We start from the raw sequence: 72,089 nt of genomic DNA, 5'->3' as shown, positions 1-72,089 counted from the left end.
GTTCAGAGCTGTACCGGCTCCGCCACTAGTGGGGGCGACTAGCACGTCCGACCATGACTCCATTTACCTGATCCGACCAATCAGAGGCCAAGCTTCAGGACGCTCTCGAGGACGTAGACTGGGGGATGTTTCAAGGAAGCGCCAGTGACGTCAGCGAGTTCGCAGACACGGTCGTGAGTTTCATAACATCACTTGCCGACAGTATTATCCCCACAAAGAAGGTGCGGGTGTTCCCAAACCAGAAACCGTGGGTGGATAATACTATCAGAGCAGCTCTGAAATCTCGCACCACTGCCTACAACCTGGGCAGAGAGTCAGGAAACATGGAGGAGTATAAGGCTACAGTCTATACTCTGCGCAAGGCTGTTAAACTTGCAAAACGGACGTATGCTGACAAAATGGAGACACAAATGGCACAGAATGACACAAGAGGCTTATGGCAGGGACTGAGGATGATAACTGACTACAAAGTCAGCGGCCCCTCAATGGGGAGCGACGATGCCTCTCTCGCGGACAAACTCAACTCTTTCTACGCTCGGTTTGGTGCAGACAGTGGCGCCGCTAGCTCAGCGGCTAGTGACGTCACTGGCGCGTCGGCTGTTGTGGAGGGGGGGGGCATCCGCGGGGGGGCGGGGACGCTCTCTCATTGTCGGTACACAGTGTGAGAAGAGCATTTATGCAGGTGAACACCAGAAAAGCTGCTGGCCCAGACGGAATAACAGGACGCATACTTAAGTCCTGCGCTAACCAGCTAGCCCCTGTGTTCACCGCCATATTTAATCGATCCCTGGCGGAGTCAGTGGTCCCCGCCTGCTTCAAGATGTCTACCATCATCCCTGTACCAAAGAAAACCTCCCCAACATGTCTCAATGACTAAAGACCGGTGGCACTCACCTCTGTGGCCATGAAATGTTTCGAGAGGCTGGTCAAGGATCACATTTGTGCCTCCCTCCCCAGTGATATGGACCCTATGCAATTTGCATACAGGCCAAACAGGTCCACTGATGATGCGGTCTCCCAAGTACTGCACAGCACCCTCTCTCACCTTGACCGCCAGAAGGGGGGCTATGTGAGACTGTTGTTCATTGACTACAGCTCAGCGTTCAACACCATAGTCCCCACCAGACTGGTGGACAAGCTGATTGAGCCTGGTCTGAGCTCCGCTCTGAGCACCTGGATACTGGACTTTCTGAGCGAAAGGCCCCAGGCGGTCAGGGTGGGGGGTCAGACCTCCAACACCATCACCCTGAGCATCGGGTCCCCCCAGGGCTGTGTTCTGAGCCCCCTGCTGTACTCACTATACACACACGACTGTGTGGCCAAGTTCAGCTCCAACTCCATAGTGAAGTTTGCGGACGACACAGTGGTGGTGGGGCTGATCTCGGACAACGACGAGAAGGCCTACCGGGAGGAGGTTGAGGTACTGTAACGCTGGTGCCAGGACAACAGCCTGCTCCTGAACAAGGAACTGATCGTGGATTATAGGAGAGGACAGCAGGAGACACACACACCACTGAGGATAAACGGGGCTACCGTGGACAGGGTGAGCAGCTTTAAGTACCTGGGGGTCCACATCTCAGAGGACCTGACATGGACAACACACATAGACTCGGTCGTAAAAAAGGCGAAGCAGCGCCTCTACCACCTGAGACAGTTAAGGAAGTTCAGAGTATCTGGGAAGATACTCCAGTCCTTCTACTCCGGAGCTGTAGAGAGCATCTTGACTGGAAACATCACTGCCTGGTATGGAAACAGCACGGCACAGGACAAGAAGGCCCTACAGAGAGTGGTGCGCTCAGCCGAGCGTACCACGGGTATTGCACTACCACCCCTGCAGGTTCTATACAACAAGAGGTGCAAATCCAGAGCCTGCAGAATAATGAAAGACCCTCACCACCCCAACAACAGCCTGTTCATGCTGCTGAGGTCAGGCAGATGCCTGCGAACACCAGCTACTAGGACAGAGAGACTTCGGCTCAGCTTCTTCCCCCAGGCCATCAGAGCCTTGAACACTGAACTCTCCACACACAAGCACACATGAGCACACACACGACACACACACTGTACACGCTCACACACTAGCAGCCACTTTAACATGAGCAAGCACACACTCATGCTGCACACGCCCACACTTATGGCCACTAAGGAAAGGTCACTTTAAGAATAGTATAGTATAACTGAGATTGTATAATATAGCATGTACAGAAAGACCCAGTGCCTCATCCGTCGCTAACAGTGTATTGCACTACCACAGGACCTAGCATGTCCTACCATGCTCTGTAAATAACTTATGTACATATACCGATATGCCCTACTCTGTTTACTTGCTTTATTGCACAATGTCGTTCTATTGGATTCTATTATATGTTATTACTATTGTATTATGCACATCGTTGCGGGCAAGACCACCCGCATTTCATTGTATACTCGTATGCCGTGACAAATAAAACTCTTGACTTGACTTGACTTGACTTGACATGCAGCCAGATAGCTTTCTACTGAACGCACAGGAGAGGAAACTGGTATCTATCTTCTTGTCTCTCTCTCTGGAGAAGACGGTAAGCTAATTTCCCAAAAATGTTGGTGTGTTCCTTTAACAACCTGCCTCCGACTTCTCACAAACCAAAACCACTGAGACATGGGCTCGTATCGCATCGAAGAGGACACGGTCAGATATATAGGCTCCTCAAAAACACGAATTATCCCTTTAACAAACACACCTAAATCATCTTCGGCTCCGATGCGAGTCTACCATGTGTGGTAGCTTGGGACTAATTTGAGAGGTGGAAAAAAACATCAAACTGATCGACATCATATGTGGTCCTTGTGCGCTCGAAAAGTGGCACGTCGACTATGACACAGGGCCGGTGTTGTTCGTTGTGAGGTCATCTTTTTTCTTTTCATTTCTCTCTCTCTCTCTCTCTCTCTCTCTCTCTCTCTCTCTCTCTCTCCATATATCTCTCTCTCTCCCTCCCTCTCCCTCCCTCTCCCTCCCTCTCCCTCTCCCTCTCCCTCTCTCTCCTCTCTCCTCTCTCTCCCCCCGTTGTCAGTCCCTCGGGTCCAGAGGCGGGAAACTTTGGGAATGTTTATATAGAGGAGCAGGAAGTGGCTGTTATGCACGGTCACCACGCTACACTGACATGTCGGAATGCCACATGCGTGTTATTTGCAGGCCCACTGGGAAGGGAGCGGCGTCCCTGTTCACATTGACGGACAGCAGAGGGGAGAGAGCGGCTTCACGTGGCCATGATGCGTGGCGTGTTTTTCGGGGGCCTACAAACACAGCAGGGACAGGGAGTCGCAAGGAGAAGAATGCATCCAAATAGATTCCATATACTATAAATTTCTTCGTGGACGTTTATGCAGACGACGGCGAATTCCGTCTCTGCTGGAGGATAAACCTTTAGGTCTTGGATGTGTCAAGATGTGATGATGTGGAATATAGAGAGAAAAGGGGGGAGGTACTGTGCATTATCCTGCCTCGAGTGTGTCTGCCCTTCGTACAGTAGGAGATGAGATGTATGGGCGTCTTTCTCTCATGCCATCTACTGTGAATAGCATTGAAAGAAGGGCTTGATATCTATTAAATTAAAAGACGTTAAACTAAAAGTCGCTGCTCATTTGCTCGTGACGGAGCACTCAATCTCAATTATTTGTTGGATTGGACAACCTTTTTCCACGCCAAAAAATAGTAGTGGAATTTGTAAGACAATTCATCTCCCTGCGTCGACAAATTGAAAGTGAATTGACCCTGAAACCAAATATAAAGAATATAAAGACATATATTCTTATAAAATATGTTTTAAAAGGGAAGCACATTAAAGGCATATAACAGTAATTGTCTCAAGATGTAGTTTAAGATGCAGTCAGTCGATACAGGTGACGCGTTTCAAGCTGAAGCTATTCCTCAGGTCATCAACTGGCTTCCCACCCTTCATTTTCCCATGCATCTTTTGGCCTTTTCTCTCACTGTTTGCTAGTGGACACATACAATGCTAATGGATAAGATGCTAATGGATACACATAAGATGCTAGTGGATACATACAATAATAATAATAATAATAATAATAATAATAATAATAATAATAATAATAATAATAATAATAATAATAATAATAATAATAATAATAATAATAATAATAATAATAATAATAATAATAATAATAATAATAATAATAATAATAATGATAATGATAATAATAATAATAATAATAATAATAATAATAATAATAATAATAATAATAATAATAATAATAATAATAATAATAATAATAATAATAATAACTTTATTTGTATAGCACTTTTCATACAGAGGTTGCAGTTCAAAGTGCTTCACAACAGTAAAAAAAATACAGGCATAAGCGGGCATAAAAAAGATAGACAGGTAGCAAGGTATGGCAAATCACAGTGTTTCACATTAGGATCTAGCATCCCAATGCTAATGGATAAGATGCTAATGGTTACACATAAGATGCTAGTGGATACATACAATGCTAATGGATAAGATGCTAATGGTTACACATAAGATGCTAGTGGTACATACAATGCTAATGGATAAGATGCTAATGGTTACACATAAGATGCTAGTGGATACATACAATGCTAATGGATAAGATGCTAATGGTTACACATAAGATGCTAGTGGATACATAAGATGCTAGTTTATACATATAATAGCTAGTGGAAACATATAAGATGCTAGTGGATACATATAAGATACTAGTAGATACATATAAGATGCTAATGGATATATGTATAAGATGCTAGTGGAAACATATAATATGCTAGTAGATACATATAATATGCTAATGGTTCAATTTAAGATGCTAGTAGATACATATAAGAAGCTAGTGGATACATATAAGATGCTAATGGATACACATAAGATGCTAGTGGATACATAAGATGCTAGTTTATACATATAATAGCTAGTGGAAACATATAAGATGCTAGTGGATACATATAAGATGCTAGTAGATACATATAAGATGCTAATGGTATATGTATAAGATGCAAGTGGAAACATATACGATGCTAGTAGATACATATAAGATGCTAATGGTTCAATTTAAGATGCTAGTAGATACATATAAGAAGCTAGTGGATACATATAAGATGCTAATGGATACATATAAGAAGCTAGTGGATACATATAAGATGCTAATGGATACATATAAGAAGATAGTGGATACATATAAGATGCTAATGGATACATATAAGATGCTAATGGATACATATAAGAAGATAGTGGATACATATAAGATGCTAATGGATACATATAAGAAGCTAGTGGAAACATATAAGATGCTAGTGGATACACATAAGATGTTAGTGGATTAATATAAGATGTTAGTGGAGTCAGTGGACACATATAAGATGATAGTGGATACACATAAGATGTTAGTGGATACATATAAGATGTTAGTGGATACATATAAGATGTTAGTGGATACATATAAGATGATAGTGGATACACATAAGATGTTAGTGGATACATATAAGATGATAGTGGATACATATAAGATGATAGTGGATACATATAAGATGCTAGTGGATACATATAAGATGCTAGTGGACACATATGAGGAAAATAATGTCCACTGATGACAACTTACCGTCACTGAATTAGGACCAATCTGGTTTCCAGAAGGTGGAGTCCCTTCTCCCTGTCCTGTGCTGTCCTGTCCCCCATTTAGTCCCTCTGGATGTCCAGAGAATAGATGGCTGTCCGGAGATACCGGGGGGGGGGGGGTATTGGTTACTGTATCTTATGGTTGTCACATTCAATCGTCTCTGCTCTCCCTGTGGTTAAAAGATGGAATGAGAGACAGAGAGAGAGAGACAAAGACAAAGAGACAGGGAGTGAGAGATACAGAGAGAGAGCCAGAGTGAGAGAGAGAGAGAGAGAGAGAGAGAGAGAGAGAGAGAGAGAGAGAGAGAGAGAGAGAGAGAGAGAGAGAGAGAGAGAGAGAGAGAGAGAGAGAGAGAGAGAGAGAGAGAGAGAGAGAGGGCGAGAGAGAGGGGGAGAGAGTCAAACAAATGGGCCTGTGTTTTTCAACCCCCTGTTTGTATGCAGCACCATGGCCGGGCGTACTGCCAAATCTCTCTCCTCTTCCCCAAATGGCAAATGGTAAAAAGGAAGAGAAAAGCCCTCTGAACCCCCCGCCCCTCTCACACACACACACACACACTCTCACCCATTTTTCACCCCTCATCTGAGCAAACACAAAAGAGCCAAGGCGAGTCAGTGTGTGTGTATGTGTGTGTGTCTGTGAACGTGCCAGGATTAAGGCCAGGGTGATGATGATGATGATGATCACATGGTTCATAAGAGGAGGAGAGGAGCAGGGCTTGATGCACAGCAAATAATCATAATAAGCATCAATAATCCATCTCAACAAGTAGTTTAAAATCTTTTAATTTACAAGAGGGATTACAGGTGAAATGCTAGAGTTAGTGATATACAATGTACATGTGATTAAACTGGGTATACACACTATATAAAGTAGTACTACTGAGTAATAGTGCTAATCAGGTGTAATGTAATGATGTGTATACACCTCAGATGTATGGATGTATGTAAACAAGTGAGAATGTCTTGAATTTAGCGAGTTGAGGTCACAGGTGAGGTCACTCTGTTCAATTTAGTTTCAAGGTCATTTTTGCCCGTTTCGGAGAAAATCCTCAAAACGGGCTCATTTTGCATTGGAACAAGTGAAACGACCCAACTGAAAGGTTTAAAGGGATAGTTGTGATTTCCGGCTTGTACTACGGACCAGGAGCTCGACCCCATTGGTTTGCGGCTGACCAGCCGGAGCTATAGGGCGAGGTCGGAACAGCACGGATCACGCTGAGTGAGAAAGGACCGGTCCACACGTCAGTGACATCATTGGTAAGTTAGCGAACAGGGCGAGCATTCCAAAGATCTGAACCATCCACTTAAAGCCTCAAATACAAGATTAAATTAGGGCTACATGTTAAAAATGGAATTTTTTTATGTTTTTACAGTGTTATTTCACTGAGAACACTTTATATGGCATCATCTGTCATGTGATGCCACTGTGTCTGTATGTCTGTCTGTGTACATGTGTGTGCATGGGTGCATGCATGTGCGTACGTGTGTACGTGTGTGATCTGAAACTGGCAGCTGGGGCAGGAGAAAGGGCCATCCCTCTCTCGTGTCTTCAATGAGCTCATTGTGTGGCTGAGGAGAAGGAGACCAGGTCAATGACATGTAAAGAGACTGTGTGGCCGTGGCAGCTGACAAGATCAGGGCCTGTAATTAGTGTGTGTGTGAGTGTGTGTGTGTGTACTGTGTACACAGAGGATGTGGGATGGGCCGTGTGTCACACCCCTTCCCGACACACACCCAAACACACACACACACACACACACACACACACACACACACACACACACACACACACACACACAATCAAACTTGTAAATAATATATACGAATACTCAAAAACACACACACACAGGTACACAAACTCATACATGTATAGGCCTACACACACACACACACACACACACACACACACACACACACACACACACACACACACACACACACACACTTTACATACATACACACAAAAATGTACATATACACACTAAAAACACATACACACAACACAAAACCAAACACATGAACACCCAGGCACACACACACACACACACTCGTAAATATATACAAACACACAAAGGTACACAAACTCGTACATTCATACACACACACACAAACTAATTTACATATACACGCTAAAAACACATACACGACACAAAACCAAACACATGAACACCCAAGCACACACACACACACTCGTAAATATATACAAACACACAAAGGTACACAAACTGGTACACCAAACCAAACACACAAACACCCAAGCACACACACACACACACACACACACACACACACACACACACACACACACACACACACACACACACACACACACACACACACACACACACACACGTGCGCACTAAAAAAACAACAATGCTGCGTGGACTGGCCTGACGATCCCCAGCATGACACTGAGTAACTCCCTTTCGGAGGAATTAGCTGTTAATCTCCACACAACGTGTGAGATTTCCCATTGAAAATAAGGTCTCTGGGTGTAAATCTTAACAGCCAGGTGGCCTGGGGTGGCCCATGTAGACAGAAGCCCAGAGGGGCCCACAGTGTGTGTGTGTGTGTGTGTGTGTGTGTGTGTGTGTGTGTGTGTGTGTGTGTGTGTGTGTGTGTGTGTGTGTGTGTGTGTGTGTGTGTGTGTGTGGGTGTGTGTGTGTGTGTGTGTGTGTGTGTGTGTGTGTGTGTGCGCGCATGCATGTGTGCGTTCCTGTGTGTGCGTGTGTGTGTGTGTGTGCGCGCGCGTGCGTTCCTGTGTGTGTGTGTGTATGTGCATGTGTGCGTTCCTGTGTGTGCGTGTGTGTGTGTGTGCGCGCGCATGCGTTCGTGTGTGTGTGTGTGTGTGCGTGCGTTCTTGTGTGTGTGTGTGTGTGTGTGTGTGTGTGTGTGTGTGTGTGTGTGTGTGTGCGTGCGTTCTTGTGTGTGTGTGTGTGTGTGTGTGTGTGTGTGTGTGTGTGTGTGTGTGTGTGTGTGTGTGTGTGTGTGTGTGTGTGTGTGTGGTTTGGAAGCTGAACTGACAGTCATCCTGGGGGGAAACACAGGTGCGATTAGCAGACTGTGAATAATAGCTCACGGTCACCTCATTACACCTCGTAAATTATCTCCACACACACACACACACACACACACACACACACACACACACACACACACACACACACTATGCTGTTGAATATGGTACAATTAGATTGACGAGTGTCTTTATACTTCTTGGGGGGGTTGTCTTGCGGGCTTCTACTGTAGGTTACTTTACATTTAGCTGACGCTTTTGTCCAAAGTGACTTATAAATTGTGGACAACAGATCAGCACAAAGGGTGGTATTGTTCTAAGTCTAGCAGTGCTGAACTTCACTCTTGAGTGCATAGACATATTAGCATAGTACACAGTAGATAGTAGTAGAATAGTAAAATAGTACGTAGTAGATAGTAGTATCTATACATAGTAGCATAGTAGATTGTAGGTTCGTTGTTGTATATATTATTAAGTGTTTTGCAAAACTTTTATAGTATATTCTGTAAGTCATTCAGAGAGAAATGTCAATTAAATGTAATATACATTTTATATATATATATAGTACAGCAAATATGAAGCCTTCATGGGAACAACGCACGAATATGTTGTTGTATATATTATTTTGAAAGTGTTTTGCAAAACTTTGATACTATATTCTGTAAGTCATTCAGAGAGAAATGTCTGTAAAGGTAGCAGGCCATGTGTCATTCCTACCTTGCGTGTGTTAGTAGCCTACTATGCAAAGCATTCATGAATCATGAACCCCTCGGGTACCAATTGTGTTTTGTTCAAGCCAAGGTGATCCCCACTGCAGGCATTTAGATAAGATGAAAACGCAGTTTATAGGTCAGTGAAACCAGACTTTTTTATTTTTATTTTTTTTACTAAACTTTACGATGTAGACTAGAGTTAACACGGAACAGCGTGACTATATGAATTGAAAATGGGGGACCCTGATGGAAACAAGACAAACGTCTTTCTCAGGTCTGCATCCCCTTAACAATTGTATGTATTGAGCCGTACTGTATTGTACCCATTCTGCAATCTGTTAAATAAAGTTTTCATTCATTCATTCATTCATGGCCCTGTCCGTGTCCACATGCATTATCTGCAATCATGACCATGGAGAGCTCCCTGCAGCCTGAGCGTGAGGTTGTTTGGTACATCCTTATAAATAAAATGCATTATTATTATTATTATTATTATTATTATTATTATTATTATTATTATTATTATTATTATTATTATTATTATTATTATTATTATTATTATTATCCACTTGCAATTTAAGCTAGTACATTGTTTGCATGTTAACAGGAAATAAACTCGATCTGCAGTTGAAGAAACGTGAGTAGATACTTGCCTTAAATCACTGACGCACACAAATCACGAAGGAAAAGTTGCACAAGGTTGGGCTCAACAACCGAACTGCGCAGGCGCCTACATGATATGTGCGCATGCATGTCCATCCATCACGGTCCTCACATAATCAAAAACGTTTCCTTGGAATAGTATTAAACAAGCGCGAATCCGCAATACTGCGTGCGTGCATTCACACACACACACACACACACACACGCACACACACTTGATCTCCATGCCAAACGTCAACTGTGGCCGCTAGAAGACTATTTCAATGAACTAGCACCATGATGACAATTGTATTATATAAGATAGAGACATTGAAAAGACGTCATATCACATTGTAATGTAAACTGGACAACTGTCAAGTGTGTTATACCAACCAAGGGATTGGGAATGCTGTTAGCAGTCAATATTTGTGAACACACAAACACACTCTCTCAAGTAGGCAATGAATAGAGCACAGACTGGAGTCATACAACTTGGAAATTCTCACACCCAAGTGTGCTTTGTGTTTTAGAGTTGCTAAGAGCTCTGGACTAGAATTTAAACCTCGTTTTGGGTGTCAAGAGCTCAAACAAATATTTTATGGGCCCCCACAGAGTCAATGTCCCATTCATTATTTATGGAGCAGCCCCAGACTTCACATCCAGGTGACATCACAGATTCCAAGGGTTCTCACTCTGATTTCTAGCTTCAGGGGAGAGCGGTGCATGTTCACAAGTATTGACTGAATGGCCCTGGGGCACAGGAAGAACATGTGTGAATTCTGAAAATGCTAACATTATGGGGCAATGGCATGCGCTCGCCGTTCTTTCCGGAGTCAGACAAGAAGATAGATCTTCTCTCTGACCTAGCTTAGCGGGAGAGGTGTTTTGGCCAACGGCTAGGCTAGCTGATCCGTATCCGCTTCCATTCATTTGTGCTAAGCTAGACTTCCTTTAAAGGAACACGCCAACATTTGGGGAAATTAGCTTATTGTCTTCTCCAGAGAGAGACAAGAAGATAGATACCAGTTTCCTCTCTGTGTGTTCAGTATCTGGCTGCATGTTAGCCTAGCTTAGCACAATGAATGGAAGCGGACATGACCGGTTAGCCTTCGGGAGAGGTGTTAGTTGGACAAGGCCTAGGCTAACCGGCCATGTCCGCTTCCATTCATTGTGCTAAGCTAGGCTAACATGCAGCCATATAGCTTTCTACTGAACGCACAGAGAGGAAACTGGTATCTATCTTCTTGTCTCTCTCTGGAGACAATAAGCTAATTTCCCAAAATGTTGGCGTGTTCCTTTAAGTCAAGCGCATTTCAACCAAAACATTTTGTAGATCTAAAGCATCTTATACAGTGAATCATCCCTTGCTCTTTCAAAGATTATCTAGTATTGGTTTGTATATAAAGGCTTGTGATTGGTTGCAGAATGATTTGTTTGAGAAGTATGCGAAGTATGAAGTCGGGAAATGCCCAGTCTGATTTTTGTCAATAACAAAAGGTTACATTTTGGGTCTCATCCTCTTCATATCAATGATATTGTCTCTTCCTTGAACGGTTGTCAAGCCCATCTTTATGCTGATGATACTATAGTATATTGTATTGCTGGCTCTGTACAACTGTCTATTGAGAACTTGCAATTTTCCTTTAATCCTCTCCAGGAAGCGCTTATTAATCTTAAATTGGTACTTAATGGAAGTAAAAACTAAATTCATGCCGTTTACTAGAGTCAGAAATATTGAATATAATAGTTTGCATATATTCACTGTGGGTGGTTCTTTATATCTTGGTATCTGGCTTGATGAGAAAGTTACATTTAAATACCATATAGACAACCTTACCAGCAGCAACATGTGAGCTGGAAAATTGGCTTCTTGTACAGAAACAGCCAGCTTTCCTATAATTAGTAGGAATGGGATCGTTGAAGCAGTTTTCTTATCAGTTTTGGACTGTTATAAACACGCTGGTGCTTCCACTCTTAAACCACTGGACTCAGTCCATCACTCTGCCCTCAGATTCATCACTGGTGACAGCTATGATACTCACCATTGTCTCCTGTATAATAAGGTTGGTTGGTCTTCTTTTGCAGAGAGGCGCAATAAACATTGGTATTTATTTATCCACAAGGCTCTTATTGCTAAGCTACCACCTTACATCCCCATGTTGCTGGATTGCAACATTGGACCCGGTCTGACTCGCTCAAATAACTGGCTTGTGCTTAAGGTTCCTTGTTCTTGTTCCGAGCTTGGAAAGTCTGCCTTTTCCATTAATGCTCCTGACTCATGGAACATCCATCAACACGCTTTGAAGATCAATACTCATTCCAAACTATGCACAGTTCAAAAACCATGATCACTAACCACTGTGCATCAATCTGTAACTGTTTTAGCCGATTATCTTGTGTTTTAGGTGATTGTCTTTGTTTTTAACTTGTGTTTTAGGTGATTTCCCCTCTTTTTATCTTTGCTTTTCATCTTGTTGTGTTACTACTTGTGTTTGTGTCTTATTTATTTTAACTGTCTGTTTACTCAACATCAGTGTAAATGAGAGCAAAACCTCAATGGTCTTTAGAGTTTTTAAATAAAGGTTTGATGATGATGAGTTTTCCACAGTTCGAGGGCCTCTCACAAACAGGGCAATGTGTGTGTGTATGTTTTGTGGGGTACGGGCCGGGCCCCGACAGACCCGTTACCATGGCGACTAAGCTTCTCTTTCAGGCCTGGGTCTGATCTGAGGGTAGGCCCTCTCACTTTGTGACAGAGGATCTGGGCCACGTCAAGCCACCACAAGGGTCTCAGAGCACACTCCCAAACCCCCGATGACAGTTCCTTTTGCCGGACTGAGGAGGAGACCTTGGCCTGCCCAACTGGAGCTCACGGACAGGGAAGGTAGTAGAAGCGAGAGGAGAGGAGGACCCCCCCCCCCATATGTTCATGGGAACATATGGAGCCTGTAGTGGCTCCGCAGCCCCCCTATCCCGCTCCACCATCACCGCTGCTGTCCCTGCAACCCCTCTTACAGCCCACCCACCACCCCCCTGGCTTTGATGTCCTGGGATCTGACCTGCCTCGTTTGTAGAAGGCTATCAGCCAGCGGAGAGAGGCTACCTCGTCAAGTTACCCACAGAGAGACGTACTGTAGCAGGGCAGCTAACACACCGGTTCTCCTAGATGAGGAGAGAGAGAGATCATCAAAGGCTCCCTCTGGTGATGAAGCCAGATGAGATGGAGAGACAAGGACTCCGTTTGTTCCCATAATCCTCTCTCTCTCGCTCTCCCTCTCTCTCTCTGGCACCGAGTTACTGCGAGGAGCTCATGGGAACCGGCTTCCACGAGTCATCAGTCTCTGTCATCTGAAGCGCACATATCAAAGCGTTGAAAAAGATATGAAAGTACGTCTCATCGCCGTCGACATCACTTATCATTATGAAAACAGATTTGCTCAACTGATAATGTCATTGTTCATGATGGGAGTTTTTTTTCTTCATTTTTCTTTCATTAGTTATAACTTGATTTGCGGGAATGTACTGTGACAAATTGCACCGTAAAATGGTCTCTGCTCTTGTACCATAAACATGAGTGGTGTGGAAGCTCATGGTTTCCCTCAGAAAGGATTTGTTCACAAGTGTCACCGTGTGACACTGCCCAGAAACGTTGCTGATGATGGTGCGCCCTCTGGTGGTGAGAGATAAGTATGACATGACAATAGTATTGCATTTTTCCTCATGAATTGACTTTATTATGAAAATTTCCACAACAATAAAAAAAGAAAAAAGGAAACAAAAAGAGAGACTATTGTGCGTTTCATTTGCCGAAAACCCCAAACCAGCCGAGCATATTTTGGTGCTCATAAATGTAGGTTGTGATAAAATATCTAATAAGGCTGCCTCTTGACACATTTAGTGGCGTGTGGATTCTTTCTACGCTGCTACCCAGCTGCTAAATTATGAATACAGTGCGTTTACCTCCGTGACTTTGTTACATTCAGACAGAAAGCTGCATTCATGTCCCGGCATGCGAGAGCATTAACATGGGAAACACCGCCCCAAATTAAGACTTCAAGACATGACATTTCCATTGTTTGAGTGAAGTTCGATCGACGTGGGCAAACGGCCGGAAACCAGAGACACAAGACTCAAACTTGAGATGTCATCGGGTATTAAGTGTGGAGCCGCTTCACAGACAATGAATGGGTGTGTGAGTTTGTGGGCCCGCAGAATGTTTGTTCCGAGTTTTCATACCCAAACGGTCTTTATTCTATAGTAGTGTTTTCAGTTCTGAAACAAGAGAGCTAAATGGACCCGTACACTCAGAACATTTCCCTGGGTACTCTCTACCATCTTCACCCAATTCACTGTCTATGGAGCAGCTTCAGACTTAAAGGAACACGCCAACATTTGGGAAATTGGCTTTCCTTCCTCTCCAGAGAGAGACAAGAAGATAGATACCAGTTTCCTCTCTGTGCATTCAGTAGAAAGCTATCTGGCTGCATGTTAGCCTAGCTTAGCACAATGAATGGAAGCGGACACGACCGGTTAGCCTAGGTATTGTCCAACTGATACCTCTCCCGAAGGCTAACCGGTCATGTCCGCTTACATTCATTGTGCTAAGCTAGACTAATGTGCAGCCAGATTTCTACTGACGATTCCCAAATGTTGGCGTGCTCTTTTAAGACCTGATGACATCACAAGTTTGAGTGTTAGCACTCAACAGGGTGGTTTCTATTCGCCAATATTCTTGGACCATTTTAGGCCACATTCATAACATTAGGAATTCTTAAAATTGGGCAGTGTTCCCCATTTAACAATGTGTATTAACAACTCAAGTGGACCTTAGAAGATACGTCTGGCACTCTGCCAAACAAAATGTCCTCAGAACATCAAACGTGAATTTAATAATATCTTCACTACCGCCGTTTCAGCTTTTGTGAACACAGCTGTTCAGAAATGTGGAAGCTTAGTTAAAATAGCACGGAGTGTTTATCTGTGACCGGCGTGTTCTGTGCCGTATCGTATCGTGTCAACGTGCTTTATTCGTTGAGCTTGGGGTGAGACCAGAAATGTTTTCCCAGCCTTCGGTTGGATGAGAAAGTTCTATTCTGGTAGAATGGAAACCGGACTATTTTATATCAAACAAATATGCTGATGATATCAAGAAATATCTGCTTAAAAACCTACAGTATATGTGCCCTGTATAATATCAGACTGTTCCAACACCATATGACCCCGCCCCCCTCTCTCATGACCTGGGCTACAGGCTGCTCTCCCCCATTGGACAATGTGCAATTTTATATTGCATTTTTTTTTACTTAACACTGTGCAATAGTGCTCACTATTTATTTATTCATTGGAACTTTTTAAACTTTAGTTCTAACTTTCATTGTTTGTTTGTTGTATTGGTTGTCCTTTGTATCACTTTTTATCATCTATCTACCGGATACCTGAATTTCCCCAAGGGGATGAATAAAGTAAATAAATCTATCTATCTATCTATCTATCTATCTATCTATCTATCTATCTATCTATCTATCTATCTATCTATCTATCTATCTATCTATCTATCTATCTATCTAATGTAGTGAAATGTTGAACTTACAGTATATATAAGAGCTATAAAAAGGTAATTATCGTAACTTTTTTCCTTTTTGTAGAGGGGCTTTGTATGAATCCCTGCTGCCATCTACTGGTAGTAAAATGCTATTGAAGGAGATACTGTGGAAAGTGCAGGTTCCAGCTGGGCCTGGTTATATGTGCTCTGGGTGGTTTTGCAGACAGGTGATGAACTCCTTCACTGCCTTGCCCTCGAAGCAGATCAGGTAGACGGCGGAGAACAGTGGAAACCTACAGGATGAAATGCACAATCAAGTACAATCGAATATGTGACTGTGGAGATCACGCGTCTCAGTCTTTCCACAGAGTGGAGGTGGGATGATAGGAGTAACTCACGACATGATACAAAGCCGATATTAAGCCCTTGATAACAATAATATAAAAATGTTTGATTCACGTAAAAATATCTGAAGTCCTGCAATGCGCTTGGTGCTCGATGTAGAGAGAGTCTGAGCCGTTTTAATGACTGTGATTCTCTCGTTTCTGAAATACATGCACTTTTGAACAATAGGCCTTTAAACTACAACCTTGCAGTAGTTACCATGCAGGAGCGTGCTACCTAGTCCTTTAATGGTTCAGACTACTGTTTTAAGTCTATAAATACTTAGTTAACCATTTCCATTAGAATCACTGCAAGATATCCTTATTATTCAAATTGTACTGTTATTGTTTCAAATGTATCTTCAATTCTACAGTCTATGACTACTCCTGTTTCTACTCCAAACTCTCCACTCACCTTTAAACATAGAAAAGGACCAGGAATAAATTCACTTACATATTAAAAGTCTATCTCAGAAATTGGATGATATCAATGTCTTACGTTATGCAGACTACTCTCGACATCTTGGTCTTTAGTGAATCCTGGCTAAATAAACGTATTAATGACTCAGATGTAGCTTTAATGGGCTATTTCTGTTCAATCGTCTTTCTCTGCGTCTGTTCTGAATGCTGTCACGAGACCAGGATGTTTGGAGTTTCTTTCTCTAAGGGTTCATACGGGGCCTTCGTCTGTGGTTGTGGTAGGAGTCTACAGACCGCCATCTGTGGATCTGGGTTCCATCGATGTCTTGGCGGATCTTCCTTGTTATTTTTCTGATGATTCATTAACTATGGTAGGTGATTTGAACCTGAATTGGCTTAACGGCTCATCTGACTATCTTAAGGAGATTGGTGGTTGCCTCAATTTAGCTAAATTAATTACAGAACCTACTAGGTCAAATTTTAAACTGCTAAAATCGACCGTTATTGATCTGTTATTCTCTAATTCGCCGTGCATGTGGCGCGCAGGCTGTTTGTGTTTTCCTTCGGCCATGACGTGCTTTATCAGGGGGTGTCTTGGATGGGGATGTGGTGGGGATTGATGTGTGGGGTGTTTGGGGGACTGGCTGTTCCAGGGGGTGGTTCACATGCCTTCGAGTGACATTGTACTATTGTACTTATTTTATGCCTATATTAAGTCTGCACGTTTACATTGTACTACTTTTATTGTCTTTTATACCTATTCTTATGTCTGCAATTTATGCATTGTTTTTCACATATGTTCATTTTATACAAATTGCTGTGGGGCACTCTGAACTGCGATCTATGTGTGAAAAGTACTATATAGATAGTTATTCATATTTATTATTGTTATATTGTAGAAATGTGTGCATTGAAATGTCTGTAAAGTCTCGACGACATTGAAAATGAGGGCAACCTCAATTGTCTTTTCGAGAATAAATGAAATCAATGAATCAATGAATAATTGAGTTGACACAATTGTAGCCAGAGTGGTGTTTTTGATCTAGGATAATCTTGGAATCAGCGACTTGCATGCATCAGAAGTGCACGGCTAGAGAACCATGTGGATATTCTCGTGTCCCAAGCTGCAGCAGAAAAGTGGCTTCCTGTACAGAAATAGATCCAGCTTTCCTTGTGATTAGTAGAAAGAGGATTGTTGAAGCCGTTTTCTTATCAATTGTGGACTGTGGTGATGTGATTTATAGGCATGCTTGCGGCTTCAACTCTTAAACCTCTGGACTCGGTCTATCATTGTGCCCTCAGATTTATTACTGGTGACAGATAAAGTAGGATACCCACCACTGTCCTTTATGAAGAGGTCGGATGGCCTTCTCTGGTTGAAAGGCGTAACTATCGTTGGTATTCGTTTATTTTTAAAGCCCTTATTGGTAAACTACACTCCCCCCTTACATCACAACACTGTTGGAATGGAAACTCGGATGCCATTCTACACGTTCAAATGACTGGTTGGTTTCCTAGGGTTCTTCAAATTTGCTCTGAACTTGGAAAAACTGCGTTTTCCTTTGATGCTTCCAACACCTCCAACCGACTCTGAATCTGGAGGTTGTCCCTTATCTTGCTGCATTTAAAAGTATGATCTCCAACCACTGTGTATCGAGTTGAAACTGTTCTTAACTGATTTTTATTGTTTAATCTTATTTGTTGTGCCTTTATGTATGAACCTGCTGATAACTGTGTCTTTGTTTTGTAGCTCGTCGCTGTAAATGAGGGTCACCTCAGTGTCTCATGAGTTGAAATAAAGGTTTGAAATTAAAATGAAATGAAATACAGTAGGTGTATTTTTTTTTTTAAATATGAATATATTGCGGATGGTATAGTTAAAAAGAAATCCATACCATTCATGACGGTTGACCTTCATATTCGGTATACCTCCCAGCCCCATCTTGATACATGGCATTGTTTACAGTATTGCAATATATTGAATAGTGACCCATGTATGGTGATATGTGTCGTATCAATACCCTGCTGAAGAGTGATTAGAAGGCAGTAAACTCACTTATCCGCTATGTTCTTCTTCTTCAGAATGGTGTAGACCTCTGCTGAGGTTTGTGGACCTTGAAGCTTCTGGCCGTTCAGCATCTCCACCTCCAGCTCAGCAATAGACTGGATGACCATACGTGCACGCACACGCACACACATACACACACACACACACACACAAGGTACATGTTTATCTATACTTGTGAGGACCATCCGTTGTAGCCGCCCTGAGTATCCCAGCATTGTCCGTTTGTAAATTGGATGTTCCTAGCCCGAGATACGTGAACACAAAGATGTTGAGCCTGGTCTTCTTACTACGGTGAGCAGAGAGCCTGGTCTTCTTACTACGGATGGTTGGCAGGGAAATAAGTAATTATATTACCGAGGCTCCAAATGTTCCCTATAGGTCACTTCTGAAGACACCAAGACGGACATGATTGTGGCGTCAGTTTTCCGCTCAGACACTGGGAACCCGCTCAAACGGCTGAACAAGGCAGTACCATGCCTGAGGTTTGACATTATTATACTTCTGAGGACCCTTGCTGAAACATGCACAGCTCAATGACGTCACCGTGGATACCGGCCAACCAGGAAGCGACAGAGCTTTAGAATTCTAAGATTCAAACTCAAGGTATTGAACGTCGATGAATCCCTCAGCTCTCAGCCTCCGGTCTCACCTTGGACGTCCTGACGAAGGCCTCTGCCACCTTGCGGTTGCGCCCCCCGTAGCAGGTGGTGATGAGGTCGGCCACGCCGCAGCTCTCCAGGAAGGTGACGGAGGTCACGGGGTCCGTGCAGAACAGCTTGGCGAAGGCGATCATCTCCATCAGGCCGAGCCGGATCACCGCCGCCTTGGTGTTGTCGCCGAAGCCCAGGCCGTCGCAGAAGCCCGCGCCCACCGCCACGATGTTCTGGGGGAGAGGAGGACGGAGGGGGTAACGTTACCGCTTTGAATCCGAGAGCGTTTGGGACACCGTTGATCAAAATGGTCAGTGTAGATATCATATAAAAGAAAATTATAATAATTTGAGTTTGACTTTTTTGTTTGTTCTTTGTTATTTATTTAATTTTTTTTATATACATTTATTATTTGAATGGCTTAAGGCTATATATGTACTTGATGTTTGTTTGTTATGTTGCATATTTGAAATAAACTTCAATCAAATCAAATCAAAATATACAGTCAAATTCATTATATATAAAATGGCTGCATTTATATAGCAGCTTTTATCCAAAGCGCTTTACAATTTGTTCCTCAAATCTTTACCCATTCACTCACACATTCACAGACCGATGGCGGAGGCAACCATGCAAGGTGCCAACCTGCACATCGGGAGCAATTGGGGGTTAAGTGTCTCGCTCAAGGACACTTCGACACGCTGCCGGGGAGGAGCGGGAATCGAACTGAGTGGGAACCTCTGGATTACCAGACGACTGCTCTACTGAGCCACTGTCGCCCGTAACATTACCGCTTTGAATCTGAGAGCGTTTGGCACACCGATGCTCGAAATGGTCAGTGTAGATATACAGTCCAATTCATTATGACTTATAATGGTTATTGATGTATATAATAAGATACGCTCATGATGAACGAATGACCAACAGAACATCAACACCCAGGTCAGAATACAGCTGTGGAGTTTCTACATGAGACATAATTATTATACAATATTATGTAATAAGTCTTGTTAAAAAATTATAACAACAACTTTATTTTTATAGCACTTTTCATACATAAATTGCAGTTCAAAGTGCTTCACAGCAGTAAAAAAAATACAGGCATAAGAGAGCATAAAAAAGATAGAGAACTAGCAAGGTAAGGTAAATCACAGTTTTTCACATTAGGATCTAGCATCCCAATGCAATGGGCCTCTCTGTTTACGGTTTCATTCAGTAATACAATTGTTAAAAAATAATGACAAAGATCTGGATGGACCTAAATGTCCTCAATCTAAATGACAATAAGACAGAGGTTATTGTGCTTGGACATCCAGAGTGTTTGAATGAATGGGATCCCGTGCTTTCAAAAAACGTTTCTTATATTAAAAAGCCTTGGTGTCATTTTTGATAAGTGATTTTAAATGTGATAAAGATAAACAAACCGGCTCTGTAGTCAAACGCCTTCTTTCAGTTATGGCTCCTTGCCAAAATAAATATCTCTCCAAAAGATTTGGAGAGGGTCATGCATGCCTTCATTACATCTAGGCTTGACTACTGTAACTCTGTGTATGTGGGTCAAGACCAGCTCTCTCTACGACACCTACAGCTAGTGCAGAATGCTGCTGCTCACCGTTTGACCGGCACCAGAAAGCGTGACCATATTACACCGGTACTGGCCTCCCTGCACTGGCTCCCGGTCAGTTTCAGGATTCATTTTAAGATCCTGACGTTTGTTTTCAAGATCGTAAAACGGTCCGGCCCCTCAGTACCTAATTACAGGTGAGGACAAGGTAAGGCTGGTAATGCCATGTGGACACAATGTGAGGTTCAAAAACATAAGAATGCGGTTTTCGTGTGATTATTTGTTGACCGGTTACTTGTAATAATAACTTTATTTATATAGCACCTCTCATACATGGATTGCAGCTCAAAGTGCTTCACAGATCCCAGTGCCATCCCAGACCACCCACAATGCCCCCCCCCCCCCCCCCCCCCGCAGAATCTGAAAGCAAAAACATAGAACCCACTGATCCCCACGCAAAGGCAAGGCCACCAGGAGCAGAGACAACAAAGCAGCCCACAGAAACGACACCCCCACAACCATGCATAATGACAGGCACGGTGCCACACATGGTGGCTCAATCACTGTACCACCCAGCAAACAATCCAAGTACACTCAAACTACCCGCGCCACCCCCCCCCACCCCACCCCAACCATGACACGCCCCACCAGAAACTGCATCCCAGATGAAGATACAACAAAGACCAATGCGCGAAACACCTTCAAATGTTATCCATATTAAAAAGGCCAAGGTGAAAAGTTTTTAGCTTACTTTCAAAAATACTTAGTGAGCTTGCCTCCCTAATCTCCATACTGTAGGTATTGTGTTCCACAGCTTTGGTGCGTAACTAGCAACGGCTGCATCCCCAATCTTCTTCTGGCTATTGTTGGGAACCTTTAGTAAACAAGTGTTAGATGATCGTAGTGTTCTTGGGGGTATATAATTAATAAGTGAATTTGCAATGTAGCTTGGTCCTGTTCGATTTAGTGCTTTGTATACAAAGAGGAGCACCTTAAAATCAAAAGTTATCGGTAGCCACTGCCAGTGTAGAGTATGACACTGGAGTAATGGGCTCTCTCCACTTGGTTCTAGTTAGTAGTCTAGCTACAGAGTTTTGGATGAGCTGAAGTCTCTCTTAGGCCTTTCACACCGGCCGGAGCCGGTTCTCGAACGTAATCTCCAACCGGCCGGTGCGTTCACACCGGGAATAATTCGTTCGCAACATGAAAAATCGGTGCTCAGTGTTTTCTTAGAGGGCCGAACTAAAGCCTCCGTCATGTTCCGAACCAATTTTTCCCGGTGTGAAAGGCCTATCTGTGGGTTTTTTTTTCGGGAGGCCAGTAAAAAGTGCATTACAGACAGTAATCCGGTCTGCTCGAAATGAAAGCATGGATCAGTTTTTTTCAGAATGACGTTTTTGTTACCTCGTTAATGTGTGACTTAATGTTTAAATATGAGTCTATGATGACACCAAGACTTTTTAATCCAAGGAGTAAGCTTTCCCATGTTTTTCAGTAGCATTTATTTTTGTTCCAGGGCCTTGGTTGATTGATTGAAAATTGTAATAACCCTTTCTCTGCCACGCTTATGTACAGTGGTGCGTTATTGAAATCATCTGGGGTTGCATGCACCTACAGGGTTCCCACGCTTGCCTTGAATTTTTTCTCCATACTACCTCCTGATTTTCCAGGTACCATATTAAGTGATGATCTATAGGCCCCTGAAGTTTTCCGCCCCCATCCGCGCCCCCCCTCCCCTCACACACACAACCCCCTAGGACACCTGACTACTTACTTGATTTAAAAGATGTACCAGTCAAGTCTACATTGTAAATGCTTAGAGATTATGTCTTATTGATAATATCAATGCATGAAATAATGCAACAAGCTGTAGATGAACAACAATTTATTGAACTGGAACACATGAGCACTGGGATTGATATATGTTCTCTCTTCCACTCCTCTCCTATCTTATCCTGTCCTCCTCTCCACACCTCCCCTCGTGTCCGCTCCTGTCTTCTTTTCCTACTCTTCTCAACTCCTCGTAATCATAATCGAAATTAATCGTTGTGAGGTTGCATCGTTTCACCCCTACTACTCTTACTCTGTAAAAGCGTTTGTAAAAGCTTTTGTAAATCAAACTGGTTATCGTTATGAGAGCTAACCAGGGGCGGATTTAGGATTATAGGAGATCCGGGGCTTAGCCCAGATAGGTGCCCGTCTTTTTATTTTTTTTTATTTTTATTTTCAAATTTTTTCTTTTTTTTTGCAGGCAAGCGGCAGATTTTTTTTGAATTTAATTAACCTGTACGTGCAATTTCCTGCAATATAGAGCCTTCAATCTTGACCAATAAAGCTGCTCTTTTCACTATAAAACTCAGTTAACCATAACGTAGTTATGGTTAGATTTATATATTGGGGGGGGGGGGGTATATCATATTTTTCATATGATCAAAAAGTGGTGGAGCAAGAGCATACCTTTGCTCCCCCAAGTTCAATAGTGGGAGAGCAGAGATGCTCCGAATGCTCTTATGGCCAGGCGTCTATGATTCACTGATACAAAGTAAAATAGTGCAGTGCAATAAAATAGTTAGTAAAATAGAATAAAATAATGCAATAGTGCATTGCAATAAAATAGTTATCATCGTATTTTTTCGGGAGGCCGGTAAGGAGTGCATTACAGTAGTCGAGTTGGCTTGAAATAAAGGCATGGATCTGGTTTTCAGCGTCCTTTTGATTTATAAATGGCCGTACTTTAGCTATGTTTCTAAGGTGGAAGAATTAAGTTTTTGTCAACTTGTTGATTGTGATTTAAAGCTTAGGTCTGAGTCTACCATGACACCAAGACTTAACTCACTCAAATACAGTTAGCAGCTGGATAGACCACAAATGGAAATTAGCTTCTGCTAAATCTGGTGCAAACATATTTTCATGTAACAATGATGAATTGTCAGAAAAAAGAAAAAAAAATTATTTTTTTTAAAATAGATTCGGGGCTTTTCAGAAAACATTCGGGGCTTGAGCCCAAGTAGCCACCCCCTAGCCCCGCCCCTGGAGCTAACGTTGGCTAGCTACTGTACCTGGTGCTGGCTAACTGGCTCGTTATGAGAGCTAACGTTGGCTAGCTACTGTACCTGGCGCTGGCTAACTGGCTCGTTATGAGAGCTAACGTTGGCTAGCTACTGTACCTGGAGCTGGCTAACTGCCTCGTTATGAGAGCTAACGTTGGTAGCTACTGTACCTGGCGCTGGCTAACTGGCTCGTTATGAGAGCTAACGTTGGCTAGCTACTGTACCTGGCGCTGGCTAACTGGCTCGTTATGAGAGCTAACGTTGGCTAGCTACTGTACCTGGCGCTGGCTAACTGGCTCGTTATGAGAGCTAACGTTGGCTAGCTAGTTAGCAAGATTGCACTGCTTACTAACTAACGTTGATAAACCCAGGTTTACCACAGTTAAAACACAGCTACTTACATTTGAGGATAAACTTGCATAAGAAGTTTCACTCAAGTTTCACTGTAGATGCCAAGGCTCCATTGGCTCACCAAGCTGCCTGCATCAAATTCCAACATCCAATATACCATATAGGATGCCAAGAGCATGCTCTACAACATGGGATCATCCATTTCTATCTACAGTAAAAGCTGTTCACGTGTAAAAGGTTTTTATAAACTCATGTTAATTATGTGCTCAATAGTTACATTTTATTACACATCATCCAATAAAATTTTCCAGGACAACTGTTTCTATTTCCATGTAATTGGTCACTTTTGCTCAGTTTCCATGCCTTTCCATACCTGGAAAATGAATCCCATGAATCCCATGTTTTCCATGTTTTCCAGGTCCGTGGGAACCCTGACCTAATGGCGCCACGTGCATGCGCGCTCCCGGTGCGTGCGCGCGCTCCTGCGAATGCGCATTTAATGTCCCCTCGCTTGAGCACAGACTAAAGACAGTGCCTAATTGCCTCTACGAATGGAATGTAACACATGTCATTCACAACAAGTTAGGTGTGAATGTATCTTGAGAACGTATTTAACACACCTGACGACTGGCGCTATTGATATGCAAATAGCGAGTACCGGTACTTATCTGGGTAACCCCGTCCCATGAAGAACGCATGCCTGCTTATGTACATCCTTATACCATCCTCTGCCAGCTCTATTTGTCTATGGAGAAGTTCCCCTTCTTTGCAGGGCTATAACTTTTTAAATTGTATTGCTAAATTGACATTACTATGGCCCATTCAACGTCAATTATCTATCGTTTAGGATGCATCAACGTTCTACTTTTTCATTCATACTAAAATACGGTCTAAAGTATAAATATGTTTTTATTGTTTTCTGCAGCATTCTGCAGAACGTAATTTATAGCCCTAAATGCATTATATTGATGATCAAATACAGTTTGATAGCGATCGGCGCCAGATAAAAAATTTCAAATGTACGTGCTTCTAGAAGTTACTACTCATAATCTGATGTTGACCGGATGGGGGGGGGGGGGGGTCGTTTATAATTCCGTGGCCAACGTTAGATGATTCATGTAGTGTGGGTGATATGATCATCAGAGCAGTTTGTATCGAACACGGTAATAATAAACGCTGAAACTTACCCCAGTCTCCTCGGGCCGTTGGGCGATCAGCTTGGAGTAGAAATTTTGCTATTATGGGATGTTGATCTAGATCAGGGGTGGGCAATTCTTTTTCCCAGGGGGCCGAATGAGCAACTGAAAATATGTTGGGGGGCCGGGCCAAAATTCCAAACTCAATTATGCATAATATACATTTTATTTCTATATAAAAAGCAGTAAATGGCATTGTTTTGACCCCTGGTAAGAGTGTATGTTATTATTTGGCAATTAAAAGGTGAGGTTAGCTTTCAAAAATATAATTTATTCAAATAGAATTTATTTCCAAAATGATAAACAAAATGTGAAACATTAATAACAAAGGGCATTTTGAGTTTCATATACTATTGAAACAAGGATTTTCTTAGCTTTCTAAAGACATCACATCATCTTATAGCAAAAATAAACAAGACATGTCACTGAACTGTGTAAAGAAAAGTGTCCCAGTTTTGTAGCCTTTTTTACTTTACATGCCTATATTAAACATTTAATGTTTTCAAAAAAAAGAAAAAAATATCAAGTGTCCCATTTCACTTGTTATATTTCCACATTTTAGTGTTCTTCAGTTATTTTTTTTTCATTCAGTGTGAGAAATCCAGTCTCTGTTGAGCTTTAACAAGTCCATCAAAGTCAGGTTGCATGTCTGAGGTGGAGATGCAAAGCACAGCTGCCAGATGTTCATCAGTGAGAGAGGATCTGTACCTGGACTTGGTAAACGTCATGACTGAGAATGTCTGTTCACATATGTAGGTGGATCCAAAGAGAACCAACATCTTCTGAGCATGTCTCCTAAGCATATATTGTGCGTGTGAACGTTGACATGAAAAGAAAAAAGTAAAAAAAAAAATAATAATAATAATAAAATAAAAAATAAATGCCCAGGTCTGATCTAGATGAACCATTTCCAGGTTGTATAATACTATATACGTCCAAATAACGTTGTTTATTGAGTTAGGGCGAGCGATTGATTATCCAGTGTGTCGAGATGGAGCCCCGGGAGCTATAGCGAGTGGTCGGACCGAATTTGGATGAGCACCACTTTCTGTTTCCAGTTTGCTGTTTGGGCGATCCTTCGATCGGCCACCAGATGGCGCTCTTGAACCGTTGGAGAGTTGAGAGGAGATCAACAGGAGATCTCAAGTCTCCGTTGGTGAAATATGATTGCCATCACAGATTTTTGAAATATTGATCTCAATGACGTGTTACGGCGTCATTGGCAGATTACGCATGGCGGAGAATGATGTGTCGCATTGGCGATTAAAGGGTTAACAGATTGCAGAATGGGTACAGAATGGGGTAACTGTACATTGGAGGGGGTTGGGTTAGGACATTTACAGGGGCCAGTTTCAAATTGCAGTCTCCCGTAGGTGTTCTTTGAGAGTGTTTTTGAAAGTGGGTAGTGATTCACATTCCTTTACAGCTTTAGGTAGGGCGTTCCACATTGATGTGGCATAATTGCTTTTTTTTTTATCCACTTTTTCTCCCATTTTTCTATATTTTTCTCCCATCCCAATTTCGTATCATCCAATTCAACCCTCCCCTGTCACGGACGCTGTTTCTTGCCTCCCACAAGCCGGCTGCAATGTGGACTAAGTCATACATAGCACAAGTCCTCTCCGGTACTTGAGGTAACAGCAGTCGCATCTTTTCACCTGCGCAGCTCGATCTCTCAGTGGCGAGGAGTAACGCGTGGGAGGCTCACGCTGCCCCCGACACTTCCTGATTCTACTGCGCAGGCGCACCAACCGGCCTGTAGGAGTCGCTGTCCACAACGCCCGATCCCTACCCATCAGTTTCCCACCCCCTAATACGGCCAATGTGTATTAGTACGGACAACCAGCTAAACTGAAAGCAAATGTGGAGCGCTGGGCTCGAACTGACGAGCCCAGCGTCTCCAGCATTTCGTGGCGAGTGCCTTGCCCACTAGGGTGACTAGGCCACGTAGCCGCCCTAGATGTGGCATAATTGCTAAATGTGTTTAGTCCCTTGTTTGAGCCGAATCTGGGTTTCACACGATTTGTTGAGCTCCCTCTGGTGTTGTGGTCGTGGTATTCACTGACCTTTGGGAAGTATTTTGACATGTACATGGGTACCTTAGTGGTGTAGTGTATCGTGTAGACCAGGCCCATTGCAAGTCGCTGTACTCTGTCGTCTACTCTAAGCCATCCTAGGTTGTCAAAGTGGGCAGGGGTGAGGTGGGTTCTAGGAGTAAGGTCAAGCAGTAGTCTGGCCAGTTTGTTTTGAGATGTTTGTAATCGTGTTTTTAGCGCCTTTGAGGTGCTTTGGTACCATGAGGTGCAAGCATAGTCGTAGTACCCTTGAATGAGTGCTTGAATGGTGGCTTTACCTTCAGTGCTCCACACAGTTCCACCGTGTCGCTCTCCTGAACCACGGTGATGCGGAAGTTGGGCGTCTGGAGAAGCTCTTTGAAAATGTGCCCGTTCGCTTCGTTTTTTGCACCTGTATTGGATGTGGTTAACATTAATAATCATAATTCATATTGTTTGTAGAACACCTTTCATACAAGAATTGCAGCATTGTGCATCAGCATATCAGCATAAAATAGACTAGAATAAAAGCAATGCAGAGAATAAGAAAAAGGGTCAAAGGGTGCTTTGGTTGTTAAAACATGACGTGCATAAAATGGCAGCGTTTATGGAGTGGAGGTCAATGGGGGGCATGAAACGGATCTCTGGACAATTCCTCACTTCCCCACCGACTGAGGAGACTCATAATAATAAGGACTCACTTGGTCAACAGTGGTAGGTGTTTATCTTTAAGGCCCTTGCCAGGAAATTACCACCTTATATCACAGTGATGCTACAGTATATTGGAACTATAGACCCTATCTGACTCGCTCAAATGACTGTCATTTTTTCATGCATTTTTGTCCTATTTATTCAATGTCTAAACCAATTTATTTTCCGTGTATTTTTTTTAACCTGTTTTAATGCCTCTACACAGCATTAGAAATAAGGGAAACCTCAATATCTCTTTGAGAATAAATAAAATTATGACATAATATCGTGTCATCCAAGTGGACCTCGCGACAACATCACTTGCGTCCGCACCTAGAGACGGCCTTCAGTCGGACATCTTGTCCGTCACCATCTTGGTCCTTGGCGTTATAGACCGACGGCTAACATTTTTACCTCGATCTGCACCGTCGGATCTTTGACTGATTTCAATCAAATTCAATTGTGTGTAGGTCATTGGCCAACTGTCAACCTATACCAGCACAGATGTGCTGGTCGCAGCTAATAAAATAAAAGCAACTGACCGATGGTGGTTTCACAGAACTTCTCATCCGCTACTTCACTGGCGATGTTGGCCCCCATCAGAACGCTGACGTCAATCTCCAGCTTCTCTCTGATGATGTCTGAGATGAGCCTCAGACCCTCTGGTCCTTCATCAATACCCTGGATGATGATGATGATGATGATGATGATGATGATGATGATGAAAAGGAGGAAAATAAGGGGGGGGGTGCTTAGTCAAGTCAAGTCAGCTTTATTTGTATAGCACATTTACAAATGACTAAAAGCCAAACCAAAGTGCTTCACATGATAAAAACACATACAATGCAGTAACAAGTAAAAATACACTAAAATGACAGAAACATGTATTATACATTTAAGAAAGCAAGAGCAAAGTGCAATATAAAAGAGACAAGAAAATTAGATAAAAAGTCCAGAGTAACAGCGGACGTCGTGTATAAGTGGCAGGCTAACTCTGGTCAAAGGCCAGGGAAAAGAAGTGCGTTTTGAGCAGTGATTTAAAAGCCTCTATAGGCTCTGGGCAGATCTTATGTGGGGGAGGCTGTTCCAGAGCCGAGGGGCAGCAGCAGCAGCGAAGGCTCTATCTCCCCTAGTTTTGAGCCTGGTCCTGGGCACCTCCAGCAGCAGCTGGTCAGCAGACCTTAGGGCTCTGGATGGGGTGTGGTGATGCAGGAGCTCAGCTAAATACAATGGAGCCAGCCCGTGTAGTGCTTTAAAAACGCTCAGTAATAATTTAAAATCGATATGGAAACGGACGGGGAGCAAGTGGAGTGAAGCCAGGACTGATCTTAGATCAACTGTACCATCAATGAGTTACAATGAGGGAGACTTAAAGCTCAAACAACAGGACATACATAAGTAGCCGTTCTATAGAGATGAATAGACATGACACTCTCCTTTAAAACCTCATCTTTTTTTGGGCGGCTAGGTGGTGTAGTGGGCAAGGCGCTCGCCACCAATGCAGGAGACGATGGGTTCGAGCCCAGCTCTCCGCATTGCTATCAGCTTGGCTGGTCGTTCATACTAACACAATTGGCAGTGTTAGAGGGTGGGAGAGCTGATGGGTGGGGATCGGACGTTATGGACAGCGACTCCTACAGGTCGGTTGGTGAGCCTGCGCAGCAGAATCAGGAAGCGACGGGGGCGGCGTGCCCTCCAAACGCAGACCCCCGCCGCTGAGAGATCGCGCTGTGCAGGTGAAAAGATGCTACGGCTGCTTCCTCGAGTACCGGAGGGGACACGTGATGTAAGGCTTCGTCCACATTGCAGCCGGCTTGTGGGAGGCATGGCCTAACAACGTTCGAGACAGGGGAGGGTAGAATTGGACGATACGAAATTGGGATGGGAGAAAAATAGAAAATGGGAGAAAAAAGTAGATTAAAAAAAAACTCATCTTTTATGCAATAGTTCTATTTTATCGTAAAGAGTATTTTAAACTATGATACAATTAAGTTTTTAAATGGAGAGCAGTGTTCCTGGATATACAGTACCATAGCATAGTTTTTAGATTTTTATTTGTCTCGGACATAGAAATAAGTGTTCGAGAAGGGACAGGGGGAAGTTTATATATATAAAAAATAAATGCCCTGCCCCTGCCTTACAATATTTTACATTATAATATAATACAAATAAAAAATAATATAACAAATGAAAAATTTAATAAAAGTATCGTTTTTTATATATACAAATGAGAAAAAATATATATTAGGCAGTCACATTACTGCTAAAGCTCCTCTCTCTTTGTCCATAAGTGCTTGTTTATGGTGCAACAACTCAAGGTGTGGAATGTTGATGTCATTTCCTTGACGACAAGGCGGGAGTCCAGCGCCTCCCACACTGTGACTGCAGTATTTGTTTACTTCTGCATCAGCGACCAAACCTTCATCATATCAGAACCTCGGGGTGATTTCAACACTAATCTTGCTGAATACAAATAATAGTCATGGTGGATTTGCATCGTCACTCTGGAGATTCCGCTACGTTGCTCAACCAGAGAGACCCGATGGGCTGACATGGAAGTAAGGTTTCCTCTTTTACAGAAGAGCAAATCAGATTAGCATAGATCTATATCCATTAGAAAATACCCCAGAGTGCTCTGCTCCTTATATAGTGTCTCTGATAATATGATATGGATTTCACATCATACCGCCTTGCCCTATCATGACATCATAATTGCATCACAATACAAGTCTGTTGTAAGACTGTAAACAATAACAGTGAATTGACGCACCGCCCTATTTGACAGTTGGGTGTGTTTTTTTAGGATCTTACCTTGATGAGAGATATCCCAATGGTTCCCTCTTGGATATGAGGCTTCATCTGGTCACACAGTTTCGCAATGAACTGGTGCGGGATGACAAACACAAGCACCTTTGCCCCTCTTACCGCTTCAGTGACTTCTGGGACCGCCACCTAGTGAAGCGCAAGAGAGTTGGGGAATCCCATCAACAATGTCATTACAATATTACAAATAATAATAACTTTAAATTATTTGTATAGCACCTTTCATACAGGTGATTGCAGTTCAAAGTGATTGAATACCTACACGTTTTCCTCATCAAATCCTGTGATTATTCCAGGATATATTGCGCAATTTCAGCTACCAATTTCAGGCAATTTCTATTTCAGGCAACTCTAGCCACCCAAACAACTGCCCCTTTGCACTGCTGCGGTCAGGCAAGCGCTACCGGAGTCTCATGGCCAGTACAGAGAGACTCAAAAGGAGCTTCTATCTCCAGGCCATCAGGATGCTCAATGACTCTATGCGACATTAACCCATTCATCTACATTCATTGCACACACATCCACATGCGCACACACTCACCCTAAACACTCACTTTAGACACTTAACACTACACCATATTTTATCTATTTATTACAAAAGATGTGCACTACATCCATACTTCATTTTAGCATTTGTTTATTTTTTGCACTTCATTGTACTTTAGTTGTATATTTGTATAGTGTAAAAATAAAAATAAATGTGGGACCCTGATGTAAACAAGACAAAAGTCTCTCTGGTCTGCATCCCCTTAACAATTGTGTGTATTGAGCCGTACTGTATTGTACCCATTCTGCAATCTGTTAATAACATTTTCAATCAAACCAAGAAATAATTTCACTTTTCCAGGTTTTCCATGACTGTACCATAAAATTACACTGCAACTAAAATAAGCCTGAGCTCGTTTCAGCTAGACATCGGCTTCCTCTTGCGCTTGATATTATGGTCCTTGGGGTTACATGTTTCATTATAGTTCTTCAGTGTAAGTGCTGCTGTTGTTATTATCATTATTGCATGAGTGCCATTAGTGGCAATGGTTGCATAAGGGATAAATGGATACAGTATTCTCTCAGTAGGGCAGGCGCAGTACAGGGCACAAATTAATTTAGTTTACGCCATGTGGGCCAAGGTTCATAATGGTACATCAGCTACATCTTATCAATGTGTAATATATCATAGTATGTTCCAAGAAGGCTGCAGAGGCACAGACACACACTATATTGTCCATCTTGATACAAATCAATCTTTGAATAAAGTTAATTGCACATACAGAATAGTGTTCATCTTGATAAATAGATGGTATTGCACATTGCACACAGAGAATATGATGCATATTGATAAATCAGTAAATGTTTGACCCTACCACACTACTGGACACTTACCACATTCTTAGGCAACCTGTGCCCTGGGAGATACTTGACATTTTCATGTTCCGTGTTGATGATTTCTGTAAGCTTCTTCCCATCGATCATTTCCTCGTAAACCCACATGTTCACCATCGGGTCGAACCTGTTGGATGCTTTGACATTGTGCCCGATGATTTTGGCTATCGCCGAGCCCCTGGAAACAACAAGGAGGACAACAACACAGACATACGACGGACAGATATTGGGATATACCGAAAAAGTTGAGAATTTATTAATTAAAGCTAATCATAATAACAACTAAGATTACATGGTTTTCAAGTGTGAATAGTGACTTGATTGATTGATTGAAAACTTTATTAACAGATTGCAGAATGGGTACAGTACAGCTCAATACAAAAGTATTCTGTACTTCTGTTCTGTATGACAACTATTAAAGAAACTTGAAACATACAATTGTTAAGGGGATGCAGACCAGAGAAAGACTTTCGTCTTGTTTACATCAGGGTCCCCCATTTTCAATTCATCATAACATATATGACATATACACGACTTACAGATAGACAGTACTGCTACATCTATACATTTATTATGACATACCAGATTTGCAAATACAGTACTGTTTGTGATACAAAAAGAGTCTAGAAAAGAGAGTATATGCATTTGACGTACTAGAAACTGTACATTGACCGTGGCAATATGGATGGATCGCACATCTGGTGGTGATCACACAATTGCTCAACATTCGTTATAAAATAGCAAGTTATCCCTGCAAAACATGACGTTTGATGGATACAGTCACAAATAATAACACAACAAATACAACAATGATTACCAGTTCCCAGATCCAATGATACACACTTTCTTCCCAGGCATTGCGGTGGATATGGCGAACCCTTCTGACAGTCGTCGAGCTGTTAAATAATAACCTAGGTTTTTTATGATCCAAGTGCACAACATACTTCCTCATACGCCCTGTCAGCAGAGACCTCTCCTCTGCGTCAGGCTCCACGCCTCCGTGTCACCTTTGATTCTTCTCCGACGACAGGTGAGGTTGCTCATTCAAATGGCGGAAACATTATTATAACTTGTCTCTTTCTCAACACACTTGCACACGACAGCCACGTTCTCCTTTCTAACATGAAAATGAAACGAATTATCGTTGTTATTAATGCTGTTGTTGAACTTGTGTGTTCCATACTAATAATCGCACGGTGTCGGTTAACTACTTGGACTCAGGGTGTGTAGTTTGTTTGTTTCACGGCGCGAGCCAGGCGCGCCTCCTTCCCAGGAAGCCCCATCGCGTCACATGCTGAACCCCATAGATATAATATATATATCTATGCTGAACCCCGCCACTCCGGACCGCGAGAGGGTTACACAACGCGCGCACCCAAGTTTTGACAACGCGGAAGTACTTTTCTTGTGCGTGAACGAATCACGTGATTGATTCTCCTCCTGGCGGAGCAGTAAACACTACGCTGAGCCGCGGGTAGCCGCCGGTAGCTAAGTCGCAATTCGAAGATCAAATAATGGTTAATAATGATCAATTGACGTTAGTTGGTTTCCTAGCGAGCCGGTGTTCGTGAGGAGTGAGCTGTATATCTCGGGAAAAGCCATGCTCAAATGGTCCTTCATGTGTAAAGAGAGCTCGTTTAGCTAATCAGATCAGTGGTTGCTGCTAGTGGAGCGTTAGCTTGACGTCCAGATCGTCCTGCTAGCTGGCTGCTGCACTTGGCATGATGACTATGCAAGGAGGAGAAACCGCGGCTTCTTTACGAATCCCTGACAGCGAGGGCAAGTTAGATGTCTTGTTTACCCAGAGCAGGACCCCTAGCTCGGGGAGGGCAAGCGCCAAGAGCTGGCAGTACAGGTAGGTGGCTACTAGCTATAATAGCTGTCCCTCTGCCTGCTAATGTCACCACAATAGAGTGTGTTGCTTGAAAACTGTACTGTATCTGTATGTTATGATGAATTGAAAATGGGGGACTCTGATGTAAACGAGACGAAACTCTTTCTCTGGTCTGCATCCCCTTAACAATTGTATGTATTGAGCTGTACTGTATTGTACCCATTATGCAATCTGTTAATAAAGTTTTCAATCAATGTATCTAGCTAAAGTTAGATTAAAAAAAAACTCATCTTTTAATTGAAAACTGTACTGTATCTGTATGTTGTGTGTGTCATATATGTTATGATGAATTGAAAATGGGGGGCCCTGATGTAAACAAGACGAAAGTCTTTCTCTGGTCTGCATCCCCTTAACAATTGTATGTATTGAGCTGTACTGTACCCATTCTGCAATCTGTTAATAAAGTTTTCAATCAATCAATCAATCAATGTATCTAGCTAAAGTTAGATATTTACCAACAGCTTCCTTGGCTTGTGTGAATTCTCTTTGTGCCCCACAAGTTACTTTCTAATGTTGAGCGACTGCTTGATTGACTTGAACTAGGTTGTGTTCACGAGAATGTTTTTTTTTCATGACATTATTGGCAATGATCAAATAAGTTCGATCTCGTTCTTTTGATCCCTTCTTCTCAATACAGCGACCACATGGAGAACATCGATGGCTACTTGATGAAGTACACAAACCTGGTCACAGGGTGGCAATACAGGTGAGTAGCAGGCCCTGGCGTGGATGGCTCTCTCCACCAAGACCCAGTACAACCAGCACCTGCTAATGGACCCTTTAGCTCAGCTGGTTAGTGCGACCGCTTGTGGATTCCTATGGTCCTAGATTAAAATCCACTAGGTTACATTGGTGGGATCTCGCTGCCCTGTGAATCTGTATCCAGGTTTACGTATCAATGGGGGTGGGATCTCACGCGAGGACGCACTGCTCATGGTCTCATGGGGGAGGATGACTGTAAACTACTCGGGAGTCGGTCATAGTCAACCAGCACCTGCTAAGGGGTTTGACCCTTTAGCTCAGCTGGTTAGTGTGGATCATATGGTCCCAGTTTCAAATCCTTATCCAAACTATAATTCTTCCACCCACCCCCCTCTTTTATGTGTAGATTCTTCGTCTTGAACAATGAGGCGGGTCTCCTGGAGTACTTTGTCAACGAGCAGTCTCGACCACAGAAGCCACGTGGGACGCTCCCCCTGGCAGGGGCGGTCATCTCTCCCAGCGATGAAGACTCGCACACCTTCACTGTCAACGCCATCAGCGGGGAGCAGTACAAGCTCAGGGGTTAGTGCCTTACTGTCCCAAGTGGACACACACACCAGGGTACATATCCACAAAGGTGCTCAAAGTAAAGAGTACTGATCTAGAGTCAGTCAGTTTTAATGAGGTCATTATTAAGACAACGTATTCCTCATCACTGAGCTAGAGTCGGCTTCAATCTGTCAGTTTGAATGAGGTCATTATTAAGACGGGTGTTCCTGGTCACTGATCTAGAGTCAGCTTCAGTTTGTCACGTGTTCCTGGTCGTCACTGATCTAGAGAGTAGAGTCGGCTTCAGTTTGTCAGTTTGAATAATGGCCAAGTTTAGCAGCACGGCTGCATTCAATTAATTTCCGATGGTAGAGGAGCATAATGCAGCCACGAGGTACCCGCAAGGTACTGCATACGCTCATTGGAAATGAATTGAATGCAGCCACGCTACTAGACTGTTTTTGGTAGAGTCGGCTCTCCTACACTGGGAAGCTTCGTGATCATATCCTTTATATGCATGTGCTGTGTGGTTATAAATAGTCTATTAGCTAAAATACTGGGATGCAACACAATGGGTAGTTGCTTGCAAAATGTCATTGTGGTTGTAACTGCCGTAAAAGGAAACCCTTTATATCCAGGGTTCCCACGGGGTCTTAAAAAGTCATGCATGTAATAATCAGAATTTTAGGCCTCAAAGTCTTAACACATTGGTCGCCAAAAACGGCGTAAGTCGTTATTGCCCGCCATGCATTGAACGCCAACAACGGCGTAAATCGTTTTTGCGATCAATATTTCATTTTTTTGCCATGGCATTCATAATTCATCCAGCCAACCTCCGGACTCCAGCGGGACCCTGTATGAGATTGCAACGCCTCAATACCGCCGCCAGGGTGGATGGTCGGGCGAGTTACACTCTCGCCAAAACCGGAAGTGCCGATCGGTGCGTCGAGGAAATCCCTCCGGCAGTCACATCTTGTTACGGGACTCCAGCCAAACACTATAGAGTGTTTGGATCGCTTTCTAAACTTAATAATCGATATGATTTCGGCGTTTATTGCGCCATACAAACCGGAAATGGATGTAGGAGATCGGCGTCAAATAATTGGGATCTTTCTCCTCCAGTCTCATCGGCGAACGGTAAGAGGACACTAACGTTACTTTCAGCCCGATTGTTTATTCATTTCACTGCAAACCATCTGATCAATTTATCAACCCATAGTAAATAAAGCCGTTACTGACGATCAAGGAATTATAAACGACCCCCCCCCCTTTCCTTCACGCATGATGAAGCATAATGTATACCGATCATGTACATTTAAATTTTTTAATATAGTGTATAGGAAAGAAACGGGGGGGGGGGGGGGGGGGGGGGGTCCGGGCTGCAAAGTAAGTAGTACGGTAATAGTTCACACATAACAGTTAAAGGAACACGCCAACATTTTGGGAAATTAGCTTATCGTCTTCTCCAGAGAGAGACGAGAAGATGGATACCAGTTTCCTCTCTGTATGAATAGAAGCAGACAGTGAGGAGTAGCCTTCGGGAGAGGTGTTTAGTTGGACAATGCCTAGGCTACCCATCACTGTCCGCTTCCATTCATTGTGCTAAGCTAGGCTAACATGCAGCCAGATAGCTTTCTACTGAACGCACAGAGAGGAAACTGGAGAAGACTGTAAGCTAATTTCCCCAAATGTTGTCGTGCTCCTTTAATATTTTGCATACTTGAGCAGATATCCTGAAATATATGAATAAAAAATCCTCATGAAGAGAGTCATATTAACTGAATCCATATTGCCCAGCCCCTGCGCTCGGTCCCCATTCACAATCATCAAACCGGTGGCTCCTTCACCATCGCTAGTGCTTGCCTCCTGCTGGTGCCCGTGGCCAGCGGTATCATTATCCATCAGGGGAATATCGATCTGGATGATGTTGTCCATTATCTTCTGCAGGGGGGGGGGGGGGGGGGGTAGCGCACACGGCAGTCAATTCCCAGAAATATTCGCTTGGCTGAACTATAATTAGATTTTTGGTTGTTGTGTTTTTTTTTTGTCTTTTGGTTCTGTGTGTCTCAGCCACGGACGCCAAGGAGAGGCAGCACTGGGTGAGCAGACTGCAGATCTGTACTCAGCACCACACGGATGCCATGGGCAAGGTAGGGGAGAGCTAGGTCACTTGCATACGCTGCATACGCACACGCGCACACACACACACACGTGCATACACTACAGTGCGTATGCAGGGTGTGTGAGTCTTAGCCCAGGGATACTCGACTTCATTTTCATTCAAACCTTTATGTATTCTCAAAGGACAATTGAGGTCTGGGGAGCTCCAGTAGCTCACCGCGTACCTTGAGCGCTATTTCGGCGCCGGGGACAACCGTGCTCGTCACGGATCTGGGGTTTAGCGAGTTCGAATCCCGGACTGCAGCCGTGCCTTTCCCAGAGTGTCTTCCCCCCCATCTGTACCCCCATTCAGCCTGTTTCTGTCGGTCATTCTTGACCAGAGTAAATGCGATAAACGCAAAAAAGAGCCAGCGGAATGGTCAAAGTTAAAAAAATAAATAAAAATGACAATTGAGGTCACCCTCATTTTAAATGTCGTCGAGACATTTCAAGGCATACATTTTTTTATAATAATAAATAATAACAACTCTTATCTATATTATAGCAGCCTTCACACATGGACCGCAGCCCAAAGTGCCCCACAGCAAGTAGCACAAAGTGAACATAGGCATAAAATCAGCATACAGTGGAGTCGACAGAATAAAAACAATGTATAAAATGCAGACATAAGAATAGGTATAAAAGACAATAAAAGTAGTGCAACGTAGAATGTGCAGACATAAGAATAGGCATCAAATAATACTAGTACGGTATACTAGTAATGTTGTCCCCTACAGGGCAGAGAGTCTTCAAACCAGTATACTAGTAATGTCCCCTACAGCGCTGAGTCTTCAAACCAGTATACTAGTAATGTTGTCCCCTACAGGGCTGAGTTTTCAAACCAGTATACTAGTAATGTCCCCTACAGCGCTGAGGTGAATATATAACTGTAATCGGGACAGTTCCAGGACGTTGGGACGTCCCGCTGGGGGTTGGTTACAGAGGATGCCAGAGCTGCTGCCTGCGTTCCTGTTTCCTCTCGTCGTACTTCCTCCCCTCAGGCTCAATGTGCCGTTGACCTGAGTCAGCAGCAGCAATATCTCTGTTTGGACACTGAAATATTCATGTTGACATGAACTCCTCTCTCTGGGGTGACTGTCTTAATGCAAGTTATTACCAGTATTGATCTCCATATTGATCGTCTCTCGGGTCGAGGGATTGTTTTGCGGTCCACAACAATATCCCGGGCCGTTAACACATACCTGTAAATTCTAAAACACTGTGTGGAGCTTTAAGACTTCCTGGAAAGTAGTGGCTGGCAATTGTTAGCGTCTAAAAGGAAGGTTGAAGATGTTTTCAAAATGTTCAGTTGCTATCGCATGCACTCATCTGTGTTTCACTACACACATGAGTGCATGCTTACCAACGGTTTACCTGTTTTATAGCAACACTACTATCACCGACATCTAAGAAGGGATATCCCCCCTTGAATGGCCCTTCTAAGGTTTCTCTCCTCCACATTGCCTGTGGTGCATCTTTTCCTATTGCTAGATTTTAGTAAGTTTGTCCTTAACTTCGCGTGGGGTATGTCTGGGAGTGTTGCATTTATTTATTTTGCATTTATTAAAAAAATAATAAAATTGGACCTTATGGTGTCCTTGTTTTGTTCTTGAATTATTGTGATGTTTCTTCTTGACTTGTTTAAAGAAGACGTGTACGGCCCATGGGGACATTAACGTGTGTTGTCGGGCCTTACAAATAAATTTGATTTGAGTTTATTATGAAGGAACAAAACTAGGAAATACGCTGATGCCACTCTTTCACCTCCAATTGACTTATCTTAAACCCTGCCCTCTTTTCATTCATCCTCCAATCACAACAGTTGCTTCTTTCAGTTTTCATTGGAGGATGAAGAAAAGCGGGTCGGGTTTGAGTTGGGGTCAATACTGATTGTTACTAATCTATTCCATACTTTTACTGTACAGTATAGATGTAGGCCATTCATTTGGGGTGATTGGGCAAAAATCATTGATGGGATACATTTTCTTCTCCACTGGAGAGATCTAACATGAAATCTCGTATGAAAAGCAAGTTAATTTCAGACATGTCACAGATATCAGATTTCAGTGCTTTCCCCGGGTTCTTCAAACAAGATAGTGCTGAGCCGCAACTAGGGGGTGGTCTGTGCAATAAAGAAAGCCATTTTTCCCCTGTAACTTAAAAACATAATGTCAATGAAATGGCAAACACAAGGGTATGTTCCAAATAAGTTACTTATTTAAGGTTGCACAATAGTTTAACGTTGAACACAAAAACGCACGAAGCATGCACACACACACAGTGGAACAGAAGACCGCAAGATTTTACTGCAATATATATATATATATTATTATAAATGTATTTTTATTTTTTAAACCCATGGTGGCGCTGCATCCCCTATACCATTGTTTAGTGAAAGCCCTGGATTTGAATATTGGGAGAAAGTTCACCCTGGCATTGTCCCCAACATCCAACACGGGCGCGTGTCTAAAAGCAAACTCTTTGTTTTGTGCAGAACAACCCGCCTCCCAAGTCGAGGAGCTACTCCATGGCGTCGCAGGGCAGCGCCAGCTCCCCCACCTCCCAGCGCCGGCCCAGCAACAACAACAACGCCGCCTCCTTCTTCAGCATGTCCCAGCTCCACAAGGGCTCTTCGCTCTACTCCAGCAAGAGGTCCCTGCTGCCTGACTACCTGCTGGACGCCAGAGAGGTGACCACCCCATCTCACTCGAAATTAAAAAGTGTACATATTGTATGTTATGTTATTAGCCATAAGTAATATATTAACGTATACTAAACGTTAGCGATTCGTTTATTAATGTTTCTAGTCTGTGGGGGCGACAGTGGCTCAGGAGCGGTCGTCTGGTTCCCCGGAAGGTTCCCTGATTTAAATTCCGGCTCCTTCCGCCAGCGTGTCGAAGTGTGCTTGAGCAAGACGCTTAACCCCTAACTGCTCCCGATGTGCAGGTTGGCACCTTGCATGGTCGCCCTCCGCCCTCTTGTGTGTGAGTGAATGTGAGGCACAAGTTGTAAAGCGCTTTGGATGGAAAAACGCTATATTACATTTTTAGCGGTGTAACGGTTCACAACCACGGTTCGGTACGTACCTCGGTTTTGAAGTCACGGTTCGGATGGGTTTTCGGTACAGTGGGGGAAAGTTTGGTCCACTCAGGGGTGATGTAGTGTGCAGTGCACTAACTAATTGTACTTTTAGGGCTGTCAACGAATATTCTATATTGAAATTAATAATCGACTTGTAAAGATTATTGTAAATAATTATATTAGATTGTGAAAAAAAACAGCCCCCGGTGGGCGGTCGTTAGTGGTTAACCGTTGTATTTGTTCGGTACACAGCCATTCGGTACGGTACGGTACACTGAAATGGTTCGGTACGGATACGTGTACCTTTACACCTTTTACCATTTTACCCACGTTTCTATTTTCTTTTCCATTGATTCCTTCTCTCTCCTGGGTGTCCCACAAGAGGGCGCCATTGTCTGCTATTCTGTCAACACCAGGAAGCCACAGTAACCCAGTTGATCAGTTGCTCATCACCCATTATATATAAAGTGATATGTTTAGTTCAACAGGCAGAAGATGCGACTACTACTACTCCTGGACTTAAGGGTTTGATTCTCGCTGAATGTGTATTTTGTATTTGTATTTATTGGTTTAAAATACAGAGACTGTGCATATTAAAAGGAACATTACTGTAAATATGCCAGTTTAGCCAGATTGGCTCATTTTCAACCGTAGTCTCTGGGGCAGGTGTCATGAGCACTACAATAATTAAAGCACAGTACAATTATTAAAACACAGTAGGAATCAGTAGGTTGCTGATTAAATACATTCAAGTACATTACAACCCCTCAGTGAAAATGGTCGCACACTTGACCATCTCTCAACCAAGATTTTAAGTTTGATTTATGTATTTCTTTCATACTCCCTGAGCCGTGTTTGCAGACTGTTCCAGGTGCGGGCTGCTCTCACGGAAAAGGCTGCCTGACCAAAAGCGGACCTCCTGTTTAGAACTACACAGTGTGCATACACAGTATTCCAGATACTAATGTTAAAGGGGCACTTCACTCAAAAAAAACGCTGATTTATTTTGCACATCACCTCTCACACGCCACCACCTCCTTCCTTTTGTGTGTCGTCCCTCCTCCAGATGATGAGCCAGGCCCAGGGCCAGCACCGGGACCTGATCCAGACCATCGAGGGCCTGCCCCCGGCGGCGGGCCTCTCCCCGCTGGACCAGGACCTGCTGATGCTCAAGGCCACCTCCATGGCCACCATGAACTGCCTCCACGACTGCCTGCACATCCTGCACCTGCAGCAGGTGGCCCGGCAGGCGAGCGCCCTGGGAGGTAAGAGGAAGGTGTAGTGTGTGTGTGTAGTGTGTGTAGTGTGTGTGTGTGTGTGTGTGTGTGAGAGAGAGATATGGGGGAGGGGGATGCGTATCCGGGCTTGGTTGTTGTTGTATGGTTGGTTGCCTGTTGCTATGACACTGGTTTGTAAAGTGATGATGATGATGATGATGATGATGATGATGACTCCGCTTAGTGTTGTGTCTCACCAGACCGTTTAGAGCAGACCTGGGCATTGTACGGCCCGCGGGCCAGATCCGGCCCGCGGGATGATTCTGACCGGCCCGCGAAAGATTACATGATAATAAATTTTTTTTTTTTTTTTTCTTTTTTTTTTTTTTTAACTTTTTTTTTTTCATGTCAACGTTCACACGCACAGTATACGCTTAGGAGACATGCTCAGAAGATGTTGGTTCTCTTTGGATCCACCTACATATGTGAACAGACATTCTCAGTCATGACGTTTACCAAGTCCAGGTACAGATCCTCTCTCACTGATGAACATCTGGCAGCTGTGCTTCGCATCTCCACCTCAGACATGCAACCTGACTTTGATGGACTTGTTAAAGCTCAACAGAGACTGGATTTCTCACACTGAATGAAAAAAAAGAACTGAAGAACACTAAAATGTGGAAATATAACAAGTGAAATGGGACACTTGATATTTTTTTTTCTTTTTTTTGCACAGTTCTGAAAACATAAAATGTTTAATATAGGCATGTAAAGTAAAAAAGGCTACAAAACTGGGACACTTTTCTTTACACAGTTCAGTGACATGTCTTGTTTATTTTTGCTATAAGATGATGTGATGTCTTTAGAAAGCTAAGAAAATCCTTGTTTCAATAGTATATGAAACTCAAAATTCCCTTTGTTATTAATGTTTCACATTTTGTTTATCATTTTGGAAATAAATTCTATTTGAATAAATGATATTTTTGAAAGCTATAACCTCACCTTTTAATTGCCAAATAATAACATACACTCTTACCAGGGGTCAAAACAATGCCATTTACTGCTTTTTGTATAGAAATAAAATGTATATTATGCATAATTGAGTTTGGAATTTTGGCCCGGCCCCCCAACATATTTTCAGTTGCTCATTCGGCCCCCCGGGAAAAATAATTGCCCACCCCTGGTTTAGAGGCTGGAGCAGCTGAGGATCTGAGGGCTAGCCGTGTGTCAAAGTTCCGCTGGTCTGACTTCGCTCCGTACTATAGGGATGTGCATGACTGACCAAAATCATTTTCAAATAGTCTACTATTCTTAAGACCGAATAACACAAAATTGTTATTTTCCGTTTTCAGTTTAAATTCAGTTTAAAATGTTCAGTTTCAGTTAAATTCGGTTATTCTTTTTAATAGATGGATCATTAAAATCAAAGGGTATTGCACATAAATAGGCACTTCAGATAATCCTTCAGAACGTCGATCGGCTCAGCTGACCGACAATAAATCAAAATGACACCATTCACCATCGTAGCCTATAAATAACAGCATTGTGTTGCCCTATCAACCAGTTTTAATAAACAAAACAAGAAACAGTAGCATGTGCATCTTTTAGATCAATTAGGCTATGAAAATTAGGCTGCCTCTAAATATAAAAATGTATTAAATAAGAATGGTTTGCTTCACTTAAAAAAAAGAAATAATAATAATAATTATATATATATTTTTTGACTGACATGAAAATCGAATGTGGTGACTGGCATGACTATTAAAAATTGGAACTCATCCCTCACTCCGTACACACTCCAGAACTCATCCCTCACTCCGTACACACTCCAGAACTCATCCCTCACTCCGTACACACTCTAGAACTCATCCCTCACTCTGTACACACTCCAGAACTCATCCCTCACTCTGTACACACTCCAGAACTCATCCCTCACTCCGTACACACTCCAGAACTCATCCCTCACTCTGTACACACTCTAGAACTCATCCCTCACTCTGTACACACTCCAGAACTCATCCTTCACTCTGTACACACTCCAGAACTCATCCCTCACTCCGTACACACTCTAGAACTCATCCCTCACTCTGTACACACTCCAGAACTCATCCCTCACTCCGTACACACTCCAGAACTCATCCCTCACTCCGTACACACTCCAGAACTTGATTAATTAATAAAAAATAAAATACATTTAAAAAGACACATTGTTGGTTTAAGACAAGCAAAAGAAAGTCATCTTTCTTTGATCCAATTACTCAAAGTGAGCAATCGGGACATCCCAAATGGAAGCCCAGACAGAGGGTCTCTGGGTGGGTCGCACCAACTAAAATTAGTTGTAGTTAAACTTGTTTTTAAAATGTGTAAATCCAGATTTAGAATGAACCCGGAGCTATGTTTTCAAATTGAAACCTTGTTCAGTAAATCTTAGTTTAATGATTACAGCAATATTAAGCCATGGTTTAAATCAAGATAATAGTATATTCTTAACATAAACAACCTTGTTATGTTGGGTGTTTAGGCCAAACAAACAAAAAAGCCATAAAATAAAATAAAAAAAGCTACTTTGTTACAGTTTGTCTGACCTAGCTAACTAGCCAACCGTAACCGTTACTGTATACGATACGTATACGGCATGCTGTACATTGCTCTGCTGCCTGGTGTTGGCTAGCTAGCTAATGTTACTTACTGTCTATTGATGGCTTGGCAGAGAAGATCAAATTCTCATCGCCATTGTCTTCGTAAAACTATATTGTGCTCATCTTTCTCAGAGGAGCTCTCATTTTCCTCTATCCATCTTGTATAAGAAATGCAGCCAAACGTTAAACCGCCTCAACTATCAGTTTAAAGTTAATCGGTCGTCAAAGTTTAAATTGGGGTTGAAAGCTTTGGAGCAACAGGTTTAAGCTTAATGCTTAAACTAGTTAAAAGTTTAGTGGGATTGAATTAAATGATGAACCACAACTTAATCCATTATAAAAGATGATCCTCGTTGGCGCGAAACCACTGAACAGGCTACACGTGGCAGATGTGAACCATGTGGTGTCTGCGTGGGTTAAGCCTGTACAAGTCCTTCCCTGCAAATCATAGGTTTGCACCTGTAGGTCTGTATCTACCCAGTCGAGACGGGCCGTCTGCTCTGGCTGGACGGTGGAATTATCCTGCATTATTGATGGGCAACCGTACCTACTCTTGCCACCCGTCTCCACCCGTAACCAGAGCTGGTGAAAACGTCCCATCGGGCGTCGTCGTTGGGACGAGGCACGATAAACATTTGTTGTTATGTAGGATGGAGCCCGCGAGGAACGTTCAGAGAACCTGTAACCAGACTGAGACCCTTTTCCTTGTGGGATCGTTCCGAATAGGGAAAAGGGTCCAACTAGCGTCCTGCTGCGGCACGGTAGATCTGGTTACTCTAGATGTATATTTCATCAGGTCAAAGCGCTGGGGGTGGAGCGCAGTGTCGGCCAATGGCGCTAAAGTCGGGGGCGAGTGACGCACAGGGTCCCCGGTTAGAATTGCGTCCGCCCCGCTGCCGGACATGCATAGAAATGCCCATCTGGCGCAGAGAGAGGGGTTTGTCCAATCGCAGGGTCGAGGATGTTTCCTGTCGGCGGGTGGGCCAGAGGTATCGTGATCCTCCCCTTGTCGCGTGGGATCCGGTTACACCCCTGCGGTCTCTGGGGGGGCAAGGTGGAGGGGAGGGTGGTAACTGTCTAGGGAACAGCCCATCTGTCCAGCGTGGCCAGACGAGCAGCGTGCGGCTGATCGGTCGCCCAGAGTGTGTGTGAACGTGTGAGGGGGGTGTGTCTGTGTGTCTGTGTCTGTGTGTGTGTGTGTGCGCGCATCATCGGGGGGTACCAGGGGGTGGGAGGGGGGTACCATGGGCACCTCAGAGCCCACTGCAACCATGTCGTGTGCCTCCTCCGCTCCAGGGCCCACCATCGAGTGGCTGGAGCCCAAGCTGCCGGACATCCTGAAGAACGGCAGCAGCGACCTCCTGGCCGACTTCGCCGCGGGGGACAGCCCGCTGGAGGACAGCCGTCTGGAGCTCAGCACCCCGGAGTCCTGCAGCTTCTCTGGGGTAAGATGTAAATGTGATGTAAGGCCCGGGGGAATCACCTGGAACCTGGTCCTTCTCACTTCTCATTTAGTTTGAGCTAGAGGTTATTTACCTGTTATGGTTCAGGGCATCGCTGTATCCAGTCATCAAACCATTTCACATTTAATATTCTCTGAGGTGATGGCTGATGATAATTGTGATGCGTAAGCATACACTAAGATGTTATTCTGGTGAGAGAACTTCTTATATTCTTTGTTTTATTATTATTATTATTATTATTATTATTATTATTATTATTATTATTATTATTATTATTATTATTATATACGTTGATAATTGTAACTGTGTGAATGTACATCATGGGATGGTTATATTCTATTTTGTCTTTTGCCCTGGGAAGAATAGTTGTTTCTAAGGAAATGACTAATGAGGATCCTAAATAGTCACATGTGAACAATTACTCTCGACAGTGACGGTTTTATTTGCTTTAATTGCTTTTATTGTTGCTTTGATTTCACATCTAGAAGAACATAAACATAGCCACTCGCGTAATGCACTCATCCACAAGAAAGCATGTTAATGAACTTTCAGGAGTAGGGTCCTTTTGGTATAATTTCTCTACAATTCTATCTTGGAAAATCCATGACCCTGTTGACATTATTCACATGGCGGCCGTTTTGCTCATGTCATGCTCAGGTTGGGTTCCTTTCCACACTATTCCCACCTTGGGAATATGTCAATGGGAATATTGTGTGAATGTGGTAAATAGTCCGTTTCAGTGGAATTCCGTAGCAAAGGGGGAACAGCTTGGACCCGTTTCCCGTCAGCTGTTGACTTCAGCAAACATGGCAACAGGAAGTAAACATGGGTCAATTTAGAATGTCTACGTTGTCAAGTTGAAACCGTCTACAGCGTAAAAAGGCAAATAGCCATTGTGATGACATCATCGTCATGAGAATGTTTACATTTACATTTTACATTTTGTCATTTAGCCGTTTAGCTGACTCTTTTATCCAAAGCGACTTACAAGTTTTGTACGACAAGTCAGCAGGAAGGGTACAACTCTATCAGCTGAGTAACAATGTCCATCAAAGTGTTGAGTGCTACAGTGTAGGTTAGTATATTATGTTCAGTTATATATATTCTTTATTCGAATATTCTTAATCTCTCATATCGTCACCTTCTTAAAATAATGCCTTAAGTTATATTTTATTCAGAAAAACTGAACCAAATATAGAATATATGCTATGTATTAATAATGTCACAACTGGGCAGGAACAGCATGATATTTTCAATTGAGCATGTAGGCAATTTCACCAGAGGTGGCCAGCATCATGAAGAGATGAGTTTGGCAAAAACATAATTTTCCTCCTCAAAATGTGAGATTATACACCAGAAAGGAGGATGAGGGTTGACCCTGCTGTGCCTGTGCCCCCTCTCCCTCTCCCCAGGAGCAGGAGGACATTGATGGGGAGGACGAGCTGGAGGACTCCTTCACGGACAAGGAGGAGGACCTGGGCGCCGTGGAGGAGGAACGCAGTGTCATCCTACACCTGCTGTCACAGCTGAAGCTGGGCATGGACCTCACGCGGGTAGGTCCAGTTCCAATACCGCCGCCACGCAGGTCAAAACAAACCCTACCCGGGTGTTCTTGATCAGTGATGGTTATCGAGTAGAACTTGAGATTCAGGGTTTTGTATTTGATTGTTGTTTTTGTGAATGAGACCAAAGGCCCTCGATTTCCCAAAAGCATCTCGGCGCTAAGGACATCTCAGTCCATTGACTCAGAATGACACTTTAAGTTGATCTTAGTGCTAAGAGGGTCCTGGGAACCTGGGACCTGCTCCAGGAGTTGGTACTCTCGCTCCGAGTGGCTTAAAAGAACCAAGTGTTAGGAGCAACCTCTGACCCATATACATCATTGTTCAAAGCGGAACATGCCATTAAGACATGCATTCAGCATTCAGTTGCTGCCTTGAAACCTCATGACTAGGGTTGCAAAGGGCTGGAAGCTTTCCAGAATTCTTCCATGGGAAGTTAAACTTTAGTCATTTTGCCCAATTTCATTAAAGTACATCTTAAATCAAATCAAATCCTTTTGGGAGGGGATACAAGACAATATGAGGTCTTGTGCCATGTTTTGGTTAAAATATCATAATTTAATGTTGAACACAGTTAGCTAGCCTACAATTTTACACGTTTATATTCATTTTTTTATTTATTTTATTTATTTTAAGTGGGATCATATGAAATGTGTTTTTTGTTGCTGTAAAGATTCAACTCTTTTAATTCACCACAATGCTGATTTATTTTATTGCAAAGCTCAAAACCATTTTCACACATTCAGTTAGTTTCACAGTTATTGACATTCAGGCCTCAGTTATTGACATTCAGGTTTTTCTTCCTTCGTTAAAAAAAACTAAAACAACAATCCCATCCACACCTGCCATCCACACAATCCCATCCACACCTTAGACCACGTCTTAGACCATCTCTTCATCCACACGACAAAGCAAAAACGCTCACGTAAATTTACCTGATGGCAGGCTGCAGGGAGCTCTCCGTGGTCCTGATTGCAGAGAAAATACTACGCTTGGACGGGGCTATCGGTCACGATGTCAGCATTTTCCATAAGCTCCGGTTTAATTTGTCCACGCAAATATACTGTGTATTTTTAAAAGCGTTTCTGAAAGTCTTCACCCTTTTGTGTTGTGGACGAAAAGGCCAAACCGCATCAGCTGAACACCTCGCTGCAGAAAGCCAGCGCTCGCATTCAAGATTCAAGAGTTTTATTTGTCACATACATACACGAGACATGTAGTGAAATGAAGGTGGCCATGCCTGCATCGATTGTGCAAAAATACAAATAATAAAATAGAATAGATAGTCAAATAGAATAGACATGATGAAAAGTAATAAGAATAAAATACAATGATAAGCTTAAGAAAAATGTACACTATATATACAATGATATATAAATATACAGTTGTGTTTTTAAAGTGACCTTTTTTGTTTGTGTGTGTGTGAGAGAGATAGGGAACGTTCAGGGTTCATGTGGTGCAATAAAGTGTATTCAGTATGTAGCAGATGTGTATTCCAGAATGTGGCATTAAACTGTGGAATTCTCTACAGAATTATTTAAAGGGTTGTATAAATATCTTTCAGTTCAAGAAAATTTAAGTATAAAGTAAGAACAATTAGACTTTATGAAGTTGAGGGGTAACAGGTTTTCCTATGATTATTTCTTCCCCCCAAGTATAGATTGTTAAATATGTGTAATTGACAGACCATCTATTTCTATATTGTATTTTTAGTTTTTTTTAATAAGATTTTCTTCTCCCTGCTCCTTTTCGGTCATGGACTGTGCAAATTGAGATGTGCTTTGATTATGAAACACTTTTTATTGTATTTTCTGGAACTGCACTGTGCATCACCATGAAGGGAACAAATTAAATGAACTCAAAGGGAAACAACGTTTCAAATGACGGTAGGTGAATTCCTGGAACCTTTGCCCCAGATTATAACAACAAAACCATGCAATGGGAAAAGGCCTAAATAGTTTTAAGCAATTGTAGGAAAAGGTGAACACTGGTTTTTGCTTCATGGACGCAGCTTGGATGTTGACCTTGTTGACCGCTTTATGTGTTATGATGATCTAAAAAGCAAGATGGATTTTTTTATTTTCAATTATTCAATTAACATACTAACTACCCTCACATAGGCGCCTCGGATCCTCCAAGTGGAAACTGAAAAGATTCAAAAATGTGTTTGTATCACATTCTATAAGCCTACTTAACGAGCAGGATATAAATGTGGTCGCAACCTACACAGGACAGTGCAACATATAAGAGCTGTGCAATAGAAAATAACCTTGGACTTATGGGACTGTGCCACATAAAATGAATAACCTTGGTTGGGAGGGAAGGAAGGGATTAATTACATTCTCTGATATCTCGTCTGCATGTATCTGCTGTAATGTGGTTGTCTTGTGTTTTCCTATTTTTGTAACGCAGCCAGTTTTTGTGTTCTGACACAAAACAAATAAGAACTATCTTATCTTGTATAACATAAAACACATCGGAACATAAAACAAACCCCCATACCCCACCCACAACGACCCACTCGGATCAGTATTTACACTCTTGCCTGCTTATTGGACCTAGACACACATGCACACAAACGGCCAACATCAATCTATTGTGGTGGAAGGCGAGGCTCAACTCTCACTAGGAGAGACATTCTATCCTCCAGGGTCAGTTTGTGGAGAACTACTTGGATTTCCTCCTCCTTGGGTTTCAGTTTGATTTATCGAAAGTTAATGACTGAATTGTCTGCTTATCTCAAGGTCGACATCTAGTTTGCACTGCCTGCGTGACCCTGTGGTCGTGTGTGTCATAGTTCCTGCATGGTTAATCTTGCAGGCTGATCCATGCTCTCAAGGCAACACGTGTGATTGCATACTAAAATATGATGGGCAAGAGTTGGTTGGTATGTTTTGAATTGAAGACACTGTAGCTGAAAATGTATTAAGTATTGTGATTTTTTTTGTGAGAATGTACCATGGTTTGTAACAATTATTTGGGTGTACCTAGTACTTAAAGGGGCGCTTCACCAAGAAATTCTTTTTTTATTACAATTACACATATCCAAAGCCTCTGAACTGTCAAACTAAATGAATGTGTGCAACACAATTATTGAGAGTTAATGAGTTTGAATATCTTCTCCTGTGATGCCATTAGAGGACACTGAATGCTTGTGTTGTGTTCATTACAGCTCAATGAAATGATGTAGATGAAAAAGGAAAGATTCCAATACGGATTGCAATTTCTTTCAACTACATAATTTATTTGAGCTTGTTGTGAAGGATCAGATTAAACCGAATATATATATTTATTTATGGATATATATTTAATAGTATTTGTATATCGTTTGATATCCCTTGTATATTCCTTGTACATATACACTGAATATCCCTTTAGTCTACTAACAGCCCATAATAGTTTCATTCTCTCATTGGACAAGAACTTGGCGCCAGCAGCCAAGCCCCTTGGTTCAAGTTCAATCGTGCCGACGAACATGTCGTTACTAGCCCGGTTCCGCGTAGGAATACGTCTGCCGAAATACGAATGGTACTATTTGTTCACAGCGCATATATATATGGCGCAAGTAAAGTAGAACTTTCTTTTAGTCCCTTAGCCCTTAGTTCTTTACCCTCCAACCTAGTGGCAAGACGTTAAGCCTCACCCACGATACACGTGTGGTGCAGTATGGTCAACTTGGCCTCAGAATGGCATTGAGACATCGTGTGGATTAATAGTTGAATTGTCATAGTTTGGCACTATACCGTCGAGTGGGACGTATTTCTATTAAGTTAATAATAGTCTATTATGTATGGTGCATCGTTCGGTTAGAGTTATAAAGTGAGCAGTACCCCCATCGTTCCTCGCGTTATCTAGAGTCTTAACCAGGCTGGGCAGACCACGTGTGGTGCTTTCATCCGAGGAGTTCTGGGCCAGGACGAGTGGACCTGCACATTGGATTATTTACCCGGACGACGGCGAGCCCTACACGGCTTGGATTATCTACTTGCTTTGGGTGCTTTGATTTATGCCATGGATAACAGCCAACACTGGTAAGTGTTGGAACTACCCCCCGAGAGGAGTCCAGGTGAGACGGCGCTCTACTCCGAGTGAGGTCGCCTCACGTCTCTTCGTTGTGGACCGGCAGCTACCGTCTACAAGAGGGCCCAGCTGTATTCATCTGTGGACCGAGGTTCTGTGGGCACCGTGTTCAGCACTCTGAATTCTCCCAAGAAATCGTTGGCCAGATGGGATATCGCCAGCGGCTCTCCTAACCCCCCCCCCCCTACTGACTTACAACCAGCGGGACCCCCTTTTAGTATATCCAGCTATAATCATTTAAGTACCATCGCTATAGTTCCCTAAAGAACCAGGTTGCATACTTGCTCCCTGCGTAACCAGAGATTGGACATTCAATGTTGATTTGCCTACGAATACTCATTTGCCTTACAAGTGCATTCAAATCATAAATGTCATTAAGTGAACGTTGTATATACCCTTTGCTATATAAAATATTCGATTTATACATTTGTGTGGACTTCGTTTCATGGTGGGAAAGTGTTCATCATATCTATATCATGTACTGTGTGGCCAGTAGTTAAAGTACATAATCGGTAGTGGTTTAATGATACCATACTTATCAATACAGTCAGGGAATTGTACCCCTCAGTTACAGAGCTGTAATTGACAACACAAGCATTCAGTGCCGCCTGATGACATCACAGGAGGGGACATTAAAAACTCAATAACTATCAAACTAAATGAATGTGTGCCGAAAACAGTATAGAGCATTGGGATTATGTGCAAAATAAATCTGTTAAGTGAATAAATCATTGCATTACACTACAAAAGACACACACTCTTTGTTCATCTACTTAGGGCTATGTGCCAGTAGTAGTAATAATAATAATAATAATACAACTTTATTTGTATAGCACCTTTCATACAGAAACTGCAGCTCAAAGTGCTTCACAACAGAAAAAAGACGGGCATAAAATGAGCACATAAAGTGCAGACATATAAAATCACAGTTTTTCACATTAGGATCTAACATCCCAACAGGCCACCTTGTTTATGGTTTGATTCAGTTTTAAAAATGTACAATAATAAAAAAGAGTAAGATAGAATAGACTAGAGTAGACGACCAAATGTGGACAAGAGACGGATGAATTTGAGTGTCTTTTTTTAATTGAACTGTAGAAATCAATGGGTACTAGTTGCCCCTGCATTGGCTCGTCAATAGATACCCAACGTTTGTCAGTATATCACACACCAGGCAGGGCTTGACATTAAGGCTTGTCCTATTGTCCGGGACAAGTAAAAAATAAAAATGGTCCGACAAGCATAATACAATTTAACTTGTCCGACTGGACAAGTAAAAAATATATGTATATTCCCCAAACGAATAGTAACGTTATTCCATCTGATCAGAAAGTGCCTGTCTCACAGTGTCACACTGGAAACTCAATCTCTGTACGTCAATATTACTTGTCCCGGACAAACGGCAAGCGTCTTCTGAGTGCTCGCTTAGTTGACACTGGCGGTGGCACGAGACCCGCCAAAATATCAGAATGTTTAATAGAATGTTTAATAAAAGTTGGTTGTTTTGTTGTTACCTGTTGATCTAATGTGCCTATTGTTAAAAGAAATTATTTCAAATAAAAATACAATTATTTATTTGAATGGTGTTATTTATGGCAATAACAACTATACCGTAATAACTATACAACTATAGGCATAGACCAGGGTTTAACCCCTGGTCGTCGAGAGAGAGGGGAGATGAGAAAGATGAGCTGGTGCTGATGGGGAGTGAAGATGAGCTGGAGGACAGTATATACAGTATATACCCCACACACACAAATGCACACACTTGTTTAAGTTATTACATCATAATAATTGTCCAAATCTCTTGTCGGTTTTATACATTTTTTAATAGGCCTTTATTTTTACAAGTAAAGTAAGTTGGGGCGGTTAGGTGGCCGAGCGGAGATTGCGTTCGTCACCAACCCCGGAGCTGTGAGCTGGATTCGCCTGTTCGAATCCAGCTCACAGCTCCGGGGTTGTCACCAGCTTGGCTGGCCGTCTGCACTAATACAATTGGCTGTATTAGAGGGTGGGAGAAGCTGGCGGGGTGGGTCCGGGTCGTTGTAAACAGCGACTCCTACAGTTCGGTCGGGGCGCCTGCTAAGCGCGGATAGGACTTGAGGGGGATAGTGTGGTCCTCCCACACGCTACGCCCTCTCGATGAGAATCCGCGCTGCCAGGTGAAAAGAAGCGGTGATTGGCTGGACGTGTGTCGGAGGAAGCACGTGGTAGCCTCCACTCTCCCAGATGATCTGACTGTGGGGGGTAAGTGCGCAGCGACCAGGAAGGGACTGGGAATTGGCATACGACTAACATTGGGATGGGAGAAAATCGGAGGAAAATGGAGGGGGGAAAAGATCAATAAAAAAAAAAAAACAAGTAAAGTAAGTTTAGCTTTCGGACAAGTAAAATATCTGAGGCTCAAAAAGTTAATGTCAAGCCCTGCCAGGTAACTTGGTACAAGGTGTCTGATGTTCTGACTCCACCCCTCCTCGCCTCTCACCAGGTGGTCCTGCCCACCTTCATCCTGGAGAAGCGCTCCCTGCTGGAGATGTACGCTGACTTCATGTCCCACCCGGACCTCTTCGTGGCCGTCACCGACGGCGACAGCCCCGAGGACCGCATGGTGCGCTTCGTCCAGTACTACCTCACCTCCTTCCACGAGGGCCGCAAGGGCGCCATCGCCAAGAAGCCCTACAACCCCATCATCGGCGAGACGTTCCACTGCTCCTGGCGCGTGGCCAAGGGGCCCGAGGCGCCGCCGCCGGCCAAGGAGCCGGACCCCGCCCAGGGGGGGAACCTGCCCGCCCCGGCCCCGCCGCAGGACGCTGCCCAGGACCAGGGCTACCAGGTGCGCTTCGTGGCGGAGCAGGTGTCCCACCATCCGCCCGTGTCGGGCTTCTACGCCGAGTGCCAAGAGAGGCGGATGTGCGTCAACACGCACGTGTGGACCAAGAGCAAGTTCATGGGGATGTCCATCGGAGTCTCCATGATCGGAGAAGGTACAGCCCCCGCGTCACTTCTGTTCAGGCGTGTTGGGTGATAGGATTCACATTCCTGTCTTTCCAATAGGATGGCTCATGGGGGCCATGTGGAAAGGAGGGAAATGAACAGGACTAATAATAATTGGGATTATGGATGCAAAAAATTGCCCCTGAAATCAAGGATAATAATAAACCTTCTTTGTATAGTACCTTTCATACAAGAATTGCAGCCCAAAGTGCTTCACAGCAGTAATGTAGACATGGAATAGACATATACAATATATATAGACGGGCATAAAATGAGCAGAGTATTGACAAAATAAAAGCAGTGCAATAAAATAGCTCATTTATAGTGCAATAATCATAAACATGGACATAGAATAGACAGAATAGTGCAGTGCAATAAAATAGCTAATTTACAGTACAATAATCATAGTGTGGATGTAATGAGTCTAAATGGCAGAGTATTAAAAGGCGATGGTGAAGAGGTGAGTTTTTAAGCTTACTATAGATTCTAGAAGGATAGAACATGGAAGATAATGTGGTCAGTCTATCTGCTTGTCATGTAGCCTACAGCGTCCCGGTTCTCATATTAAGTCTCTTTACAGACTAGGGATGCACCAAAGATTTTGGCCAAGATCAATATATTATTTACAGATATCAGTTTGGTGTGGTCTGTATAAAAGTTATATAATTAAGTTACAGATATGATTAGTTACGGTAATCCAGTTTTGTACACGGTGAAAGGGATAAGACATGAAAATACTGTAAAATAGAAGATAATATGCCTTTATTCCGGTTTTTCAGCAGCCTATTTCAGTGCTGTGGCCAAACAAAGTCCACATAGCCAAAAAACACAGAAACCTGTGCAGCTAGACGGAGGAATAATCATTAGTTGTTCACATCTTCTCAGTTCTGCTCATCAGACCGATGAATAAAAACAACCACAGATATCGGCCAAGGCCAAATATGGTCATCAAAATATCTTGTATCCCTATTGTATATACATTAAAAAACGTAATTTATTGAATGCCGAATAAATGCTCGACAATACCCCACAGATCTCTTATCGGGGCAAAAAAAGACCTGTGCATAATCTACCCTAGTTGTGTGTTTTGGAACATAACTCCCACACGTGTTCTACAGTATTGTAAATGTTGCTGACTGGTTGGTTTGCTACAGCCGGTGCAGTGTTTCTCTGCAGCAGAGCATGTGAGGAAAGTGGAGCGTGAGCGCAGAGCTGTTAATTTCACCCGAGCGAGCGGCGTGTTTACATTTGTGTTGCTCAAACTGCTCGAGGCCGCTTCAAATCCACTCCATTCTGCTTGTGATGTTGCATTGGCCAAAGGCAATTTATTATTAGGCTATTATTATGGGCTTACTTTTAATTAAATGTTTCAAATGCTCACCCTTTGCCTGCCGTTTTACTTTGGAGTTGAGAGGGATGGAGACTGGGCTTCACTCACTGCTCCTTGGGATTGTGCACACTCACTGCATTTATTTTATTTGTTTATTTAGAAGGGACGGAGCATATTAATGGACACTACAAATAAATGCAGTGTAAATACACTGGATTTAGCAAGGATGCTAGTTTTCATCCGCAGTCCCCACACAAAAACATAAAAACTAAACGGGCAGGCAGTGAAGCATATCATACTACGAGACAAAGCATAAAAACATACATACAAGAAACAAGGTATAAAGTGCATCTATATGGTTTAGCAGCGTTTTTACACGGCAATACAGAATTGTATTAAAGTACTTTCAAGTAATATAGGATTCGTTGTCAAAGTGCACTACTAGACTATTGGACTATACATGGTCACAGGTTTGTATTTGGTTAACCTTTGCACAGCAGTTGGCTTTGGCAAGATCATGCGAAAACCACAGTGGTTCAGACCAGGTGGCTACAGGAGTGATCTAGAGCCAATCACCTGCCAAACCGTTTCAAAGGACGACTTCCCAGATGGTTAGATTTTAGTAAGCAAAGATTTCTAGTTTTAAAGTCATAAACATTCCCCCTCTCTCTCCCCCTCCCCCCCCCCCTTTCTCTCTCTCCCTCTCTCCCTCCCCCTTTTTAATCATAGAAAATAGAATACAACTCCAAACCCGTGTGTGTGTGTGTGTGTGTGTGTGTGTGTGTGTGTGTGTGTGTGTGTGTGTGTGTAGAAAGGTTGCTTTCTGGACCCTTGTAGGGGACATGGCATGTTGTTGCGTCGCCTACCTAATTGTGCCGCATGCTTCAACCTGGTTATGAGTACGGTACATGTGTGAGACCCAGCAGGTCCCTTTTGAATGTCTGACTGTATCTGTAATGCTTTTTTTTTTCTTTTTTTTTTACGTAATAATAATAATAAATTGTATTTGTATTGCACTTCGTTCACTAGGATCCCAAAGTGGTACAGGGTTAAAACATAGTTAAAAAATTCAATAATTATTAATAATAATAAAAAATAAAATACAGAATAAAATAAAAATAGAACATAGTTAAAAACATAGTATAAACAGACAACGGCACAAGAAAAAAGAAGAAGAAAAAGCTAGCAATCAAAGGCCTTTTGAAACGAGATAGGTTTTCAGGCCTGCTTTAATTAAAAGAGTCCAGGCTCTGGTGCCCTCAGCTGGATGGATACGTGGACTTCAATGATTCATTCTATTGCGTCTGTAACACACGTGTCTGTGTCCGTGCAGGGTGCCTGCAGCTGCTGGAGCACGACGAGGAGTACACCTTCACGCTGCCCTGTGCCTACGCTCGCTCCATCCTCACCGTGCCCTGGGTGGAGCTGGGGGGCAAGGTCAACGTGAACTGCGCCAAGTCGGGCTACTCCGCCGCCATCACGTTTCAGACCAAGCCCTTCTACGGCGGCAAGCTGCACAAGTGAGTCTCCTTCTCCGCCCTCGAAACCCCTACCTCCCCCCTCGTGTTCATCCATCCTGCCGACGCTGGGTTTTTCACGTTAAACCTGGGACATTTTGAAATTGGAATTTTGGAAATTGTGTTTTTCCAGGCCTGGAAAATGATACTTGTCCAAAAAGTTTTGTAAAGCTGATGGAAAAGACATTTTCATAATGTTTTTTTCACTCAAGTCATGTAGTGTTAATGTCAAGTTTGGCTGTTGCTACATCCACTTATTTAAAAGGAATCAAATCCCCAAACCCTTAAATAATTTCTTTCAGTGTATCTGCAGGGTATTACAAACTCTTAAAGTATTACATTCTAAATGTAAGGTATTAAAAGGCTTCATTTGCACAGGTATTACTTTTGGGGGGGGGGGGCAGTCGGTAGATGAACTAATATCATACCGGTATATGAAATGTTTTTTTTTTTATCTACTTTTTCTCCTCCTCTTTTCTGTGATTTTTCTCCCCATCCCAATTTACCTCTCGTGCCAATTCTCCCTCCCCTGTCTTGAACGTTGCTCGCATATGCCCCCCACTGGTCGGTTGTAGGGAGGATAGAAGCCTTGCACCACGTGTCCCCTCCGATACACGCGGAGGCAGCCTGTCACATCTTTTCACCTGCCAGTGCGGACTCTCATTGGCGAGGTGTAGCGTGTGGGAGGCTCACACTACCCCCACCATTTCCTGTCTCTGCTGTGCAGGCATCCCCCAACCGACCTGTAGGAGTCGCTGTCCACAACGTCCAGATTACCACCCATCGACTTCCACCCGCTAACTCTGCCAATGAGTTAGTATGACGGCCGGCCCAAGCCGGAGGCAACGCCGACAGCCGGAGTCGAACCCGGTGTCTCTTTCGTTGGTGACGAGTGCAATGTCCGCTGCGCCACCCAGCCACCCTATATGAAATGTTTTTGTATTCAAGTCATGTTTTTTTGCGGGGCTACCAGGTTGGTAGCTTGGTGCGTCTGGCTTGTATGGAAACGCGCAAGAATTTAGATTGGTGCACAAGTGCGGTCGCCAGTTCTGTGTTTTTATTTTCTTGCTAGTATGGTCTTGAAATTGGTATTCGATTTTGCTCTAAGTGGTGTTTAAAAAGGTCTTAAAAAATCTTAAATGTAACTTGTTAAACCTGCAGATAACCTGTTCTTTGTTACTTACCATAAATCCCAAGTCATTGTTCTCTCTGGCTAAAATAAAAACCTGGGACGTTCAAATCCGTACCATTATGTATCATTATAAAACAAGGAAGGAACCCTGCATAGACACCCTTTACAGTGGGCATTAATATACATCTCGGGTCACAGGGTTGCAATCAGGTAGCACTTAGTTTGAGCGCATAGACATCCAAGTGTAAATTCACCCAAGACGTATTGAGGACAGATTGTAATCCGATCGCCCCAAACCACTTGTGGAGGAGGGATGCATTGTGACTGCATTGAAGATGAATGTAAATGCAATTGAGTTTCCGATTCACATTAAACCGCTATTTGAAAATGGGCTTTAACACGGGACTGTTCAAACTGGGTCACACACACACGCACACACACACAGATGGCAGGCAGCTCAGCTAACAAAGCTAGCTAATACGTCTAGATACTTGCGGTTGGAGTCGGGTGACATGCGCAGTTATCTGCATTTTGTGCTGTAAAGCGCTATCGGATCTCAACCTGGACACTGGAGATCTACCACGTGTAACTCTAATCCAGTTAAATTATATCTAATCTAGACACAATATAGGACACACATTTTAATGCCAGGTATAAATGTAATCCAGTTAGATTATATCTATCTATTCTAGATGCAATCAGAATACGACACAAATTGTAATGCCAGGTATAAATGTAATCCAGCTTGATTATATCTATTCTAGACACATTCAGAATATGACACAAATGTTAATACCAGGTGTAAATCTAATCCGGCTAGATTATATCTAGGGGTGTGGACATTTCTCGATTCTAAAATGCATTGCGATGTGGACGATTCAGCATCGATGCAGTGATAAAAAAAATGTATACTCTTTTGCTAGCTTTTATGTTCTTTTACAATGTAGCGCTTTGGGGATTTGCTCCACAACTATAAAGCGCCCTACAAATCAAATATATTATTATTATTAAAGCTAGTGCTCTGGTCATGCATCCACTCAACTCATAGAAAATACAGCATCAGGCTATTCTAAAAGTATTGATACTAATACTTAGGGCTGACCTTCGAAGCTTTTTTTTGGCAATCGAAGCTTCGGGGCCGAGCTTCGATTTTAATTCGAAGCTTCAAAAAAAGAAAAAGAAATTATATATTTTTTTAATATACCGGTATATATATATTTTTTTAATCTTATGTTGTGGGACTTGTACAGCACTTTGGTAAACTTTGTTGTTTTTAAATGGGCTCTATAAATAAAGTGGATTGGATTCATTAATTAAGTAGCCCCTTTCGTGACTGTGACGCAGCCAACAAGGTTTCACTCTGCTGCGCTGCCTGGGTGCAGTGGGGCTGCTCTCACAGCCAACGACATGACATTACATAATTATGTTGCAACCTTCGTCTATCAAGCAAACAATTATATAAATATTTATATGTAGTTGATGGAGACAAAAGCAGAATTCGACTTAATTAAGCACGTTTTATTAAGACATATTTTTATATGGGTCGGGACACTTTAAAAAAGCAGCACAATGAACACAAATCTGTCCGACATAGTCTTAAATAACAAACGGCATTGCTTCGCTTCTTCGTCTACATGTCTGCTGCACATGTCCTTGTTGTTTTCAACACAGATAATCTCCACGTGCTTGTTGTAGAGAGGTGGAGTCGAGGCGCCGCTTACTTTCGTTTCATTGGAATGGAGGCGTGAAGGCGCCGCTTACTTTCGTTTCATTGGAATCGAGGCGCAAGATTTTGGAGGCAAAAAAAATAAGAATTTCTCCTTTATTTTTTATTTTTTAACTTCGATTTATTTTTTATGTTCGAAGCTTGTGCCATCGAACAAAGCTTCGAAGTATTTAAGACGGCCATAATAAAAAGAGTATTTAACTGTTTTTAACAGCTGGGTATTGAGATACCTTTCTAGTATCTGTATCATGCAACACTAGTAAAGACATTTATTTTGACATTCTGATTTAAGAACTTTCTAAATAAAAGTACATTTATCTGATTGCTTGTATTAATTGATGAAAAAGTAGCCATGTGCAGTAATATAGATTATAAAATTGAGGATGTAATATATTATTGAGCTGCATCGAGATGCATCATAGAATCGAATCGCAGACAGCTGAATCGTAATCGAATCATGAGGCCAGTGAAGATTCACAGCTCTAATTATATCTCTAGATGCAATCAGAATACGACACAAATGTTAATTCTGCTCTGTAAACACACACTCACCAGCGTTCTGATTGGCTGAGGACATAGGCACTAAGCCAGGGTGATGCAGCAGTGTGAGGAGAGTACAGTTAGGCAGAAATCTAAATTTGGCAAAAAAAAATTACTTGGGTAATTATCGTATGAGGCTAACGATATGTTGAAAAAAGCATCAGAGCACATCATGACAGATTAGATGGCCCAGGCAATGGCAGGCATAGACAAACGCACAATATACTGCACACACGCACACACATACACATCAGTGTTGACTATGCTGATTTTCAATTAGCCATTTCTTAACCCTGCACTTGAATGAGTGATATGATGTGGACTCTCTAATTGGTTGAGGTATTAAATTCCACCGGTGGGATGCTCAAACTTGAGGTTGATGAAACCAGAAGGAGGAGGAGGAGGAGCCAATCCACACTAGAAGTGACATCCCGGTGTCCTGTCGGTCCTTTTCCAAGCTCTGCAGACTCTGGGTCGCACGTCCTCAAGATGCCAACATGCACTTGTTTATGTGGATGCTGGCGGTGCCATTGCACAAACTAGGTAGCTGGGGAACAATCCTTTTATAGTTTATGTCCCCCCTGATTTCTTAGTATTGTCCAGTACAGCCCATAGTATTGTCATGACGACGAGGGCACTATACAGTATGTGCCGAGTCGCGCTCGACGACCCGCCAGGGGTCGGTGTACATTCCCCAGTAATCCAACGAGGTCATATCTAGACCCAAATCGGGGCTACGTAACGCACGCCAATGCCAGACATGTAAACGGAGATAGTTAATCCTGTGTTTTCCGATGTAAACAAACCGGTTTCCAGTCACAAAATACACACAGTACGTAGTACAATCAAAGGGGAACTACACCCAATTTAATAATTTATTGTTATTCCTAATGATTTTAAGATCAGAAATATTAGTAGAAACGAACAACTCTCCCAAATCCAAAAAGGAGATCAACTCAAACTAGTGAAAGTGAATTGGGAAAGATGGTGAAGGTGACACTGAGAGCACGCAGGGGAATGTTCTTGTATATTTTGGATACATTTTCTGTGTCGGGTCTGAGAACACTGCTATAGAATATTATATTATTATACTTTATACTTATAGCACACAGTTTGTTGCATTAATGGAATTCTAAAGCAACAAAAAGACAAATTTTACTTTTTATTGCTGTTTTTACCTGTTATAACAAAGGAAAACCTCAAACTCTTATGAAGAGGAGAAAAAAGACTGGCTGTGTAGACCTATTTTATTATTCTATTATAAAACCCTGAACTATGCAGCTCTATTTGAGTCCTTCACTTATTTGTGGAACATTTATCAAATAAAAAGTAGTCTACTTTGAAAAAAGACTACCATGTGTAGACCTACTTTGAAATAAAACACAGAAAAGGAGAAAAAACACTGGCATCTGTAGACCTACTTTGAAATAAAACCCTGAACTATGCAGCTCTATTTGAGTCCTTCCCTTATTTGTGGAAAATCTATAAAATAAAAAGTAAATTTTTCGTTGTTTGCAAATTTCGCACCACATATCAGGCATACAGGTAAGCCTGCATCGTTAGTCGTGAAAGCAAATTAATCTGTCCACGCTGAATTAAACCCTCTATTTTCCTCAGACTTTCCTTTTTTTGGATTTATCCATGGTCAGTTGATGAAATCTTTTTTCATTTCAGTGTCACAGTATGACATCGATCTCCAAAATAAGAGAACAAAAAAGAAATTATAAAAAAGAAAGGCCAGGGAGCCGCAGCGGATTGGCTAAAGAGGTAAACCAACAGTGATAACCTCGCTCTCTTCTTTATTTTTAAACCTAGGGTGACTGCTGGTAACCTCGCTCTCTTCTTTGTTTTTAAACCTAGGGTGACTGCTGTTAACCTCACTCTCTTCTTTGTTTTTAAACCTAGGGTGACTGCTGTTAACCTCACTCTCTTTGTTTTTAAAACTAGGGTGATCGCGGAGGTGAAGCACAATGCCACCAGCGCGGTGGTGTGCCGTGTGCAGGGAGAGTGGAACGGCGTCCTGGAGTTCAGCTACAGCAACGGCGAGACGATGCGGGTGGTCGACGTCACCAAGCTACCTGTGACCAAGAAGCGAGTCCGACCCAACGACAAGCAAGGGCCCACCGAATCCAGGTCAGGGAAATGTGGGGTATTTTATTTATCGGGTGTCCCCCCAGTAGCTGAATTGGAATCTATTTTTAAATAGGAAGATAAAAGCTAGGAGAGGACAACTGGGCTACACAGATTGGACGGTGCTCTTTTGGTCATTGACGATATTCACACTGTGGCCATTTTTCTCTTATGTCATGGGTTCCTTTCCCAACCCAACCTGAGCAAGACAGACTAGATGCCCTATGCTACTATATCCACATTAGACCCATTTGACTGTAGTTAGCAAAGACAATATACAGTACATAGCATGCTAGTCGCTAACGTTGCCAATCTGTTCTCATGCTGTGTTGTATCAAATGGAACATACAATTAAATAAAATCACTGTAGAATTGTCAAGCTAACGCTGTTAATGTTAGCTTGCTAACTACAGTCAATGGGTCTATTTCACTAGCATGCTAGTGACTAGGTAGATAGCTTGGCTTCAATCATATGCTTCTTGTCCTGACCTGCTGATGCTGCTGTGATTTTATTTGATGAATACATTTATACAACACAGCATCGGAACCGAGTGGTAACATTAACGACTAGCATGCTATGTATCTTGGCTTTGCCAACTGCAGTCAAATGGACTGCAAGGCATTCTGGGTATGTTCCCCACAGTAGGACATCTAGTCTCTCCCCAACCTGAGAGTGACATAAGAGCGGCCATTGTGTGAATATGGTCAATGGGGTTATCTGTAGAATCATTCAATTGTACTGAGGCACTTTTAGCTTATAGCTGAAAAAACCTATTTTCTTTGTTAATAATAATAGTCTGTAATACCGTAGATCAGTAAGAAATAAGACATACAATCTGTGTAAAACAAGCAGCAAGAGCAAAGCATAAAGTGGGATAAAATAATGCAGATATATTAATGAATTTCTGTAATCTGTAAATCTTCTATAAATCCGTTTTTTTTACAGTGCAATAAAATAGCTCTGGATTACTGTTTAACAGTAAGTGTTCCTTTGGTAAACACTACAGTTATGTAATCAGATTTCCAAGTGTTGAAGTCCTCAGGCTCAGAATACTGACATTTACCTCTTGTGGCCACCTGGGGCCACCAATGTGCAAAACTGTCTAGTGCAGCTTTAAATGTAACTTTTTTTTAATTGTTATTCTGATACTGTATGTTTCTCACACAATACTTTTTGGTTCTGTTTTGTGGTTAGTCTTGTGGTTCTGTTTTGTGGTTAGTCTTGTGGATCTGTTTTGTGGTTAGTCTTGTGGATCTGTTTTGTGGTTATTCTTGTGGTTCTGTTTTGTGGTTAGTCTTGTGGATCTGTTTTGTGGTTAGTCTTGTGGATCTGTTTTGTGGTTAGTCTTGTGGTTCTGTTTTGAACTTGAAACTAACTTGAAAACTTGTGGTTAGTCTTGTGGTTCTGTTTTGTGGTTAGTCTTGTGGTTCTGTTTTGTGGTTATTCTTGTGGTTAGTCTTGTGGTTCTGTTTTGTGGTTAGTCTCGTGTTTCTGTTTTATGGTTAGTCTTCATGCCTCATGTCTGTAAACATAGCAGCTTATGACGCAACTTAGCAAAAATGTCAAGAGAAATCTTAACAAAGTGTGATGAAACCTGTTGCGAGTGAAACCCTTCTGAACGGCGTGACTTGTTGTTACCTCCAGGCGGCTCTGGCAGCACGTGACGGAGGCACTACGGCAGAAGGACATCGACAAGGCCACTGAGCACAAGAGGAACCTGGAGGAGAGACAGAGGGCGGACGAGAGGCACCGCCTGGAGACGGAGACCACGTGGAGGACCCGATACTTTGAGAGCGAGGTACGTTTTGTGTGGGAAGACCAGCCACTGAGTGTCTGTTACATGGCACAGCTGGGTACAATGTTCCTTGATATTCGCTCACACTGTGTCTACAGACACGTCTGGGATGTATATTGATGTGTTGCTGGTTCCCGGCTGTATTATGTACCGCTACGCTTTGCTGGCTTATATCACAGCAAATTAAAGGAACACACGCCAACAGAGTGTTCCTTTAATGGAAGCGGACATGACCGGTTAGCCTAGGCATTGTCCAACTAACACCTCTCCTGAAGGCTAACCGGCCATGTCCGCTTCCATTCATTGTGCTAAGCTAGGCTAACGTGCAGCCAGATAGCTTTCTACTGAACGCACAGAGAGGAAACTGGTATCTATCTTCTTGTCTCTCTCTGGAGAATACGGTAAGCTAATTTCCCAAAATGTTGGCGTGATCCTTTAACATAGACTGAAATTAACTTTAGATCTATGTCATGTAATTTAACTTTTTACGTACTCGAAAGCATTTTATATTACCTAAACATAAAATGTGGGCTACATAATTCTTGTCAAACACTCACGCCGAAGTTATTGAAATTGGTCCAACTTCACAAAATTATTTTTACTGGGTGCTGCCATGATGAATCAAATGTGACTGAGTGAAAAATTTCTTGAATAGTTGAAATGAGGCTTGGGCAATAGGACGATGTTATCGTTTACGTATCATGCACGTTGCCCACCATAATGGGCCTCACGTGTCTCAGATAACAGGACCCTATTCAATTATGCAACACCTGTTATGAATCTTGTGCTATATTCAGTCTCTCTCTCTCTCTCTTGCTCCACCGCATTGTTGTAGCGTAGCCTATCAAAAAACATTATGTGAGCCTACGTTCTGACCCTGTATATAACGTTACCGCATGTAGCTTAACTTTGGAAAACGTTGGAAATATGTCGGCTCTCGTTAGCAAAATAATGTGTGCCTAACGTGACAGTCAACTCTTACTTACTTTAACTTTTTCTCTGAAATCTGAGTCCCTCCTAGCGCTCCAAACTATGCAACGTAAAATACGGTAAACCATAGGAACAAACAACTCCATAAGGTACAAACAACTGAGTATATTCTAACAAAACAATCACCAACTGAGAAGGTTTAGTCAAGGTTTGAGCAAATGCAACACATTGGATTCACTATATGACTTTGTTGTGGCTGAAAGTTTAAACGTAGAGACGCAACTAGTCCTATTATGAATCCTTACAAAGCCACAGATGACGTTACGTCATTTCCAATGTGAAAAAGGCGGTTGTGGATAGTTCTATGCACTGACCAGACATGTGGTCAAGTGTTGATTTGCATTGCTATTTTGTCCATCACTGCTCACTTTATCAATTCTGATTGGAAGCTGGAATCAAAATGCTTCAATCTTCTGAGATAGTAACGTTAACTAGGTAGCAAAGGCCTGTGTCAAGCTAGCGACAACAACAATAATAAGTCTTCAGGTCAGAATCTTTCAAAATAAAACCTCCAACATATGCGTCTTCTCATAATTTTATTTTTTGGAGGATAATATCATTTATCATTGTTTTTCTTAAATTTAAAGCAATATCCTCAGTAGGGGGTTTCTATATGGCCCAAGTCTAGTTGAAATGCTCCAACGTTCAAGGTTTCTTTCAGACGAGACTTTCCATGGGAGACATCTTACATCTGCTGACATCTTAATTAGAACGTAAAATTGGCATACGCCTGTGAACGCACACCCAGTCAACCAGAGACATCCTTCAAAGATGGCGGCTCGCCAGGGATTTGACGCAACATGACTTAATGCCGTTATCTTTAGAAACAACCTTTTGAAATGAGGGTTATTTGTGTTCTTTGATTCTCTGCCTTGATGATACTTATTGAACCCAATAACTTCATACCATGTCGATGCTAATGTTTGTTTTCCTCTTTTCTTTTTGTTTCCCTAGGGGGAGGCCTGGGTTTATCACAAACCCCTGTGGAAAAACCCCTCTTTCAAATCGTCTAGTCCCCCTGCTCAGTGAGCCTCCTCCGAGACTGTCTCCTCCCACCTGGTGTGTGTTAGCCCGACACGTCGGACACGCGGAGCGCTGCGCCAGCTAGCTAGCTCTCCCCCGTGGGTCTGAAAACGTTGAGGAATAAACAAACGGCCTTCTGGCGTAAACGTTGTTCGTAAAGTCACTTTGACTCAGCGTGGCGGTGTGTTGGGGTTTTGTCTTGTCATCCCCACAGTGGATTCCTGGCGATGTCCTCGCGGTAAAGTATAGGAAGAAGATGGGGTTTCTCCATTTCTCTCGTGTTACCAGGGCAACGGGCTGTCACTGCACGTGCAGGGGCTTTTTATTTTGACGTTTAGCTCGATGCGTGCCAGGCTTGTTTACAGTGGGGGGGAGCTGTTGGCTAGTGCAGAGAAACTGAGAAATCGTCTTTTTCCTATCCTTCAATGTGATGACATCACCAGTAATTAATTGAGGTGAGAGACGAGTCACTATCAGGCTATGTTTCTGTGTGTGTGTGCGTGTGTGTACATAATGTGGGTGAGTGTGTAGAGACGGTTGAGACAAGCATGACCTCCGCCGACACGCAAAAACGGACTCATTGTGCGAGGCGAGAGAGAGAGATATACCGTTGGCTGACAGGAATTTCTCCGATCTCACTTGCGATGTACGGTGAGCCTCGGGGTACAAAACGTTTGTACTGCTGGTCACTTTTTCTTTTGTATAATCCAATGTCGACTAGGACATATTCTTACAGATGAAATAAATAAAAAAGGTACTCTCATTTACACAGCCTTAAAAAACGGTCTGATGAATCACCTTCTTATCACGGGTTGTTTATCGATCCGGACAGGAATGGGGTTGTTGTTGTTTTTTTGTTTTGACTGTGACATCATATTATGGGAAAGCTACGTGTTTAACTTACCTAACCGTTGAAGTGTGACATTTAAAAAGTTGGAAAAAGCCCTTATGATAGGCAGAGAAATACATTATGCTTTGTTTGGATTAACTATGTTTATTAATACGGAAATCGGCAATACTGATTATTTTGTTGCCGTGTCTCGGAATTTCCCACCCACCCCCTCCAAGAAAATGTATTGATAAGCTCTGTTCTTCCAGGTTTTTTTTTTTCTTTTTTTCATCAATGTCTACTGGGCAAGTTACATTATAACCCAAACATCAACATTTTAGAATCAATATATATATATATATATATGCGTGTATACCTCATGGTTTCCCATTAAATGCATAACCCTACGTTCACCAGCATCATGTGACCAGGGTGGTTTTATCCGACGATCTAAACCGGGTCCAGCACCTGGAAAGGATCCAATTGAGATGGCAAAGCGGGAGTGAGTGGGGGGGGGGTCAACCTTGGAAAGTGTTCTACACCAAGGGGCTATCACTACTGTATGTGCTTTCAAACTCGTTACATATGCAAATTCTCGTGGATATCAATCTTGAGTATCCTGAGAGCGCATTGGCTAGACCTAATTACTATGATTATTAACTTTTTCGAGATACTGTCCTTGATATTGTGTTCTGGAAGGTTCTAAACACCTACTGAATGCTGTATTTAAAATAATTTGCACCATGCATCTGTTTTTGACGATGCAGGGGGTCCTCTTGACGGGTTTCACACGGATAGTCCGGCATGCGACAGGTTCACAAACTAATATTTACCTGTATGTTGAATAATCGGATGAATGCATTGATTTTGACATGTACTGTGGCGAGGTTCGTCGAAAAGACGCCTACTACTAATTCTTCATTTTTGCGTGAGGATTGTTTTAAACGGAAGGAAGGAACTTCGCATGCACGATAGGCTGGGTCTGTTCTCGCTCTCACTCAGCACTGCAAGTATAATACTAATATCTATGTCTGCATTCCATGAATTTGTAAATGTTTATTGTCAAAGCTTTTAACCAAACCTGCTCGCTTTCTAATGCAAATAAATGTACTTTTTTTTTTTTTTTTTTCGTTGAATGTGTGTCTATCACCCTATCCTGTCAATGATTCTTCTTTCTAGAGCAAGGCCACTTACACATTTTTAAATGTATGTTCCCATCAAATGTATGTTTTTTTTTTTAGTGGGACAAAATTCCAAACGCTCTTATGAATCGTTGTGTAGCCTTTGGGATAGACTTTTTTTACAAAACAGAAATTGCACCTCCCATATTCCCAAAGCTTCCTAAAATCTCTCAGATTTTAGGATAATTCCATAATTCCTACTTCAGCGAGCAGTTTTGAGCCCCGGGACGCATGGAAACGCACCCCCTCCCCACCACCCAGCTACTATATCTCCACGTCTTGGTGCCTTAAGCAACCGCTCCATTCCCGTGCGCAGCTTCCAGCTAAGAAGTTCAGCGTCTTCAACAACAGTCAAGTTACTCCAATTGACGCAATAGCATATTAACGTGTACATATTGTTCTTCAGAGGGGTAGGATGTTATTTATGTTGGCACTTGCATTTTCTTTGACAAAATAAATGAAACTTGTCTGTAGCCTCCTGGGTTTGATGGCACGGGAGAACTTGTACAGAGCTCTTATGAGTTTACATTTTTCTTTTTTGCATTATTATATTTAAAGGCCATATCCTTGTTTTGACCTCTTCTGCTTGTCTCGCTGACCTGTGAAATGCACTGACGTCGAAGGAAACCGGACGCTCCTTGTAGGGACATTGATGTGTGACAACGATCAAATAATAAATGACCTATCAATTGTGTTACACACATTTTTCATTTGCATTTATTTCACATACATTTATAAATGTTAAAACAGTGGTGCGGGTTTATAGGAATCCTATAGACATGTTGGAACAGGTTGTACCTGATTACAAATTTATTTTATTGATATTAAATGTAAAAGAACACGCAAACATTTTGGTAAATTAGCTTACGGTCTTCTCCAGAGAGACAAGAAGATAGATACCAGTTTCCTCTCTGTTCAGTAGAAGGCTATCTGGCTGCATGTTAGCCTAGCTTAGCACAATGAATGGAAGCGGACATGACCCGTTAGCCTTCGCCCTTCGGAAGAGGTGTTCGTTGGACAATGCCTAGGCTACCAGTCACTGTCTGCTTCCATTCATTGTGCTAAGCTAGGTTAACATGCAGCCAGATAGCTTTCTACTGAACACACAGAGAGGAAACTGGTATCTATCTCCTTGTCTCTATGGAGAAGACGGTAAGCTAATTTCTCAAAATGTTGGCGTGTTCCTTTAACCTACTGGCCAGCTTGAAGAGGAATAGAAGCAGTCTGGGCAGTTAGTAATGGACCACCAACCTTTTTTAGCTTCAGGTTTAATGCATCAAAAGACTCATCGCTTCTTCATACCGATATACGAGGGCACAATTTATTTTACTTTTGATACTAGAGTACAAATATTGATACTTATATATATACAACAATAGATTGCTAACGCTGTGGCGTCCTTGACGAAGACGGACAGGAGCACTTGGATTGGTCCCCTGGCGCGGCTCACGTTGACGCCTGTCTGCTCCCGGCTGCCCTTGGGGGGCGGGGGGGGGGGGAGGACGACGGGATGGGTTAATCGCAGATACGAATTGCATGCATGCATCGCATGTGTGCCGATTGATGACCTCTGAGCAGGTCCTAAATTATTATTATTATTATATACTTTTACTTGACTAGAATTTTGACTTTTATCAGAGGTTCTGTACTTTGACGGTATTTCTGCATTAAAGCTGCACCGTGTAGTTTGGGGAATAGAACTTGCCAAATACAACAGTTATGCTGGAAATGTGCTTCTGATACATTTTTTTATCCACTTTTTCTATTTTTCTCATCCCAATTTAGCCGTGCCAATTCTCCCCTGTCTTGAACATTGCTTGCATATGCCCCCCACTGGTTGGTTGTAGTGAGGCTAGAAGCCTTGCATCACATGTCCCCTCCGATACACGAGGAGGCAGCCTGTCACATCTTTTCACCTGCCAGCGCGGACTCTCATTTGGCGAGGTTTAACGTGTGGTACACTGTGGTAGGCTCACACTACGCCCGCTATCTCTGCTGTGCAGGCGTCCCCAACCGACCTGTAGGAGTCGCTGTCCACAACGTCCAGATTACCACCCGAGTTAGTATGACGGGCGGCCCAAGCCGGAGGCAACGCCGACAGCCGGTGTCTAATGTGTTTCTGATCTTGACGCACAAAAAAATACCTTTTTGAAACGAAGAGAACCAACACTGCGTTTAGAAGAGGCTTCTTTGTGGGAGGGTCTGGGACCGCCACCGAGCCACGCAGAGCATTTCTAGTTTTGAACCGTGCTCTAGCAATCCAGTTTTTCCTCCTTAAGACAATTCATATTCAATACTGAAGATGCACTTTATTTTGACTTCAGAAATCAATCCCCTCCTCCCAAAAACTACACGTTGCAGCTTTAAGTAAAGGATGTTGGTACTTCTTGCTCTACCTCTACTCACCTCCAGGAGGCGCCTTTGTAGATGTCTGCGGTGGAGATGGAAGTGGTTGAGGAGGTGGTGCAGGTATCCTGCTGAGAGGAGGTAGGTCTATCTAGTCACTATGCATACAGGTTATTCCAGAAACATACAACAATCCACAAGGTTATTGTATAGTCATGTAAATAGATTGTTTTATTATTATATAGTAAATGTGCTCCAGCACAGTCGGTGGCCAGTGAATGGGAGGGCTTAACCACTTTCAGGTGACGGATGGAACATGTTACAGAATGACCTGAAACACTGGCTATGTAACACTGGATTCTTTTAAATGCCTCATGAAGGGACTAGATGTCGAATCAATGGTCTGTCCTTGTTTTGATTTGCCCTAATAGTCTATTCTTGCTGCCTGCCCTGCTAGGTTGCCTCTGGCTCTGATATTGGTTGTTTAGTGTATTTGTGTAATTCGTCGTTGTTTTCTTTTAGTTTTTTTTATGTGCAACTTTTGTATTCCCTTGCTGCAGCTTGTCTTGGCCAGGTCTCATTTTAAAAAGAGATTTTTAATCTCAATGCGACTTTCCTGGTTAAATAAAGGTTAAATTAAATAAATGTTAAAAAAAAAAGTGTCAGTCTCACATCTGAGGAAAAGAGAATTAGAACATTCTAATGACGATGACACAAGGGCCACTGGCCATTGGAAGCTATTGAGAGGTAAAATTCCAAAGTTAGAGAAACCATTCCAAAGAACATACACCTGAAACGGTTAATAGTAGATAGCATACCAATTGCATATGAATAGCATTGTGTGTTTAATGTTGCTTCTAGTATAGTTCTTTGTCCCCGCCTGGTGGACATGCAAGGACACAACGTTATATATACAGGGCTTTGATTCAACATCAGCCATACAAACTGTATGAATGACTCAGATCTACAGTGATTCTGCTACCTTACTAGTACTACACTGCTGCCAAGATGGCTACCTAATAGATTAGCT

General features: G+C 42.6%; 2 protein-coding genes across 2 annotated transcripts; one reads left to right on the top strand and one right to left on the bottom strand.

Annotated features, from left to right (window-relative positions):
• Nucleotides 1–13,713: 13,713 nt before the first annotated feature.
• On the bottom strand, nt 13,714–33,325 carry LOC311244630 (glycerol-3-phosphate dehydrogenase [NAD(+)], cytoplasmic-like). The gene is made up of 8 exons (XM_084334237.1): nt 32,996–33,325; nt 32,179–32,356; nt 30,787–30,927; nt 28,518–28,656; nt 27,585–27,697; nt 19,070–19,303; nt 18,409–18,515; nt 13,714–15,842 (listed from the first exon to the last, which is right to left on the bottom strand). The coding sequence occupies exons 1-8, from the start codon at nt 33,118–33,120 to the stop codon at nt 15,746–15,748; spliced, it is 1,134 nt and encodes a 377-aa protein (XP_084190363.1). The 5' UTR covers nt 33,121–33,325; the 3' UTR covers nt 13,714–15,745.
• A 330-nt stretch (nt 33,326–33,655) lies between these two features.
• On the top strand, nt 33,656–69,412 carry LOC311243154 (oxysterol-binding protein-related protein 11-like). Its single transcript, XM_084332268.1, has 13 exons — nt 33,656–34,033; nt 34,710–34,778; nt 35,181–35,356; nt 37,394–37,473; nt 39,978–40,172; nt 41,631–41,829; nt 45,717–45,865; nt 47,296–47,436; nt 54,014–54,509; nt 57,183–57,369; nt 62,712–62,897; nt 64,540–64,693; nt 66,635–69,412. Exons 1-13 carry the CDS (start codon nt 33,900–33,902, stop codon nt 66,707–66,709), a joined length of 2,241 nt encoding a protein of 746 aa, XP_084188394.1. The 5' UTR covers nt 33,656–33,899; the 3' UTR covers nt 66,710–69,412.
• Nucleotides 69,413–72,089: the final 2,677 nt, after the last annotated feature.

This window comes from Notolepis coatsorum (genome assembly GCF_963971535.1).
Source record: "Notolepis coatsorum genome assembly, chromosome: 1".
In the NCBI taxonomy this organism is placed as follows: domain Eukaryota; kingdom Metazoa; phylum Chordata; class Actinopteri; order Aulopiformes; family Paralepididae; genus Notolepis; species Notolepis coatsorum.
The sequence above is the reverse complement of the archived record's forward strand: the minus strand, read 5'-3'. Positions and strand labels throughout refer to the sequence as shown.

Excerpts from the sequence above, each read along its gene's own strand:
- LOC311244630 (XM_084334237.1), bottom strand. The coding sequence starts at position 33,120 with ATGTTGTGCACTTGGATCATAAAAAACCTAGGTTATTATTTAACAGCT. Across the intron at positions 32,357-32,995 it reads ATCATTGGATCTGGGAACTG|GGGCTCGGCGATAGCCAAAA; the intron begins GTAATCATTGTT and ends TGTTGTTTCCAG. Across the intron at positions 15,843-18,408 it reads AAGAAGAACATAGCGGATAA|GTTTCCACTGTTCTCCGCCG; the intron begins GTGAGTTTACTG and ends TTCATCCTGTAG.
- LOC311243154 (XM_084332268.1), top strand. The coding sequence starts at position 33,900 with ATGATGACTATGCAAGGAGGAGAAACCGCGGCTTCTTTACGAATCCCT. Across the intron at positions 34,034-34,709 it reads GCCAAGAGCTGGCAGTACAG|CGACCACATGGAGAACATCG; the intron begins GTAGGTGGCTAC and ends TTCTCAATACAG. Across the intron at positions 34,779-35,180 it reads GTCACAGGGTGGCAATACAG|ATTCTTCGTCTTGAACAATG; the intron begins GTGAGTAGCAGG and ends TTTTATGTGTAG.